Source organism: Pararge aegeria, chromosome 5, assembly GCF_905163445.1.
Source record: "Pararge aegeria chromosome 5, ilParAegt1.1, whole genome shotgun sequence".
In the NCBI taxonomy this organism is placed as follows: domain Eukaryota; kingdom Metazoa; phylum Arthropoda; class Insecta; order Lepidoptera; family Nymphalidae; genus Pararge; species Pararge aegeria.
In genome coordinates, this window is record NC_053184.1 from 16,111,604 (window position 1) to 16,183,692 (window position 72,089).

The 72,089-nt window shown below is 35.5% G+C and overlaps 1 protein-coding gene across 1 annotated transcript; it reads right to left on the reverse strand.

Annotated features, from left to right (window-relative positions):
• Window positions 1–18,999: 18,999 nt before the first annotated feature.
• LOC120624132 (membrane-associated progesterone receptor component 1-like) lies at window positions 19,000–43,548 on the reverse strand. The gene is made up of 3 exons (XM_039890497.1): window positions 43,223–43,548; window positions 23,358–23,507; window positions 19,000–19,204 (listed from the first exon to the last, which is right to left on the reverse strand). The coding sequence occupies exons 1-3, from the start codon at window positions 43,503–43,505 to the stop codon at window positions 19,113–19,115; spliced, it is 525 nt and encodes a 174-aa protein (XP_039746431.1). The 5' UTR covers window positions 43,506–43,548; the 3' UTR covers window positions 19,000–19,112.
• Window positions 43,549–72,089: the final 28,541 nt, after the last annotated feature.

Sequence of the window (72,089 nt, forward strand, 5' to 3'; positions counted from 1 at the left end):
CTGCTTCAAAGTTGCAGTTTTGTAGCAGTTTTGATGCAGAAACTAGAAACAGACTGCTCCCACATTAGAACTGCTCGCCAGCAGGTCAGCACTTGTATTCAGAAAGCACGGTCACAGCCCATTGCGCCAATAGACGGAATGGACGGAATCGGACGCCTGTTCACCACTGCTGGGCGTTTGTCAGAAAATTAGAGTACAGACCCACCATCCTGCACATTGGTGCAGGATGGTGGGTCTGTGCTCTCAGTTTGACCTATTCTTTGTATTGCGTTAATAAAAAATCTACCAGTGTTTTGCTACAGATAAGATTGGTTGGTTGCCCGCTCAATTAACTGATAGCAAACATAAAGCAGGAAGGAAGGAAAAAGTTAGTGGTAAAGTTAATGTATGCAGTGTTTAACCGCGAGATAAGAAGTTATAAATTGGCGATTCTGATTTGTGGATGCCGCGTAAGAACCGACTAGAATAATGGTTTTTTAACAATCTTCAAATATATCTTTTACTTGAAGTACGAGCGTTTATATTTAAGACTGTTTTATTATCCTCGACGCAAAAATGACAGGATGTGTTATAAGTTTGAAGTGTGCGTGTGTGTGTGCGTGTGCTTTCGTAGCTCCTGAGTGGATGAATCGATTTTGATTTTGTATTTTTTCTACTTAATTAGTCGGGAGTGTTTTTAGCTATGTTTGATGAAATTCAAGATGGCCGCCGACAAAATCTCTTTCTTTCAGAACTCTCACAATATGGCTATCTAATGAAAAGGCTTCACAATACGCTACGCTATTTTTTTTTGCAGCTCCCTCAACAAGGTTATCAAATGAAAGGGTTAGACTAGTAGAATTATGTACACTATATTTAATAAAAAACCCACAAACCCACATTGGAGCAGCGTGGTGGGTCAATGCTCTAAAACCGTCTCTCCTGGGAGAGACGAGGCTAAAAAGTAATGGTTTATATCTTAAAACTAAACATACCTGATGATATCATAATCATCACTATTATAACCCATTAGCGGACCCCTATAGGGGCCTCGTTTCAGAATGAAGGGGTTTCGGATGTAGTCCACCACGTCGGCCATCGTATTCCAATATTATGGTGTACATGGAAAACATCATGGAGAACTCTCAGGCATGCAGGTTTTTTCATGACATTTTCTTTCACCGTTACTACAAGGAATATTAAAAGGTTTATAGGTCCCAAATTACTGGACTGATTTGAGTCATCTCTTGGCGAAGTCGCAAGCCATAGCTAGTCTCAAATAAAGAAGCGTAGAATCCAATCCTATCCTATCCTATCCTATCCTATTTCCTACTTAATACTATAAATGTCAATGTAAGTTTGTTTGTTACGCTTTCACGCAACTACTACTTAACCGATACGCATGAAACTTTGTACACATACTCTTGGAAGTGTTAGAAGTAATATAGGATACTTTTCACCACGACATTACGCTCGGTTCTTTTGGGAGAGGGGATGAAAGTGTTTGACGATTTTACACCATAACTCCGACAAATTATAACCGATTTAAATAATTATTTTTGTACTATAGAGGTTATAATATGTGTTCAATTTTGCCCAAACTTTGTGTAGATCAATATGTGGTTGGAGATACAGGACAGAACTCGTCAGCGGACAGCAGCAAACCCCTCATTTAAGGCTCAGCGATACTGAATACTTTAATTTTTTTTTAAATTAAATTAAATTGATACTACATCAAAAAACAAAATCAAATGCAGACAAAGTCGTGGTAAACAGCTAGTTATGTATATAATATAAATCTAAAAGTCATTCGTTCTAAATGCGGTGTGGAGTTATTGAGAGATAAAGCCATTTGCGGTTAATTTTTATGCGCATTGTAAGAAAATAGCCGCTAGTTTTTTGTTTTTTTTATACTTGATAGACATTGCGCTTGAAAACTATCATGCCCGATGTGAAGCAATGATGCGGTCTAAGTTGGGAGTCGCTTGCCTAGAAAATGCCCATTCACTCTTGCCTTAAAAGCATTCAAGTGTTCAAGTGAATCAGGAAACACCGAAGCCGGAAGAGCGTTCCAAACTTTAGCAGTCCGTATCAGAAACGTAGATGAAAAGCGCTTCGTGCGTGTTGCCTGTATATCAACCACATAAGGATGCCACCGTTCACGGCGTCTCGCTGTTCTGTGGAAGAATGGTGCCGGAAGAAAGTGTATGAAGTTCCTGAGCACACTCGCCAAAGTATATCCTGTAAAAAACCGCCAGGCAGGCAACATTACGTCGGTGCTGTGTAGTTTCACCTGAGTAAGGGACTGAGTTCGTCGCCGACTTATTGGCAGAGAAATCCCACAGGTGGCTTCAGTATTCCATGCTGGTTCGGATTTATATAATTTATCGTTTATACTTATAAATAGGTCCAATTATAGGCTGTAAGAGCAAAATTCTGCGGGCGGCGAGGCAGACTATTTATAAAACAGTTTATAAATCTCTCTCTGGTCGTTCCTTCATCACTGAAGATCGTGGTCCTGGTGAGATCTCAACTTCGCGTTGGTAAACTGTCTCCATCGGCTTCTGTTGGTTCAACAGTTTCTAAATACATGGTATGAAATTTTATCTAAATTTTAAATTAGTCCACCAATCCGCTCTGGCCCTCCATTGTGGGAGGAGACCCGTGCCCAGTAATAGATCGGTAATGGGTTGATATGATGATGGTGATGTGTTATAAATTTACTCTACCCATCTTTAAAAAAATATATGAGAAAATTTTCAAGCTTCGCGAGCGAAAAGAAAATGGAAAAACCCAAAAGACCACAGCATGTATTTCTAATACCAATTTTAAGAACTGCCACAATACTTTTTAGATAGTACTATCAAATTGCTATTGTTAAAGAAACAGGAGACAACTTTGTGCGAGTCTTCAGTATCGCTTCTAAACATTATCTTATTAGCTAACAAATATTCGTGGTAAATCTAATTCAAGATAATACAAGACCTGTCCTCTTCTGTGCACTGCATAAATCAAACAATGGGTCGGTGCCAAGGCAAACAGCTCGTGGAATTGGATTTCAAAGACGGACTTTGTGATCTAAGGTAGGTTCTTGTTAAAACCTTGTTTGGTTCTAACCACTAACCTAGACTGTCTTAGTCCAACTGAATAGGAGTATAATAATAGACTTGTGCTGCATTCGAATGCTTCCTTAATTGCTATATTTTAATGTTTTAAGTGGTGATAGCCTAGTGGTTAGAGTTTCGGCCTTCCTTTTGGGGTAACCGAGTTTTATTCCTGGTACTAAGAGGACAGGTCTTGTTTTATCTTGAATTAGATTTACCACGAATATTATAATTATAGTAATGTTTAGAAGCGATACTGAAGACTCGCACAAAGTTGTCTCCTGTTTCTTTAACAATAGTCATTTGATAGTACTATCTAAAAAGTATTGTGGGAGTTCTGAAAATTGGTAAACTGTAACTTTTCGGAGCTATGTGCGTTTTAAATTCAAGAAATTTAAAATGAAACTTGCTTGAACAGTGTAAAAAACATCGTGAGGAAACCTGCATACCTGAGAGTTCTCTATAACGATCTTAAAGATGTGGGAAGTCTACCAATCCGCACTTGGCCAGCGTAGCAGACTACATCCTAAGCTCCTTCTCAATGTGGGATTAGACCCGTACCCACTAGTGGGCCAGTAATGAGTTGATATGATAATGATGATTAAGATGAAATATCACTTGCTTTAAACGGTGAAGGTGTACACGGGGTCACGTAAGAGTTAGCTTCAGAAGCTTAGCGGGCTGTCTTGGTCACCGAGTACTTTCTGGAGTAATGCTAAGGAGGCAATGCCATGACTGGCAATGGATTTTTGTACGTTATAATTGTGTAGTATTAATACTTTTAGTAACCACAACAATTTTTCATACAGGAACATACAGAAACGAAAGAATAACATGTCTTATTATTTATATTTTCCCCTGTCTCATTTTACGTTTTCCCCTGTTTAGATATATAGAGAAATAACTTTTATCATCATCATAGAAACCCATTTCCGGCTAACTATAATAAATAATAATAAATAAATATACTACGACGTAACACCAAAGTAACCAAAGTAAGTTGTTGTGTTATGGGTACTAAGGTGCTTGATGAATATTTCTATGAATTGTATACATAAATACTTAGAAAATACATATAAACATCCAGACACAGAAAAACATTCATGCTCATCACACAAACATTGTGGGAATCGAACCCACGGCCTTGGGCTCAGAAAGTAGGGTCGCTGCAAACTGTGCCAATCGGCCGTCAAACTATAAGGCAACTAAGGCACGGGGCTCACACAACGAAAAGGATTTAAAGCCATAGGCCACCACTCTGGCCCAGTGCGAATTGGTGGACCCCACACACAATTTTTTCTATTTTATACCATCTGCATACCCTGTGCATACCCTCTATGCACGCCACTGCATGCAGTAATGATGTTTTCCTTCACCATTTAAGCAAGTAATATTTTAATTGCTTTACCTAAAATTTAGAGGAGAATTCGAACTCGGCCGCCTAAATATAACTTTGATATTGGCCTAAAAGCGAAATAAAATTCAAGAAATTTCATATATATTACATAAACCATAATCCATTATCGGTGACAAAAGATCGTAATACAAAAACAGAACTTTCACAGTAAAAGTTCGAGCAAACACAACTTTTCTCATATTTATAGGAATAACTTCTGAGAGTTCGGAGTAGTATTTCCAATACTGCATCACTTTGAGACTGCGAGTCAAGCGGGAGTTGACAATGAAGACTTACTGCTGTTAGCCACACTCTTATCAGAATATATTGCTTGGGTGGAACTTTCTTTTCTAAACACACCTTGCAAATACTTTCTCATCGCATTTTTCAAAAAGAAATTCAGGCAGATTCGCTCTAATGAATCGTCTAGTAACAGCCTGACCAACCAATTGATATGTTTCACGATACCCTAGAAAATTTTAGAAAGAAAATTGTATCTGTATTTTTTTTAGTATCGTATTAGTTGACGGACCAAGCAGATGGCCCATCTGATGGTAAGTGAAAAGCCATCGCCTATAAACAGACGGGTGATATCCCACCCTTTCAGGGTGCTTTATGTCATTAATTTTTATTCTTATTTATTCACTTTATTGAACCAAAAACAAAAACGGTTCACAAAACGCGGTAATAAAAATAAACTAAATAAATATACTATGACAATATACACACCGCCATCTAGCCCCAAAATAAGCATAGCTTGTGTTGTAAGAACTAACATGACTGACGAATATTTTTTTAAAGAATAATTCATATAAATACTTATTATATATAAACACCCAGATACTGAAAAACAATCATGTACACCACACAAACATTTTCTAGTTGTGGGCAGAGTTGTCGTTCATATTTTTTATGAATGAGTATTGTATTTCCCATGTGAAAAAATGTAATAGAAATCCATAGAAAATTTTAACGGTTGTTTTATGCGTCGCTTCTAACTTTTCAATACGTACCAATACAAACAAAATTTATTTTTGTTCTTTACTTCAGAAAGACTAAGAAAAATTGATTTTAAAAGCTTTTGAAGCCGATTTCTCTTTGTCCTATTCTTTAAAAAAATATACCATCCAATTCAAGTGCTTCTGAAGAATCCAAGGATTCATGCAAATCAGCTTAAAAAAGAGACCTCGGAATTTTTCATTGTGTAAGAATAAAAATTAAATAGCGTTTGAGAACATCTGTTTATGAATACCTAAAAAATATGTGTGAAATATATCATCATCAACAATCTATTACTGGCCCACTGCAGAGCACGGGTCTCATCTAGTAAGTAGTTATCCCTAGTCCACCACGCTGCTCGAGTATTAGTAAAGAAGTACGGTTTGTTAAAAAAGTTTTCGTTAAAGCAATTGATATTTAATCTTTGAAACGCACGTAACTCCGAAAAGAAAAGTTAGAGGTGTTTTTGACAGCCGATTGGCGCAGCTGGCAGCGACCCTATCTGAGTCAAAGGCCGTGGGTTCGATTCCCACAACTGGAAAATGTTTGTGAGATGAACAGGAATGTTTTTCTGTGTCCGGGTGTTTATATGTATTTTATCAGTATTTATGTATATTATTCATATAAAATATATTCATCAGTCACCTTAGCATCCATAACACAAGCTACGTTTATTTTGGGGCTTGATGGCGGTGTGTGTATTGTCGTAGTATATTTATTTATTTTGCCGTGGTTAAACTCGGTCCCCACGAATGCAAGGCCAAAATCTTAACCACAAAGTTATCACCACGTCTCGAGGTACTTAAGGCACGCCTACTTTGTGGCAATAGCAAACGCGTCAGACATTTGTATTCAATTTTAAAATTCAATTGCAAACAAGGCTCAAAATGGGGTCAGTGGCTTCTTTGAATTACAAATATATTCTCTTGAACTTGGGTTTCCGGTAGAATCGACAATACGCGTTAACAATTCTAATGAGGCATGGTATCTATATCACGAATGGAAGATCTCTCTAAACACGACTACAAAAAGAATCTATTTATTTTATAACACAGATTAAGAACCAAGATGGACAACTTCGTTCACCATCTATATAAAACCACACTAGAGTGATCATGTACATGATATGAGACTTTGGTTTTCCGCGGAAAAATCACTGTTTTCATACTTTTATATAGACTCAAGAACATGATTTTTTTATCATCAAAACTGATACTTCTTAATAATAATATATTTTATTTCATTATATTAATAGTAAACTATTACGCAGAGATCTCTTTAAGCATATCATATACTTGGAGGTCTCGCTCTCCTCTAACATAATGTGTACATAAATTTAGCAATTTTTTTTACAATCAAACTTTATTTATTATTCAGAAGTAATTATTATTACATTTATATATATTATTTATATACATGATATATGGAAATGCAAATGAGAAATTGTTTGACGTTATTGAAAGATTTTATTAATAATAATCAAAATATTTGTTTTGTGAATAAATCACTATTATTGTTAGATTGTAGAAGTATTTTTTAACATTTAATTCTTACCCCAACGAAGGGTGGGGTAGCTTCGCAGTAAAAACGTAGATTGATGACGTGTCCAGTGTTGAAGGGTGCCAATGTAGGCACGGCAAATCAGAATACAGTTGTCACCACCCAGTCTCATCACGCAGGTATTGAATAAGGCATATAAGGATATATAACAGGGAACTGGTTCTGTGTAAATACTTATAATATATAGATAAACACCGAGACACTGAAAAACAGTCATGTTCATCACACAAACATTGTCCAGTTGTAGGAATCGAACCCACGGCCTTGGCTCAGAAGGCAGGGTCGCTGCCCACTGCGCCAATCAGCCGCGATTATTTTGGTTTAGTCTAAAGCACGTGGGAAACGTTAGTTTTTTCGTGGTCAAATTATATGTCTTTGAAAGATATTTCCTTTGTATCTCTTTGCAAAATTTCGTTCAGATTGGTGCAGCAGTTAAAACAATCTCTATTCCAATTTCACTATTTATTTAATTTTTTTATTGAATTATTTCATCGAAAAATACAAAAAAATAAGTATTACATTTAAAAGGTGTAAAACATAAACTCTTAAGAGTTTTTTTAGAGTTTTACCGTTACACCCTGCGCCGTCGACAATCATTGGTCGTGAATACAACAGGCTAAATTCTAAAATTACATTTATGCTAAACTAACACACCACGGCACGCATCTCTAACTAAGATCGGTGCAGAGGCAATCGTAGGTAACAAACAAACAAGAAAACACCTTCGCGTTTATAATATTAGAATGAATTTGTAAAAACATACGCTGACTACTGGCTCTGCTTGTCCATAAAGGCTCTGTCTATCTTTTTCCTGTTTACTGTGATTAATAAAGGAAAAAATTAAGGGCAGGACACATCGTCGCTAAGTACCGTGACAGAAAAGGGACGCAGGTGAGTAGGGTTTGCGTACGTGACCATTCTTTATTTATTTTACTCGCCTAGTTCCCAGCGTTTGGATTTTGACCGCTGTATTTTGCAACGGTGGTAACTCAATTGGCTACAGACTAATTTAATCGTTTTCCTGCTATTGTGATCTCTCTTCGGTGCAGGGGAGTGTTTCTCAGTTCGGACTATTGAGTTGAGGGCACAGTGTAAGGACCCTTTCTAAGGCGATCAGGTTGAACACTATTTTACATTTACATTGATGTATGTTTATGAGAGTTTTTCTTTTCAGTTACAGCAGGAGAGACAAGAAGTTATATAGTTAACAATAGGTAGGCGAACTGTAAACTGTTATTATTTTTTTCTACAAATCACTCTAGGAAGCAGTGATAGCCGAGTGGGTAAGATTTCGGATTCCCTTTCAGGGGACCGAGATCGAAGGCTGGCACGAATCTCTATCTTTTTTTTTAATTTAAACAATTACATATCACATGCTTTAACGTTAAAAGAAAACATTGTGAACAAACCTGAGAGTCCTAAGCAACTCACTGATTGACGGCCGACTGGCGCAGTGGGCAGCGACCCTGCTTTCTGAGTCCAAGGCCGTGGGTTCGATTCCCACAACTGAAAAATGTTTGTGTGATGAGCATAAGTGTTTTTCAGTGTCTGGGTGTTTATATGTATTTTCTAAGTATTTATGTATATATAATTCATAAAAATATTCATCAGTCATCTTAGTACCCATAACACAAGCTACGCTTACTTTGGGGCTAGGTGGCGATGTGTGTATTGTCGTAGTATATTTATTATTTTATTTATTACTAGCCGTTTCCAGCCCGCTTCGCTGGGCGAATTGAAAAAGGAAATAAATTACATTTTATGTTTCATTTTTATTTATTTTTTTCATATTTTTATTATTCTCCTTTTTTTTTATTTTTGTATGAACATAAATAGGCCCCGCGGATAGAACTGTAAGCATCGATATTGTTTAGACTTACTCAAATTCCAAATTCCATCGATTTAGCCTGTATCTTTCATCCAGGTGATTTTTCTCACTAATATTCATTGTAACTTTCAATGTGCAATCATTATAACATTTCCGTGCCTTTCTTCCAAAAATTAATAATAATTGACATGAAGAAAAAAATTTGAAATGAGCATTGAAAGTTTAAGTTAAAGTCATTGCAAGTCTCATATGTGAAGTTGAAATCTGTCTAGGTTCAAGTGCGACGAATTTTCTGTTAACTAAAATTTTCTCCGTGACATCAATTTTTTATAGAAAATTAATTGTGCATGTTTTTTATGAATTCTATTGGAATAAGTAACTAAATTTCTTTTCCACATCTCATGTGCTTGGAAAATGCATTCATTTTAATCTGTTACATTTCCGCGATCCCGCAATAAAAGAATTCGTCGGTTATGTAGTCTGCAAAAGTAAAATGAATGTAAAATTCTTAGTCCGTTGATTGGATAGCTACATGTAAAGTTAAGTTTTTGAAACCTCTCAATGACTTTTTCTCCGCTGCCAAAAAGACGATTGTTGTAAGGAAATACACGAATATCCCTACATACACGAAGATCCCCACCAAATTTGGAGTCTGTAGAAGTTACAGGTTAGAAATAAAAATTTTAGATTTTAACACCCACCCCCGCAATTCCTGTCGGAAGTAGACTTTATTGAAATCCATTTTGAGATGTTCTTTATGTGAATAATAAAAGATTCCTACCATATTTAGAATTTTTAGAAGCAATATTTCGAAATTGAAATTTTTTATTGTTAACACCCACCCCCGCGTACCTTATTGGAGGTGATTCATTGTAAAATCCGCTCGAAGATCATTTTTATATTACATATACAATACTCTTACTAAATTTGGAGTCTATAGGAGCTATCGCTTGGAAATTGAAAATTTTTATTGTTAACGCCCCCGCAATCTTCTTTGGGGTGGGATATCGTAAAATTTGTTCATAAATCATTTTTACATCACTTATAGAAAATTCCTACAAAATTTGGAGCTTGTAGGAGCTTTAGCTAGAAAATTAAAAATATTAATTGTTAATACCCACCCCCGCAACCCCCTGTGGGGTGAGCTATCGTAAAATTCGTTCATAGCCTATTTCTACACCTCTTACAGAAGATTCCTACCAAATTTGAAGTCTATAGGAGCTATAGTTTAAAAACGGGAATTGTTCATTGTTAACGCCCCCGCAATCCCCTTTGGGGAATGAATTTCTTAAAATCTATTCATAGCTGACCTCTACATAGCAAAAGTAATATTCCTACCAAGTTTCACGTTTCTAAGTCTTATGGTTCCCGAGATTTCGTGGTGAGTGACTATATAGATGGGAATTCTTCGATTATCATCGAAATTTTTAACTTATTATCGGGCTTTTTTAAAATTTTCTTACATACAAAACTTTCTCCTGACAATTCTGAAGATAAAAAAAAGCCCAATTGGTCCAGCCGTTCTCCACTACCGTAAGTAGATTCTTAGCTGAATGTAAAAAAACCATAATCCGTTTAATACACTCTGTTGAAATCCATGAAAACAAAAGAATCAAGAGAAAATGCTTATCTTTTGTTTTTATTAGCGGGATAAATGTTCATAAAAGTAAAACAGCAATAAAAAAATGAAGGAATGTTGGAATTCAAAAAATAGATAGCCATAAACCATCTAGGAAAAATTTCGCATCGAATAGTGGTAGTTTCATGTCGATACGATCAGTGGTTTAGGCATGATTGAGCCTCAAACGAAGACCATTTTCATTATCTTAATATATATAAATCTCCTGTCACGATGTTTGTCCGCGATGGACTCCTAAACTACTGAACCGATTTTAAATTAAATTGGCACACCGTAAGCAGTCTGGTCCAACTTAAGAGATAGGATAGCTTAGATCTTTAAGTAAAGTCACAATTTTATTTTATTGCAAATTATTTGTCTATAATTAATTGACAGTCACATGTTATATGTATATACAACTATACTCATTTAAGGCTTAGCGATACTGAATACTTTAAAAACAAAATCAAACGCAGACGAAGTCACGGGCAACAGCTAGTATATATATAGATTACTGATGCTTTGTGGTAAAGAAAAAAAAATGTGCGTTTTAAGTAATTTAAAACCTGCATGCCTGAAGTTCACCAAAATGTTCTCAAGAACGTGTGAAGTCTACCAATCCGCACTTACACAGCGTGGTGGACTACGGCCTAAACTCTTCTATTTCTGAGAGGAGATTCGTGCCCTGTAATGGGCCGGTAATAGATAGATGATGATTTCGATGATGATCCTCTTAAAAAATCTGTTTTTTTTTGGTATTTACTGTCGATTTTCATTCAGATTTACAGCCAGCGAATTTAAGTATAAAAATACGATTTGAAAGCCCAGATCATTTTATTGTGTTTAAATAAAAACTTGATATTATAAAAATGCCACTCTCTTTACTATTCCCTCATTCCCTCGAGTGTCGTACGAGGCGACTAAGAAGAACGGGCTGCAGCGTCCTCTGAATTATTACTAACATCTACTGCGACCCGTCTCCAACCCGTCTGCTCAGCGTACCTATTATGGACAACCTTCCCATTGGTAGAAACCTTTAGTCCAACAGTGGACTGTTACAGCCTATTGATGATTATGATGAAAACCAAAATTCTGAATGCAAAGATATAATAAATTATTTCATAGGAGTCATCCTCTGAAGTCAGATTTTAGATTATTATTTTCTTACAGCGCAAACGAGTTTCCAGACAAGCTTGTCTACTCAAAGAATTCTTTAGAACTCTCTTCGAACATTGATGTTTAAAGATTACTTATTATTGAGCTTCATTCGCTACGAAAGGTGAAGCTTTTTAAGGTTTCTCGATACTTTAACAATAATATCTTGATCGTCTTCAACTATTTATTGAACGAGGTATTACAGTTTTCTTGAGTGAAATTGCATTTTGTTAAACCTATAAAGACTTTTAGACGACCACCCTGGCAAAGTGGTGAGCGCTGTGGTTTTAAGTGAGAGGTCTCGGGTTTGATCCCCTGTAGGGCAGTTTAAGGAATTTTAATTCAAGATTTTTTTTGGTCTATGCTATTCTAGACATCAGCCGTGGCTAGTTACCACTCTATCGAAAAACACGTAGAAGATGGTTATGGAAGTATACGGTTGAATGTAGGTTTTTGCAGCTCCCATCCCAGACTTTATCTTCTCTTACCACCAGGTGAGATTCCAAGGGCTACATTTTAGATAGATAAACAGTAAAAAATGCTTTTCTAAATTGTTAACATGAAATTCACAACTTCACAGTATACTAAATGGTAATATTTAGCAAGTTTTAGCTAACATGGGAACTGACCTCTTAATACTTAGTTGACCATGTTAATCACTGAGCCAATGAGCCAGTTATAGTAGTTTTGCGCCTTTCGTTGTCGTGACAAGATTTCTATATAGTTACGTAGTTAAGATTAAAAATAGATATTCTTATACTTGTTCTGTTACAAGCAGGTATTGCTTTGATTTACATTAAAAGTGTTTTATTAGAATCTTTCATTCATTATCGTCATCCTTTCATAACCCACTCGCCTCCTGTTTTACAGGAGAGTGGGATGTAGAGCTTAGGGGTACAATGAATTGGACACAAAGGAACGGTAAAGGTCAATTAACATTGCTTACCCAGAGCAATCAACCGATTTACGCTGTGTACAGAGTGATACTTGAAAATACAGATGAAGTAATTTTCTGTGTTTATTACATTTATATTAATATACCATTAAACACAATTTCTTGGTTGACCCAACAGCCTGGCGTCTAAAGAAAGGGCAGGTGAAATAGCGACGCGGCCCCCGTACTTGAGGGGCCACTAGAAAAGAACAGGACCGTTTGAGCATAACAATAATATCGCCATGTCAACTCATTACCAGCCCACTACAGGGCATGGGTCTCCACCCATAATGAAAAGGGCATAGACGATAGTCCACCACGCAGGCCCGGTGCGGATTGGTGGACTTCCCACGCAACTCTCAGGCATGCAGGTTTCCTCGCGATATTTTCTTTCCGTTAAAACAAGTGATATTTTAATTACTTAAAACATACATAACTTAGATAAGTTAGAGGTGCGTGCTGGGATTCGAACTCGGCCAAAATTGAAGCTGAAATTCTAACCACTGGGCTATCACTGTTTCAATAATATCGCAGTTCGTCTAAAACTTGTAATATTTTTTTTGTTTATATCTATACAAATACGCTTTGAAATACAAGTATTAGGCGTGAATTGGTCAAAAAATTTAAAGTTGTCTAATTTTGAATTATATCTCTTGTTTCCTCCGACTAATTATATAGAGTTCAGTGCAGCCCCTCCTTCCTTCATTTGTCGTCGTTTCTTTGTCACGTCACTTGTTGTACTAACTTTCCTTGATTTGCTCTCTACTCCATACCCGCAGACGTTCAAATAGCTTAGCTGGCCGCCAGGTTGCCAAGGACTTTTGGAAATTTAGCTAACGCTTTAAGATGACTATCTTCACCCCCCAAGACTACAATAATTCTAGTGACATATTAATGAAAGTCAGCTCCATCGCGAGGATGGGTCTTAAATACGTTTAACTATTGACTTTAATAAATATAGCTCGGTTTACGATATGCTATCAGTTTTAGTATTGAGCAAGAGTCCTCTTCTACGCGCGTTACTTGATGGGGTAGACCAATAAAACGTTGTCGTGAAATGAGGCGTAAAATTAAGTTCCTTCCAAAGATTAGTCCTTTTATCGGGTGCTCGTTGTGTGGGAAATCACTAGGAAATTGCCAGCACTTGTACCTTCTCGCCGCGCCGCATTCTGAGATATGAAAGCCATTCATATCTGCATCTGCGCTGCAAATGAATTCAATATTGAATTTCAGTTCTACGTAGAGAGGGCTCTCTTGTGACTCAAAGGTATTGACAATTAATCGGATAGAGGTACAAACAAAGGTCAGAAATATATATTTGGACCAGTGCTACAAAATAAGTTAAGTAGTTAACATTAGCGTCATCATATCATCTCTTTACCGACCGACTACAGCTCACGGGTTTTCTCCCACAATTGGAAGGGTTAAGGCAGCTTGCCCAGTGCGGATTTGTGGACAGCATAGACGGTCGATGTCCACTTCTGTCCACTGAAACCGGGCCGCGAGCCCGGGAGTACGTGGCCCGAACCTACATGCACGCATCGACGGCCTCAGTTCAAACACCACATATGCAGTGGCGTGCATAGAGGGTATGCACAGGGTATGCAGATGATATAAAATTAAAAAGTTTTTAATAACTCGTACTGGAGATTTTTTTAATTTTATATAATCTGCATACCCTGTGCATACCCTCTATGCGCGCCACTGCACATATGTAACAAAAAAACTTCTTAAAAACCAGCAACCAGTTTCATTTTATCATCATGTTAAATACAGTCCACTTAATATATATATATATATATATATATATATTAGCGGTTGCCCGCGACTTCGTTCGCACTAATTACTATCTTTACAAATACCTTTTGTAGGTACTTCAATCTAATCTTATAAGTACTTTGATAATGTAGTATATAACTTTTGTGTATCAGCAACAGTTTTCTCAGTGTAATCTAAAGTAGCAAAATTTCGCCCCAAACTTTAATCAATAAATTCGTCGTGCATTTACAATTTTTTTATTTGCCTATGTTACTGTGCAATATGTTAGCTTTGTATTGGTACAAAATGTTTAAAATCGGTCCAGTAGTTTTCGAGTTTTCTTTATAATATTAGTATAGGTGAGTTTAGTATAGGATATTTTGACGTAAACCTGACGTCACAATATCCACGCGGACAAGCGTCACCGAGCAATAACTAGTCCCTCATGTTACATAATATGGCAAAGTAAAAACGTATACGCTCAATTTTATGCCAAAGTTAAGGGTTCACTTTACCTTCTTGACCATGTGAAAAAACAACGCCCCACATCACTCAAATATTATATTTCATCGTCCGTAAGATGTCCAAACACTTTAGATGTCACCTTTTTAGCTTTCATACCTAAAATATAGGAATAAGGTCAGCCGTTTTGAGGCTACACTACAACTACCATCTTTTAACCTTTCTCAGGATATTCATTGTTTTTTAACCGGGAATTTTATTTACCCCGTTATGAATTTAAATTCCTTTTAGCTCCGACAAAATTAAATTTTGTAATTTCGGTGGGTACAAATAAATGTATTAATTCCTCTAACTTTATAGATAAATATTAATTTGACCTTGAGATGGTGATAACAAGAAAATAACCCTACCTAAGTTTATTGTGGCAGACCATGACGCGTTTTGAACCCTCCTAGATTTTGTTCTAAATTATTACCATCACCTAATGGTAATATATTATATGTATTAAAGCTTCATAAGTGCCTGTAATAGATCACATGAATAAAAAAAAAATTTAGATTGAACATCCGAAGCCGTTGAACTACTTATTACTTCCAATTTAAATACTTCAACTGATGGCCGTCCACTGCTGGACTTAGATATTTTGTAGGAAGGAAATTAGGTCACACATAAAATGACATATATACAATACGTAGCACACAATTGGAAAAGTGTTTTTGTAAACTGTATGAAATAACTATGAAATTAATTGAAGAAATAAAAGGAGCAATCAGTTCTTTTGTTGCTACGAGTAAATTTTTGAACTTGCAATAAGCATCTCTACTTATCGATTCATTGAATGCATTTTTAAATAGTATAAGGTAGGAATAAGTTATCTTTAGAAGACCTAAAACATGAATATCTACATAATATATCGATTTACAGCTACGGGAAGAATTTTGGAGTGTAAGAATGAAATAAAAAGGCTTTCCATTTTTTCTGCTTTCCTTTGCGCTCCACATGTCAACCAATGTAAGGCCACTGCTGGACATAGTAGGGAGTTCCAAATATCACGGTGTTGTGCCCGCGGATCCCTGCGACTCACTTCGTCATCCTCAGCATCTCCGTCCACCTCGTCGGAGGTCTACCAATGGTGCGTTTACCGGTGTGAGGTTGCCATTCCACCACAATTAGGCCCCGACGTCCATCTGTTTTCTGAGCTATTTGCCCCGCCCATTGCCACCTTAGCTTCGCGACTCCTTAAGCTATATCGGTAACTCTGGTTCTTTCACGGATCTCCTCATTTGTGATTTGATTGCAATTGCACGTTGCAATTCTCCAAGCATAGCTCTCACCTTCGTCCGCTGAGTGACCCTGAGCCTTCTTTTGAGGCCAATAGCTAATCACGTATCAGCGCCATAGGTCATCACAAGCACTGTTTGAAGAGTTTGGTTTTTTCAAAATTAAATTTCTTAATATTTCAAAAATAATGTCTTGATTTTCGCACCTTCATGTGTTGTTTTTGAATAGAACAGGGTAACCCTAAGCTGGTCAAATAAATGTAAAAAGACCTGATTCGCTTAATCATGTTGGTTTAGGTCAAAAGAGAAATAGAGGTCAGGTTAGGCCGAACAAAAAGGTAAGGACATTAAGCTTTGGTAAATTGTACAATAATGAATGTATTGTGCCCGGGTGTAGAAAAATATTTCACAATTTAACTGCTTGTAATGATGTTCTTTGTTGTAAACAATCATGAAGTTTAATTCTGCACTTATTAATATTAGAAGAACGTGAATATTTTTTAACCCTGTAGTGGACCATCTATTTGGAACATTCATTATATGTGCCTACAAATTTATAAAATCTAATTTGTATGGTATATACCCTTTGACAATAAAATTATTACTTATAAGTTATTATATCATGTATTACATACATGCAATACATGATATAATAATTTTATTATCATAATAAAACTTGTTAACGACGGACATTATATATTTATAATGTCTAAAATATTGTAGTTATGTAGATGTTAAACATCTTCAATACATTAAAAAATAATAAAATAATAAACTAATACCGATAATAATTATATTGTGTATATTATACTTAAATATATATATATCTTTGTTCGCTTGACTAAGATTCAGTTTATTTTTCAGTAATTATTTGTAGATTCACGTAGATTTAGAAAAAGTGAATTTTATGTTCATTTTAATTTATTGCGAATAAATAAATATTGTTTATTTATACATAATAACTAATTTCTGCGCTAATATTGAACAAAAGTTTTGTTCAAAATTAGCAATCTCGGTAAAAAAGTGGCAATGTATTTTTTAATGCTCTATATATTATTCATAAAAACATATTAAATCAATGGTTTTAACTTCACAAACAATCTCAATCTGGAACGAATGCCTCATATGATATAATACTAATACATTTCCCCAGTTCTGAGCACAATGAAGCTTTTCCGAAAACTAACTGTCGAGTTGGTTTTGCCATTAAAACTTGCTAAATGTAACTTTTCGTTTGACGTCAGGCAGTTTGCGGTGCCATTTTCCTGGTTACGAATTACCAGTACTCCTCAGCTTTACTTTATATATGAATACGCGATTTTAATTGTTCTCTTTTGTGTACTCTTTTTCATCTTTCTTCATAAGAAAGTCGAAGGTGTTATTAAAAAAATTACAGAGGTAATAAACTTGAATGGAATGTTTGGGATGCTTGCAAAATTTTCTGACTGATAAAGTTAGAAAAGTTGTTTATAGAATTTTCAATTTACTTCACAGCTAATAAACTTCCCATAATATTTGAAGTAAGTGTTGGTTAAGATAAGTGTTTAAATATTTATGAAATTTAAGTATTTTTGTTTATTTTTAACCGGACCGAAAAGAAGGAGGCTCTTAACTCGGTGGTATTGTTATATTTTTTTTGTTTATTAGCTCAGAATTGTCTCATTTATAAACAGATTTGAAATAATATTGTTTTAGTTTGAGACTGCGTACTTCCCGTGTGGTTCCATTTTCATCAGTCAAGATCTGTTGAAAGGATCCAGGAGAAATTGAGGGAACTCTTCAAATATTATAGGGACACGTATAGCGATTTGGCCACCGGAACTACATAATACTAAGTATTAAACTGGTTGCGCTTCGATTATGGTATGTAAGCAGTTTATACGCTTCACAATTAAGGAGCTGTTGGTGAAGTGCCGTGAGTACTCCTCAAGCATTAAAGCAACGGCTTCGGGAAAAGCAATATTTTGTCGAAGATTTTGAGCAGTTGACATTCGGTTATTATAACTTAGATATGATTGCAAATCTAACCCAAAAAGAATGAAATTTTTTTTTTTGACCAATAGGAATCGACTTTATAAACAATTAAAAAGCAAAAAATAATGTAATGGCTTTTATATGCAAGGGGAGTATCTAGTAATTTTCTAAATTTTACTTGGCACTGACTTAAAAATATTGTAGGAAATGTTTATTTCTTGCGTTTTAGTTGCTTTACAAAGTATGTTCTTTTTTGTCTTCTTACCTTAGTGTATGATTACAAAAATTCAGCTATACTCCGCAACAGGAAAATCTGTATGGCGTAGCTTATAATTTCTTCAATCCTTATACTCCACACCAAACAGACCTTCGGCAATGTACCCTCTACACACGTTTCACTCCGAAACCGAAGAATCCTTAGGAGATGTTGACTTTACAATGAATAATGCTTAATTTTCATAATACTTATATCATGGATTTCCGCAAAGTAACACCTGCTTCTATCCAATATGCAAATTCTTCAGATGAAATATCTAGGTATCTAGTTATTAAAATTTCTGCTGTATATAATAAAAAAGTACATATGAAAATGCGAAATGTGAAGATCTGTTCAAGTATAATGGTTGAAAGACGTGTTATATCTTAACGTATCGTTTCCGAAAATTAAGTCGGATAATTAGTTCGACGTCAATCTGGTTGGTAGGTCACCAACAGCCAGATTGACGTCGAACCCAGCCAGGGCCAAGTCCTCCAAGGAGGCACCCTCGGATCGATGTCCCCCACTTCCCCCCCGATGTCGTTGAGCCCTGGGGCTCTTCTCATGGCAAGCCCTCTCGCTAGCTCCACTCCCCCATTGACGCCGTACCAACCCCTCAGGTGGTTATCGGCAAGTGTCCATCCGAAAAACGAGAATTAAGGCTCTCAACCAAAAAATAAAACCATTAAACGTGTGTATTAAATTTAATAGCTTACATTTGAAAAACATTTTCTATATCTATTTTAATATAACATAACCCAACAAACTTACTTTAGTATATATCACAATATTGTAAAATTGTCTAATATTTATTGCGATTTCTTATCTTCGCTATCTTCGTCACTGTACACGGTTGGAGTCTCACCAGGTTTCAGAAGTCGTCCCACGATGTCATATTTCTCTGGAAAGTGATTAATAGAATTGTTATTATTTTATTTACTCGCAATATTTGTCATTTTCGAATACCAAAAAGTTAGTAAAGTCGGCGTGAAATGGACTTTTTTGCTCGTGTACATTTATAAATACAACGCTTCTAGAGGAAATTTTATGAAATAAAAATCAGCAGAAAAAATTTACAGTTTTAAAACAAGGTAGATTAGGTTTGTTTTACTTTGTTATCTCAGTGACAGAACCCAAAGGGTTTGCATAAAAGACATTAAGTCGCAGGGGTCGGCTACGTCAATGGGTGTCCCACAGGGTTCAATTTTGGGTCCCTTCCTATTTTTGGTGTATATAAATGATCTACCACACCATGTCAGTGAAACTTGGGACATTGTACTGTTTGCAGATGATACATCTCTAATTTTTAAAATTGATAGAGGTAGAGATAATTCTGACGATGTAAGCCGTGCTATGTCGCATGTGTCGCACAGGTTTACTGTCAATAATTTACTTTTAAATGCAAAAAAAACTAAGTGTGTGGAATTTATTTTACCAAATGTAAAGAAAGTTAATAAAAATATAATAATAAATGGAGAATCACTAAAATGGAAAATTTCACAGTTTTTCTGACCATAGATTGTAAGCTTCAATGGGGTACCCATATAAATACACTAGCAGGTAAACTAAGCTCGGCTGCCTACGCCGTCAGGAAAAATTAAAGGTGAAACATTAGATCAATGTCAACTGCGGAAAATAGACTACGTTCTATCCTAGGAAGACAAAGGTATTAAAAAAAATGTGGTGGATGATAACCAAGGATACATCTATTATTAGTTAGATAACATAGTATGTTTATATGTTTCTTGTTGACTGAGGTAAATAAACAGCTTTTGCTTTTGACTTGACATCAATATCACATCGGCGCGAACGATTCCAAACCATATCCAATGATAAAAGTATATCATTGGATATGGTTTGGAATCACTAATATCGTCTATTCTTTCCTAAGGACCATACACGAAACAATACTTCGATTGGCAATCTATCGCTAGTGATGGATTGAACTTGTATGACTAGGATCGCAAATAGCATGCAATCTGGTGCGTTTCAACATGTAAGTACATTCGCGTAAGTCTTGCACGAGTTTGCTATGCCTACCTTTACACTACTTACGTATCGTGCAATTACGTATTGCACATGTTGCTAATGCAAGCTACTTTCACAAGTTGCATTTGCAAGGGATATGAACATTCCCACTATTTACGCAAATTACTGACAGCAGGCATGCATTCTATTGACGCTGCCGTGCTCGCTCACGGTCAATATTATTTACGAAAAAAATATTGCCAAAACGCAGAATATTGTCAATAATACTGACGTTTATGCAAGCAGTCTTAGATAGTTAACATGGTCCAGTTTCGCTGTAGGTGTTTAGACCAAGGTTTAGAAAATTAACTGTCGGTTCAATTTTTTGTCATACATATTTGATAATCCTTAAATCCCGTCAATCCGCATTTGAGCAGTGTCGTGGTTAAATGCTCTAGAACACTCTCTCTTATGGAGACATGCATTGGGAAATTAGATGTAAATAAATAAATATACTACGACAATACACACATCGCCATCTAGGCTAGATGGCGATGTGTGTATGTGTGTGATGTGTGTGTCTTAGTACTCATAACACAAATAAGCATAGCTTGTGTTATGAGTACTCAGATGACTGTTGAATATTTTTATGAATAACATACATAAATACTTATAATATAAATATAAACACCCAGACACTGAGAAACATTCCTGTTTATCTCACAAACATTTGCCAGTAGAGGGAATCGAACCCACGGCCTTGGACACAGAAAGCAGGGTCGCTGCCCACTGCGCCAATCGGCCGTCGAGATGTATTAGTAGGATGATGATGATATGAAAGCATTCAGTTGACCATGAATGTATTGATACTACGTTTTATGTGAGTACATATGTATGAGTAGGTATAATATGTGACATCGAATAAAAAACACCATAGTAAAATACGTATTAGATGCCCAACTGTTTACTAAATCAAAACATGAAAACCGTTGCAATAGGATCTAAAATACCGTTAATGTATTTTAATTTATTCCCTGGATGAATAAATATTCAATGAGTCCCAGCGAATTTGATCGAAGGGAAATTAAAACTTTTCTCTTAAATTCGATTCAGAGAATTCTCTTATTATGTTGATCACGACTTAATCAATCAACCATCTTTTGTTTGAAAATCTGTGAATACAAGCATTCACTGATTTATTTGCCGAGCGATGTGGAATATGAATGAATGATGCTATAACAGCATCTCTAGAATATACTTAGGTTTAGGGACGAAACACAAAAGTGCGACGCGATTTGATTAAGAAATCGCGCACTAATACGATGATGGTGATAATAAAGCTGAAACGTTTCTCAGTTTTTTTTTTTTATATCTATAACCAAACTTGAAAAATCTTTTTATTGTCTTGAGACACCCTCGAAAGCTATATAACGTTAAATTATAACCTCTAAGGGATAGGAATAGTTTGTGTGAAAGTCCGCTATTTTTCAAGTAACATTGAAGAAAATTGGTATTTAGAACAATTAAAATGGTCAAATATCATCTAATGGTTTCTGGTTTTAGGATTTATTTTAATCACACCTCCAAACATATTTAATAAGGGATGTAACTTTATTTGTTAGACCACGCGCATTTCTACAATTTGCAGTGATATTGCAAAAGTATAACGAGCAATTTCCATGAGAAATGTAACCCATACCTTAGTATAACAACTGCATTTGCGCAATAGAAGAGTATCTGCTGAGTATTAAAACACTAAAACGTCGAAGTAAAATGCGCTTTAATGAATATTAATCTAGGGTCGCAATTTTTGTACAAGTATTTATTATTTATTTCTGATTTTTTATTTACAAACATTCCCACATTCAAGAGGGGTTGTAGAGCTGTGGAAATGTATGTTTAAAAACACGGCGTTAAGTTCCATTTTACTTTGGCGCATCAGCATTTTGTTACAAGACATATGTGAAAAGTACAAATTATACATTTAGGATACTAGGGGGCTTCCTACCATTGTTTAAAACAGTATTATTTCAATACTGTCTACGTTCTTTTTTCAGAATAGTAAGTAATCCCTATTTTAGGCACGTTAACTTTTCCCAAATAAACTGTCATTTTAATAATATTATTCTGCTTTTAGCAATGGTAATCTCCCTGAAGATGTAGATGAAAGAGAAAGTGAAGACTTTAGAAAAATTAAAAAAAAAACTTTATTTCAAAGCAATAACTCAATAAAACGCTGTTTTCATAAAATAAAATTTACATTGACGTATCCACGATGGGTGAATGAATTGATATGCTAATCTAAGGTAATGATTTCGTAACCTTACGTGCTATAATAATATGACCCTGAACAGCTTACTATTTACCGCGTAATACCTAACATTAATGAAGGCTTTATGTATTGTGATGGAAATCCATACTAATCCTACTAATATTATAAATGTGAAAGTGTAGATGTTTGTTACGCAATTACGCAAAAACGACTGAACGGATTGGGATGAAATTTAGCACGCATGTTGTCTTTTTATCCTGATTCCTTAAGTAGTTCCCGAGGGAAAATTGATAATTGATTACGAACTAAGCCGCGGGCAGACAGCTTTGAAATTTCATATGCGTGTCACCTATGCTATGGAAAAGGACAAGTACTTTCTATACCGATCTCTGAAGTAGTTCCCGTGGTAAGAAAAATTGTTCACGAGCGAAGCTTTAGACCCAATTCTGAAGTCCACACAGACGAAGTCGCAGGCAGAAGCTATTATTATAAATGCGAAAGTGTGTTTGTTTGTCTTTCTTCCAATCAACCTTCTGACACAGAGTTAGTTGAAACGATGGTGATAACCTAGGCTACTTTGATCGCAGAAAAACAAACGGTTGGCACGGGATTTGTAAAAACCATAATAAGCGCGGGCAAAGAGCGTAGCTTATGTACAGCGGCCTTCTGCGACTCGCCTGATGTCATCCATCCACCTCAGGGGTCTACCAACGCTGCGTTTACCGGTGCGACGTAAACATATTATACTTTACTATAAAAAGTAATGAAAAGATTGTTTGCGGAAGAAAAGCAGGTAATAAAAAATGTACTATACCTTTGAATTGGTCTTCCCATTCTTTGGCCGATGCAACTTCGTCAGGACCGAGGTCGCTGACGTCATCATACTCTGTATCCGAAGCAGCTACTTGCCCTGTGGCAAGACCTCGTGTAGCGTCCTTACCCGCGAACGCTGAATATGGACCTCCTAGAAATTAATTAACATTGTATTAGAAAAAGTTGAAGCGGCGATAGCCCAGTGGTTAGGACTTTGGCTTCACTTTCGTCAACAAGTGAAGTCTCTAACTTTTCTAAGTTACGTGCGTTTAAAGCAATTGAAATATCACTTGCTTCAACGGTGAAGGAAAACATCATGAGGAGACCTGCATGCCTGAGAGTTCCCCATAATGTTCTCAAAGGCATGTGCAGTCCACCATTTTGCACTGGGTCAGCCTGGTGAACAACGGCCTTAACCCTTCTTATTGTGGGAGGAGATCTGTACCACCCCATAGTGGGCCGAAGGTAATGGATTGATTAGATAATGATGAGACAAAGTTAGCTCAGAAATTATTATTCTACATACTAATATAATTAATGTGAAATGTGTCCGTTTGTTTGATCGTCGGTTGAGCTGAAGAAAGGTAAAAACAAACAGTGACAGTATACTTTTTATCCCGGACAAATACAACGCAGGATCTGGAGCATTTAGAAATTGAGTCTTATTTATTTTATTTTATTTATTTTTATTAGGACTACCAACAAAATTACATGTATTATAGTTACGAATAAAGCTAGCCTTAGGTTACTAATGCACATAATATCACTTATAGGTAGTCACAGCATGCACTGTTACAATATCTACCTATCTAACCGAAAATGGTAATAACAAGACGAAGTTTGATGACATTCGACTCTCTAAGTACCTCTTAGCGGTTTTTAAATGTCGTGTGAGGACGATTTGTCACTGTAAATATGTTAAAACTATATGTTTATTGTGTATGTATGTGTATATATATATATATATATATATTATGTATTTTTTAGTGTGTAAATCTATGTAATTATATGTAAAGAATTGCGATTTCCAGTCACACATTGCCTTATTTCATTCGTTAAGGTAGCCTGGAAGAGATCAATTTCAAGGCCGCCTTTAGCACAAAATAATGTTTAATTAAGTGTTCCTCTGTGTTTCCTATATTATGCAATAAACTTGTTTAAAACGTTAATCCCATCAGGGTTTAACGTGTTATCACTAACATGTGATAATCGTTAAAGCTGACCAACCCCTATTGCAGCGGCATTAAGGGTTAACGCTCTATATCTTATATCAGAACAATTTAATTTCCGAGAATGATGATAATTAGGTTAAAAAACTAAATTGTCTTTACGTTGTGCCTAAATGACGTCCAATTATGCAAAACCTTGCTAATAAGCACATGTCACCGCAAACGTTTAATGGATTCGCAATCACGATTAGGTCAGCTCAATTGTGGTTTGTGTAGCCAGTCTATATAATAATGAATTTCCTTTAGCTATCTAGTGTATGTTTATCTGCTTATAAGTCTCAGAGGAAAGTAGAGATTGACTAACTGGCCAATGGAAATAGCCTTGCTCTATAAATATTTATTAATCCGGTGGGTTATTATTACAAAATTATTGGGGTTATTGGGGAATCATAACTTAAATTGAGACCACGATCGCTTTTACAAGATCGAACTGACTGAGAAGAAGAAGAATTATTACCAAGGTATTGCAGTATTAATATTAGTATTAAAACTTTTGCTCCACAACGTACCATCATAGGTACGCAGTGACAACCAGCACATCACCGTCACTGGTAAAAAACGTTAGATTCACCAGCTAGAATAAAGCGATAGAGACATCTGGCATCTATAAAGGGACTGGTCAAGATGATTGGCATAATTGAGGTTATACTACTTTTGACGCTTCAAAATCGAAACCCTATTTTCTTTATAATAAAACAAAACATCATTATTTTATGAAAAATAAGATAACATTACTCTGTCAGTCAAATAAACAAACAACACCTTTCTGCCGCTCATATCAATCTAACCAATCAAATAGTTGTCTCTATGGAAGTTAGTTGGTTGTCATATAGGTACCTGGACGGTTTTATTTCTACGAAATTATTTTAATTTATTATTATTTCTATAAAAATGTAATATGTATTTTATTTTCTTCCGGTACAAGTTACCCCTTGACACAGCTTGAGATGATAACGGGTTAATACGAGTATGGCAGTTATATTAAACCTATCCCCTAATTAGTTTCTACGCGACATCGTACTGGAACGCTAAATTGCTTGGCGGTAAGTCTTTGTCGATAGGTTGGAAGCCAGCCAGGGAGGTCGTAAAATTTTCAAACATATTGTGTTCAGGTCTCGATTTTGGGCGAAATTGCTGGCTTCAAATTCAAATCCAAAAATGTTTTATTCATGTAGACCTTATCACAGGCACTTATGAAGTGTTCATACATTTAACATGTTACTCTAATAATAGTAATGCTGATAAATGCATTCGTTAACCTAAAACTAAGGCTAGGAGGGTTCCAAACGCGCCCTGGTCTAAGAAGAGCCCACAACAAACTTAGCAAGTTTTTTTTTGTTATCACCATCTCAGTGTCTAGTTAATGTTGAGCTATGAAGTTAGAGTAATGTGAATCCAAGCTTTTTTATCATATATTCGTTATTTTAGTTATCATACATGTAATCCTTAATATTATAATAGGAAAATTATTCTTCATATTTCTCAATCCTGTGTAAAGCTGAATTATTTCCCCTGATTTCTTCTTATCTGATTAAATTTGTATAAACAAGTAGATTTATAGCGTTTTGCATTACTCTACAGCAAAATAGATTGAGTTTGCTTTTTATTCTTATCGCTGATAGTTATCATTGATATCAAAAATCGATGAACATAAAACACGAGTCCTAAGTCCGATAAAACTAAAATATTTAACGTTTATTTATAAGCATTTTTGTTTTGTTTTGTGTTCAGAGTATGTTTTGTTATTCCTTTTTAGTGATATTTGACAGACCAAGCTTTGACCCAACACACGCGCATGGGCATGGCTAGCATGGGCAAGAGACAATTATGTCCCCGGGCAAAGGATGATAATTTGTCTTCTCCCACAGTTTTATCGACTCTAAGAGCACACTGCTTTTCGGCACAGTGGAAATAAACAAACGTGTTCACCAGCTAAGGCAAGGGAACATGGAATAGGAGTAGTTAGCCCCCGTTGTCGTTAAAAATTTATAAGAAAGAAATAAAAAAACACCCTCCGCTTTTGAATGGCCAAGCAACCGGCGGTGAGGGCTCCAGAGTGAGGAACCTCCACACAACACACGCCGTTTCATGGACTACTGCCTTCTGTATCCTACCCTTGATCCAACAACCAAGCGAAAGCTTCTTAAGCTGTTGGTCGAAGCTTTTCGCGAGAAGACCATTGACTGAAACGACGATCGGAACAATAACTGTCGACTCAACAGCCCGTTAGCCCCTGTTAATTATTACTCATATATTATTTGGATATTATCTCCACTTGTGCGCCAGTGCTCTGAGAGTTGATAACGCTTTGGGAGGAGATGTAATTTTATCCTTTCCCCAGGAATATAATTGCCTCCTTCCCATGCTAGCCGTGCTGATGGTAGACGGAAAACCATCGCTTATAAATAAGGCAACACTACACAGGGCATGCAAGGAACTCGTCGTGCAACATGCCGCCCTGTGTGGATCAATGTTACGCGTAGGTTTTAAGCGTCATGTGGCTGTAATAACAACGGCAACCACGCCCTTTAGACCGGAAGGCAATATTGCAATAATGCTGCTTAGCGGCAGAAATAAGCATGGCGGTAGTACTTCTCCAGACGAGCGCTGTCACCAAAAGCTCTATTACTACTAAAAGCTTTATTACATGCTAGTGGTAAAAACCAGGACTGCTGCTTTTTGCTCTGCAAAGGGTTTGACATACAAACTTAATACTGAGAATTTCCTAACAGTATAGTTTAGTAAGTTTTAGCTGTCCCGGCGAACTTCGTGTAACGGATCTTTTTTTTTTGATGAATGTTATAATTTAATACTTATTTTCCTATTCCTGGCTACGAGAAATCCAAAAAATCAAATGTCATAAAAATTGAGTTCTTCCGTTCTTGAGTTATAAATGGTGTAACTATCAAAACTTTAAAACTAAGAGTTTATTAGATTTTAAAACTAAGAGTTTTGGCCCGACTCAGAATTCGAACCAAAGTGCTCGTAATCTTAACCCAAACATTAGGCCAATGATTCAGTAAAATTGCATAAAGTTGAATAATTTTTATTTATTGCATAATACTCGTCCTTAGCTTGCATGCTTAGCGGATCACGGACTCCTGAGCTCGGTTCCTAGAATGTTTGGGCCAGAAATTGGATTTTGGTCCAGCGAAAGACCAGCGATAGACCAGCGATTCCTTTGGTCCGCAGGTGTTGAAAAGGTGCTAAGTGGACATTTAATATGAAATAGAATGATGTACTTATGCGTTGACCGAGTTTAAGAATGTTTGTCATAATTACGATTATCAAACGTTGATAACTTACTTATCAGTCTTTAACATTATTTTATCGTAAATTAAATAAACCGAGTGTAGAGTATTTATAAATTAGCGCTGGGGATTTAAGTGAGAGGTTCTAGTTTGAAAAGGGGAATTTAGGAATTTATAATTTCTTAATTTTCTCTGGTCGGGTCATGTGGGAGCCTTCTGCCGTGGCTACATACCACTCTACCGACAAGTGCCGTTGAGCGTTTTAGCGTTCTGGTAAGAAACCAATTCGGGGTATGAGTTTTATATATATGCCATAAACTAACTAGCTCATTGCCATCTTATACTGCATCATCACGTACCAGCAAGTAAGATTACAGGCAAAATCAAAACCAAATATTTTTTTATTCAATTCAGCACATAGATGCCACTTTTGATGCATGCATTACATACAAAATACGTACATAGTAGTAGCCGTGGTTATAACTACAATCATAAACCTAAACCAAAAGTACATACATGGAAATTTAACGACAGTGAATTGAACGCTCATATTAACTAAGAAATTATGTCGTGTGTTACTTTAGATAATTAAAAAAAAATTATTCCGATACGATCATTTTTTCGACCAATTTTGATGCCACATACACCCGTCCATACACGGACGTCCAGAAAAGATTATGTTTAATGTTATTATTTACTATGTTAAACAAAAAAATTGTTATTGAAATGTATTTTATGTGCCTGACAAATTATTTGACTTGATATTAGTGTACTCAAATTAACCTGTAAGTGCAATATAAATAACAAAAAATTAATTTCAGTTTCGAGAAAACTGCTTTTTTTGAAATGTCGAGAGTAGAGCACAACGTCAACGCTTCGCTTATGAGGCGTGCAAAATGCAACTGAAAAAAAATAAAAGAAATTGTTATGTATCAAAATGTTAAATAAACTCCCCAATATGCAATAATCCTTAAAACGAATTATGAGAGACAAAGTTCAGTTGCGTAAAGATATTAGTTTCAAGGTGACGTTTATTCGATTCATCCTAGTCATCATTACGTCTCGCGTTTTTTTATCTATACAGCAGACAGATTATTTAACTTTACCTACTATATACTAAGTAACAAACGATAGTGAAGCCATTAATGTGTAATATTTTCGACGAGTAATTGAAAAAGCAAATATTATTGACACAAACGCTGCGAAAAATAGATACTAGAGAACTAAAAGATGTTATTTAAGGTTAACCAGTATGAAGTTATTCTAGATCGAAATTGTCTACTTCTCAATTTTCACTGTAACTTCCACAATATAATTGTAAAACTATTTTTAGAATTAGCCTCCTTCATTCATAACAAAATTTACGTAAGATAACGATGAAACTTATGACCGAGTGACATAAAACTGATGGGCTTAGTTAATTGCGAAATCATTCTAGTGTGAAATTAAATTTTATGAACGTGTTAGTCCGTATCATCATTCTATCCATCAGCGGTATGTAATGTGATGAAACTAAAGCGAGCTTGAGGAAAGTAATTAACTGTCACTTAATATGAAAACATTGAGTATGATGAGGACTTCCGGGCGATGGATGCAGGGAATCTTGTGCCCATTAGTCCTTTGCCTGAGTCCTCAGTGAGCCTTTTGTTATTTCCAGGGATAATACAAAAGTGTCCCGGCCACTCTAACTGCCTGCTAACTGGACAGCAGTCAGCAGGCGCCGAGTAAATACGACGTGGGGGGTTTTTTTAGTAGATCTTTCGCAGCCTCACGATGTGTGCTAAGGATAGCCGCCGAGAGGATTTTAGCAGGTAAAAATCCAACGAACCCCTATCTTCTATGCTGAAGATTTCCCCCATGTTACCAAAACAAAGTGCCCGACATAGCCATCGTGCTTGCTGACGAATTAGCGCGGCGGGCAACATCTCTGAAGGTATCTGGGCCAGAAACAATCATACCCATATCCTTCAGTAAATACAAAACATGGCTCCACAAACAAATGCGATCATCACACTCGGAGTCTTCAATTGGAACCAAAGACTGCAAACTCACGAAGGAGGCCCTACCAGACCTTAACCCACGACTAACAACAAAATTACTGTAACTTAACCGGGTTAAACTAATGACAGTTGTAGGTATGATAACGGGGCACTGCCCACTAAACAAACACCTTTCCATTTTAGGTTTAACTGACAGTCCTCTGTGCAGAGCATGTATAGAGACGGATGAAACACCAAAACACGTAATGCTCCAATGCAATGGAGTGGTAGAGCAACGCGAAGCACACCTTTGCTCCTCGGCAACACTTCAAGAAGCACTCGGCGACCAGGGCGGCCTGCTAATCTCCTGGAGTGAGCTCGGCTGGCTGGAGTGATCCAGCGGGGAACTGCATAAGTGGCAACAGATACAATGGGGGGTTCAGGCCAACCAAGTACGGAGACAGGCCCAGGAAAAGAAAAGAAAAAGAACCTACGTACTTCATCGTGGCGTGGCGCTATAAACAAAAAAAGAAGCTCCAATCATAAACAACAAACTGAAAGTGTTCCTTCGTTTTAGAAACGACAATACAATCACTGTTCTATCCAATACGAGTGGTAAACACTTTCATTAAAATCCATTATAACGTCATTCTATTAATGATTATCCATTATCTATTATAGACTATGAACATACTTGCATGCCATAATTATAAATTTTATTTTAAATGTCCGTTTGTTAAAATTTCTCACTATTTGCTCTTTGTGTAATTTTTCCAGTATAATTGAGGAAGGCTGACTACTGAAACACAGTTTATACTAGTTCAGTAGTCAATGGATTGGATTGTTTTACAATTACACATAGGTATTTTGCGATGTAAATGTACCTACCTAATAACTATAACCTTTAAATATTATACATCTAAATAATTTGAAAGTTTTTACAATTTTGTATATTGTAGTTGCTATGTGTACAATATGTAATGAAATAAATAATAAAATAAATAATAAATATTAATGTTTGATTATGATGGTCTATTTTTCTTGCGTGCAGTATAATTAAAGCGACGTTCGTTCAATCGTTTAGTTGGGTACCCTATTTAGATCAAGGGCTCTTCACCAATGAAATCGTTTGACATTCGCAGATGGAACTGGAACACAGGCCCCTTAATGGGTCAGCCGTAAAGTAGGCACCTATATTATCTTCTTATAGTCGTGTTATATCGAGAGCTTATACAGCTTATACGTGTAAATGAAAACCGAAATAATAATTCAGAGGCTTTAGAGTTACATTATTTACTGTCTTTGAGACTTATCTGTGAAACCGAAGCGCTAATACTTTTTTAATATCATTGCTATAGTGTTCTACTGTAAGAAATATTAATACAGATACAGCCCTAACATCACATGCAAAAGTAAAATCTAACTCCTGTCACTTCATTAGGCACGCTTCGCGTAGCGTAGGTACTATGCACGTTTCGGTATTTTATCTTCAGTAGGGTTGTCATAAGTAAAGACTTAGAAAGTTTTGAATTAGTTTGTATGGAAAAACAAATATTTTTATAGGGTTATTCCTCATAAAATTAACTAATGCAATTTTCAACAGTATTTCGTAATTGCGTTATACGTTATATATTATGATACTTATAAATAAAATATCTAAAGTTATAAAGCGTTGATAGCCCAGTGGGTATGGATTCGACTTCTCTTTCGGAGGGCCGAGTTTGAATCCCAGCATGCACCTCTAACTTATCTAAGTTATATGCGTTTTAGGCTATTGAAATATCACTTGCTTTAACGGTGAAGGAAAACATCGCGAGGAAAACTGCATGTCTGAGAGTTTTCCATAATGTTCTCAAACGTTTGTTGAGTCCACCAATCTGCAGTGGGCCAGCGTGGTGGACTTACTACGTGCCCTGTAGTGGGCTGGTAATGATGTTGAAAGTTCGGCGGGCATTAGTTACAAGTCAAATATTTCTTTATTCTAATAGGCACATATATGGCTGGCATGTACTTTTCATGTAAAATATGACATAGAAGTTAGTTGATGGTGATAACTGAATTCGTCAACTTACAACTAAAGCTGCGAGAGTTTCAAGAAGCCCACAACAAACTTAGCCGGTTGTTTTTTTTTTGTTATCACCATCTCACATTGTTATTTTGAACTATAAAAGAAGAAGAAGCATCGTGGTTAGAGCAATAATTTACACCCAATCAATTTTTTCGTTGACTTTTTAAGAGACATCTCCAAGATTTCAAGTGGTAGTTTACTGTAACATTGTATACAATTTCCTTTAAATGAATAACTTACTTTGTGTAGCCTAGTATATTGCACTGCAAGTTTATTTTTGCTTCTAATGTTAAAATTATTGTTATATTACTTTCATCTTCTTCATCATTACCAGCCCACTACGTAAACGTACGTTAACGTACGTACGGGAACGTAGTTTGGCGGGCATAAGTAGCTGGTAGAACTGGCGATAAACAGTTGTTATATGGCAAAATGTAATTTTATTAATATCAAAAACTTAAGTTACTTTCACCGAGTTGTAATGGTATATTGGCGGCCGATTGGCGCAGTGGGCAGCGACCCTGCTTTCTGAGTCCAAGGCCGTGGGTTCGATTCCCACAACTGGAAAATGTTTCGATGATGAACATGATTTTCATTGTCTGTGGGTTTATATGTATATATGAGTGTATAATTAAATGTATATTATGAGTGTATAATTTTCATAAAAATATTCATCAGTGTTATCTTAGTACCCATAACACATGCTACGCTTTGGGACTAGATGGCGGTGTGTGTACTGTCGTAGTATATTTTTTTATTTATTTATATAGGCGGTGCACCGATTAATATCAGGTAAGGTTCCAAGTTCGCAGAAAACCCTCAACTATGCGGAGGAATGGCATCCAACGGTTTGCCGCATGCCGCTGGACATTCGCGATATAAGACTGTGGGACAAGAGATATATGATGACAAGCAGATGACGTCTCTCGAACACACAGACAAACTTAAAGTACCTATTATTTCTTGGTTTTTATTGAAGTTATACTTCTTTAGCGGCGTTAGGAAAAATCATGGGTGTGAAATTATACCACGGGGTGAAGGTAATTACGAAACCGAATGAGAGGGGAATACATCGTCCGCCAGCTCAACTTTTACGATGCGCACACCGTAACTAAAAACCGACACCCTGTAGTTAGATATAGTCGACATTTTAGTTTTTCAAAAAAAGGTTTGACAGTTTACACGTTAAATTGTCAAAGTCCGCGGGCTTATTCCGGTGATTTAATTGATTCAATTTAAAAAAAAAAAAAAATAATAATTTTCAGTGAAACGTGGTGGTTCGATAATGACATAACTAGATAATGAGCTATAATGAAACTTTCAAAGTATTTAATGCCTTCTTTCTATTGTTAGTGTCCATTTCTCTTCAAACGTAAATAAGGCGTGAGATTTGAAACGATTTTAATTTCTTACGCCAAAGAAGTATAACTTCTGACGCGTGTACACACATGTTTTTTGTTGCTCTGTAGTGTCTGCAGTGCAGATTCTTTGATCTTTCATTTTAGACTAATGTTTTAAAAATGGTATCAACTTGTTCAAAGTGGTTACAATTATTGTTATTTTATTAAAGATATACCCAAGTTAACAAAAACTTTAATTATGCTTTACCATGAGTAACGTGTAGGAAAAATAAAATTAGGCAAATTAGTCAAATAGAAGAATCGCTGTTCTTACAAAAAACTACACGATTCATATGGCTTGTGTTCTGGTGTACATTCATAACCGTGATTTATAATTTCAAAACTTAGTTAACCAGTTCTACTCATACGTAATGGCACTTGTAAAGCGGTTTCTTTTCATTCTGTCAGCAATATCCGTTCATCAAGTACTAAGCATTTACAAACAATAACATTAACACACAAAACATGGATTTAAGTGGTTTGAATTTCGTGGGAAAATGAAGTTTAAAATGTTGACTAAAGCCACGTATTCACACATACACTACTTATTCTTTTGGGATACAAATTTGTATACCTACTAGTGAATACGAGGCTTAAATCCACATTTTAAACTTTGATAATCCTGTACCGCGTTACATCCATGCGTTTTAAAAACAAGAGGGATAGAAAATGAGTTTTCTAAAAATAAACCAGACAAATGTAGAACGAACTGGTGTTCAGGAGCATTTTTTTCTTGTCTACTAATGCTATAACTAATTTCAATGTTTATCATTCGTATACATTTCACAAAATTCTTTACGCAGTGTTATTTCGACTGATTTATACTTAGTAGCTATTTAAGAATATATTTTTCGGTATGAGACTACAACAACGACATGTTATGCGATATAGTGAATGTCTTAAGGTGAAGGTCAGAAGACCGCTACTTTTTCATGGATGTGGTCAAAAGGTCTATTTATCATTTCTATTCGAAACATAGTATTCTAGTGAATACGTAGCTTTATTTAAGAACATTAGCAAACAAAGGCGGTATTCTAAATATCGAGGGCGTTGAGATATTTAAATTATTTAAAATAATAACGATGTGTGTTTATTTAAGCGTTACATATAATTATTATACATAATGACCGAAGAAGATATTACGTTAATTCATATATATTTATCGACAACCTAACCAATGAGTATACAAGCATGACCTTTTGTCCTACTCAAAATAAGCGTTGTAGTATTCCTTATCGGCACTGCCATGGTATTGCTAAACAGAGCTGTAGAGGATGATTTAAAGTGTTTTGTTCTTTTTTTTTTTATAGCTTTCCTCGTAAAAAAAAAAAACGACAGGACGTATTATTTTTTTGTTTTTGTCCGTTGCTGTTTCAATTATAGCGGTTAATAAAAATATTTATCGTCATTAAAATACAATACAATAATTTGAATTAATAAACATTGCATTTTTATTTATTTCAGAAACTTGTAAAATCTTTTACAATTTTTATTTTATTTCTATAACAACGCAAACATTCTTCTTTCTACAGACGGGACACGAAGTATAAACAGATTACTAATTAGCCCCACAGCTCTGTTGTGTTTAGGTAAATAGACGCACCGCAACATTCCCATTTCCCCTCACGAACCTCCATTATCCATTCTATACCTCAAGCTATGGCTAACAGAGGTGTATACGCTGAGTAATACGGCCATAGATAAGCTCTGATTTCATTTATTTTGGTACCTAGAAGTGTTCATCAACCCATCACTGGCGCTCTGCAGGGCACGGGTCTCCTCCTAGAGTGAGAAGAGACTCCACACACCCTCGACAACATTATGTAGAGTTTCAGGCCTGCGGGTTTCCTCACGAAGTTTTCCTACACCGTTGAAACAAGTGATATTTTTATTGCCTTAAACGAACATAGCTTAGAAAAGTTAGAGGTGCGTGATGGGATTTGAACTCGGTATTTTATATTTGTATATAACGTATATTTATTTAAATTATATATGTATTTGTATCTTTATATTTTGGTATTCATGTATCAACACTCTTGGCACTATCCCGTTCTCTTGCTGTAAGTCCTATCTACAAAGGTTGCCTGTAAGAGATTGCTTGCAGCAATAAGGCCTCCGAGTTATAGTACAGTAATTATACAAATGTTCCACTAGATTTAGTGTGTGTGTGTGTGTGTGTGTTTATATTATAGATACTCGTACGTACTACAGGATGGCTAGGGATGTCATATATTTGATAGAATAAACTCTTCCGTTTGATCATAGCTCATTTGCAGTAGCCATGTAGTAATTTTCGTTTTAGCTAGGTATTTAGTCATATGATAGATATTTAATTTTTTATTGATCTTGTTATATATATAGGGAGCTAAGAATGAATGTTGGTGTTTAAAGAAGGATGTTCGAGGCTTGTAAATGATACGGCAAACAATGTCGCTTCTCCGTTTGTTAGCGGGGAAAGTGGGATCAAATGTAAGGGATGAATGTATCTTGAGGGTAATGGACAACAAGAATAGTTGACGTACTGTAAGGATTTAAAGGATTCATACAATAGGTGAGTTGGAAAACGGTAGGTTTTATGACCCATGACTTTAAGAACCGATCGCAGGGCTAGTTCAAGATGAATTATACGCGTTTTTCCGATCCCCCCCCCCACACAGATATGCAGTATGAGAGGATGGATTGGCAAAGAGCAAAATAGATTGTTTTCAACAATTCCGGCTTAATTATGTTCCTTAATTTCTTAAAAACCCATACTAGTTTTCTAATGCGTTCAAACAGGTGAAGTACTTGTGGAATCCATGATAACTTTGTATTATATAAAGTTATCTAATGTTTGTTAAATAACACGTTTGACGGCCAATTGGCGTAGTGGGCCGCGACCCTGCTTCTGAAGCCAAGGCTGTGGGTTCCATTACCACAGTCGGAAAATGTTTGTGCGATGGAAATCAATGTTGTTTATTGTCTGTTTATGTGTGTATTATAAGTATTTATATATATTGTTCATAAAACTACGCATCAGTCATCTTTGTATCCATAACACAAGCTACGCTTACTTTAGCTAGCTAGCTTACTTTTTACATGATACTCCATGTTACGAGTGTAAATTCAATCGATTGGTCTAATCGATCTAAGTACTAGGTACTTTACAGAATAGGTTTTAATTAAAATAGTAAGAAGGTATTACTTACTTTGCAGTAAGTGTATCACGTATACATTATGTTGCTTCTGCTATTACATCGCATTATCCACACATTGCCCCAGAGCCAAGGCTAAACAATTTTTTTTTATTACACTACTAGAATCTCACAATGAATCTCAGCTGCTGGTAAGTCATGTGTCTAAGATGATAACGGGCTAATCTGTTAGGGAGTTTGGCAGTTATATTTAACCCATACCAATAATTGGCGTCTACGCGACATAATACCGGAACGCCAAATCAATTAGCGGGACGTCTTTGTCGGTGGTAACTAGCCACGGCCGAATCATCTTAAAATAAATACTACTAATAAATTCTTAAATTCCCCCTGCCGGAAATTGAACCCGAGACCTCAAATCTAAAACAACACCGCTGACCGCTGCGCCCAGTCGACAAGATAATTTACAATTTCAGATAATAAAGGTAAATAGATAGATACAGACTACAGTTTATTTCACAGAAATTCGTTAAAAATATCACAAATTAAGTAAAATATTTTCACAAACATTATGACATGGCGTCTCTGTTCTATAAAACCCTTGGTGAATGTTATAAGAAAAATTATGTAAAGAAAAGAACTAAACATGTGACAAATTAACTTCTAGCTGTCTCGTTATATACGGTAGTAAATAGGTCCATATGCTATAAAACTTAGATTGTCATTTCAATGTCTTAGTGTCTGTCCTATTGTGAATCAAGGGTAAGGCTTGTGCACATGGCGTATTTTGAACGCGCGGACGAAGTGTGTCTTACGTGCGCGCGTTAGCGTTAGCGGGAAGATTTGTTAGTGTGCAACCGATAAACTTCGAAGCTACTGAACCGAATTTTAACATTTTTATTATCATTTATTGATTTTAATTTTTTTTTATTCTTAACAATGTTTAAATTAATAAATAAAAAGACGATTAAAAATTTGGAACAAAATACAAGCACCCTCCGCTTGTGGGGCTTTTGAATGCCCAAGCATCAGGCAGTCAGGGCTCCAGAGTGAGGAACCTCCTCAAAATACGCGCCGTTTCAAGGACTACTGCCTTCTGTACCCAACCCTTGTTCCAACAACCAAGCGAAAGCTTGTTCAGATGTTGGTCGAAGCTTTTCGCGAGAAGACCAATGACTGAAACGACGATCAAAACAATAATTACTATTAGAAAGGGCGATATTATATTTCGGTAGTAATATGGTTGAAAATAGGCCTGAAATAACAGTATTTGTTAACCAGCCACAAGAAATCGTGTAAATTATTTGAAATGCGTTAAAACTATAAACTTGAAACATATGTCATAAAATTTTAAATAATTACATATACTAAAAATAGTAGTATAGTATATGTTAGACTAGGCAGTTGACTGTTACTTGAATAAAATATAATAAAAAATATTCCTCTTGACGCGATACCATATCTGAATAAGCCATGATAACGAATATCATGCCGGCCCATTTTTTTAGGTTAAAATTTGATTCTTGCGGTTGTAGCCCGTTTCATACCATTTTAAAAGCATGCCCAAAGAGTGTCTGTACCGACGTGTTCTCCCGTTTGTATCTATACCAACGCACGTCTCAAGTTGATGATATCAACAAAGATATACTAGCTGCGACTGTCTTGTTATAATCTTGTTTTAAGAGTGGTAAAACCAAATGACTGATTAAAGGTTGGTTGCTTCTGTAACCAAAAGAAACTTAAAGCATATATCGCTCAAATTACGATAGTATTTATTAATTAATTTATTTTATTTATTACATAAAGTTTCGAAAAAAATAAAAAATACTTATAGCTAGCATCAAAAAACCACCCAGGTTTGTAATATATGCTAACAGAGAATTAAGTCTAGGTACGTTAACTACAGAACATTATTGCCAGTTTACCATGTTGTGTATAAAAATGATCATAAGTTATTTAAAAAGAAGGACTTCAGTTTTTTCTTAATATTACGAGGATTAATATTGTCTCGTACATCAGAGGGTAATTCATTAATAAGGCGAGGAACTAGGTAAACGTTCGTGCGCTCGCCATACCTATTGAACGCGCCCGAAGTGCATAACCGGCCTCGACTGACGGCCCGCGTGCATACAGGATGTTGTACTTTGTTCCAATAGGTATATGTTCTTGAAAAAGTTTTATTTTAAAATTGAATATTTCAACTGTACATGCACTGGTAAAACTTAGCTAGTAACTAGTAGCTAATGGTTTGTCAATATATGGTTACAATTTGTAAGTAAAATATATTCGAACAAGCTGTAATAGTAGCTTGTAAGTATAACAAACGATAAAATAAATTGAAGTAAAAAAAAGTTGCATAATTCAATATTAACAGAAAAAAATCTTTATTTTAAGAGACTTCGCACACCACATAGCCACGGCCACAGCAAGCATCGCGTCGATAGACTATCGTAACCCAATCTGCTAGTTTAGGTCGCAAGACGACATGCCGTCCGACTAATCGATTCGACTTATTTATTTATTTTAAATGCTGTCAATATTGGCGACTATGATTTATTCATTTTAATAAAACAGATTATTAATTTAATAGCTAAGATGAAATTAATGGATGAAATAAAAATAATTTTGTATTTTATTTATAATAATTATTATAAAATAATAAAGGAATACATCTTCATTAAATAGGTACGTTTACATTTTCTGTGCGGCCAATTTTAACGTCAACTAGTTATATCTAATCCAGCCAAGTTATGAATAAAATGAAACAGATAAACAAATCAAATTAAGGCGTCAAAATTCGGGTATGAACATAAATCTTAAACTTGGTACTATTGACCTAATTAAAAAATAAAACAAAAAAGTAATGTTTATTTTTGTTTAGATTTTTGTATCACAGGAAATCTGAATCACTCCTACAAGTTCGATATTGTTTCTTAGATACGAGAAATCGGAAATAATCATCACTGACAAAGAAATGTTACTGAGTGGTGGTTAGCAACCGAGGCGACGCGCAACACTTGTTACTAGTCTTTCTCCAATTGGGCTCAAGTGTAGTTTATTTATTATTTCCACGACTATGACCGTAGCCGCATAGTATGCGAGGTCTCTTAGTTAACATACACAGCACGATCGTTATTTTATTAACCATAAAAAAGTGTAATAAAACGAACAAAACCTGAGCCAAGGTTGGTCTCATGCTATCGTACGAAATGACCTTTATTTCAACTACATAAAGATTGTATATGTAATCAAACACTTACTGACCAGAAACAATTACTGAACTTGCTTGTTTATAACAGAAGTTTTAGAGTTACGGGCGGATGGCCTAGTAGTTAACACTCCGGCCGACAGTCGGGGGACCGAGTTCTGTCCCCGGCACACAGCTATAAATTTACGGAGTTATGTGCGTTTTAAATGTAAGCACTTAAATATCACATGCTTTAACTGTGAAGGAAAACGCGTGCCTGAGTGTTCTCCATCATGTTCCGTAAAAAACGTGTGCAGTCCACCAATCCGCACATCGATAGCGTGGTGGACTACGATCCAAGCCCTTTTCATTCAGATACGAGACCCGCGCCTTGTAGGCCAGGAATGGATTATAATGATCTTTTTACTTTGTAGGTACATTTGTACATTTGGAGTTTAGACCGTGTATACATAGTTAGTAAAGAAATAATACATTTGGAGTTTAGACCGTGTATACATAGTTAGTAAAGAAATAATACATTTGGAATTTAGACCGTCTACATTACTCTAGTATAGCTGGCGGGATCGATTAGCCCGTATTAGATATCATAAAGAAAGCAAACAGCCCCCCGAACATGAAAATGAGAAATTTATAAAAATATTACTTCTCGTTCGAGTGGGAATATTATTGAATTAATGTTATAAATTTTAAATGCATATAAGAATAATTGGTAATACCTCCAAGTGTAAGTAAAAACACTAACAATAATTATGTACAAATCACTGACGTGGTACGTATAATTAACTCTATTAGGTATAATTAGGTACATACTTGTAATTAATTACCGAACTAGAGTATTACTAGAGTATTTATTATACTAGTATAAAAGTGCAAGAGTGCCACAGTACCTGTGAAAACGTATTAGCTCTATAATACGAAATTGTAACTACGATAATGTGATAATTCAAGATTTTGGTTTACGGCAACAAGATTTATTTAATGGCGTGACTACGTAACCGTACCTTGAGCTTGTTCTGGAACGCACTTGACGAGTTATTATTATTAATTATATATTTTGCAATCGCTTCGTCACAGTATGTAGGTATTAACTATGTTAGCAAATCTGCTTTTGAATGTATATTTGGTTGAAGATAAAAAGGTATCTTCGTTCAGACTGGTCAAATTTATCCATAATCTGTGGTCGGTATAAGTTGGAGTAGGAATTCTAAATGACAAAAAGGAAGGTCATATAAAATGGCGGGAAAAATAGAGGTACTGCTCGGCTAACATGGGCAGGAAACAATTATATACCCGGGGAGAGGATAAAAATGTATCTTCTCCCACAACTTTATCAACTCTCAAAGCACTGGAGCACAAGTGGAAATAATATATGTGTAATAATAAACGAGGGTAAACTTCTCCTATTCCATGTTCGCGTACTTTAGCAGGTGTACAGGTTAATTATATCCTCTGACAGAGAATATAATCGGGGGATATAATTTTTATCTCCGGCCTGTGCTAGCCCTGCAGAAGAGTATAAAATTCAAAATTCATTTATTTCAAGTAGGCATAATATAAGCACTTTTGAAACGTCAAATCTGTATGTTTGTTGTGACTCTACCACTTATAGACAGAAGTGTCAAGAGACAGATTATAGAAGTTATCTCTTTGTAGTTAATAAAAAGTGCTCATATTTCACCGATCATTCTCAAAAGCGTATCTCCTCCATACCACGTGACATTGGCGAAGTAAATCGTACCCAATTGGTACAAACGCAAGCCATTAAAAAAAAAAAAGTGTGCTATAAGTTCAGATTGATGTTTGAGTTTATAATGTGCTATGTTGTTTAATGAGAGATACTAAAACAACTAAATGTTGTGAGATATAAGTAATATATATTACCTGCGCTGTGACATAACAATAAATAAGTACCTGGGCCTTCTTTGGAGACCGATTAGTTTATTCTGGTTGTTTGTTGTCTATGATTGGCTCAACCACGCAATTGATCTTGATCGAACTTGGCGAAACATAAGATACTATTGAAACTTGAAAAACAGTCCTTAAAACAATTAAAGGAATAACAGGGCCGATGTCGCGGTAGGGTAAAAGCAAGTTTGTTGATGAGCAACGGAATATATTAGCCTTGGGAATTTCATATAACAGTGCACGTGTAGTGTTACGTCATTAATGATAATGAGTCTCATTTATATTATTTGATGCTCACAGTTGCTTAAGGTGATTGTCAGATTGTTTATCATATCAGTCGAGATATAGGTACAGTTAGGGCTCATATATTCCTAGCAGTAGCGGTATAATAGCCTAGTGGTTAGGATTTCGGCTTCGATTTCAGTGGGCCAAGTTTGAAACCCAGCACGCAACTCTAACTCTTCTAAGTTATGTGCGTTTAAGCAATTAAATCTCACTTGCTTTAACTGTGAAGGAAAACATTGGGAGGTAAACATGCCACAAGTCTGTATTTTTGTAGTGACTGAACCCAATGGTTCTGATAGCAGAATTCTGTTTATATTATGTACTCTACCAATTATACTACTACTCATCAGGAAGGAATTAAGAGCAAAAACTAAAACTCAACGCAACTGTCTTCTAAGTTCTTTCAAAATAGCATCACGGTCGGACGAGATTTTAAATTGGCTCACTGGACTGATTATGTACAGCCTTGCTGCGCATTAAATGTATACTTCGTTAGAATTTTGAAATCTCTACTAAGGTACGCACAAGTACATACTAGAAACTTTTAGAAAGCAATATTTATTTTTATATACTTCAGATTGGTTTCGGCTTTAAAACCTCAAGTTTTTTATGATTGCAGAAACTCTATCAGTTGTTTCAAAGGCTGAGAATACAGTGAAGAAGCTGGCAAGAAACTCAGCAGTTGGTTTGCCAATCAACAATTTTTTTTTAACTTAACAATAATAATTTTATAACTGGTAACTACGAGTATCTTGTGTGATATAAGCGGAGCTAACTGCTTCTAAACTACCTTTTCCATTTCATCGCAAATTATAGTTTAGGTTTTATAATATATTTATCATTATGGTAGGTCTGGATATGCTAGTTTTGTTATTTATCTTGTTTGGTCACCACGGAATGGAAAAGTCGTGCCGCTAACCTATCTAGCGTTCCGGTAAGATGCTGCGTAAAGACCAATAAAGGGTTCAATAAACTGCCTGGTCATTACGCTTATTTATTAGAATCGTTACTTATCATCAGGTGAGGCGGCGTGATTATCGAATATTAAAAAAGAAATAGAGCAATTCATAAATTTCGTTTGTCACAGTCGCCATATTGGATTTGTCATAAACAAAAATTAAGCCCGTAAAATATTAAAATCTAAACACTAAATAATTTTAATTTTTATTTGGTAACTAAGACCCATCTACACTATTATATAACAGAATAATTAAAAACTTAACTAAATCAAAAAAATTGACATGAGATATTAATATTAAATATACAAAAAGTTACAAATAAGAATTTTTGCCTCCAGGCAGCCCTACATGGAGTTTAATAATTGTAATTGTAATAATCTAATGTTTAAGCAAAGAATTATAGAGATGGCATAACTCAATACCCTGTCACTCTAGTAGAGAAACTCACCTGGCCCATAGAATCTCTTTCCCCTGGTCACATCGAAGATAATGCCATTCACAGCCAGCAACACCCTCCCTTCCGCGTCAGTTCCATCGTACTTCTTCAATTCCGCAACCGTCATGTCCTTCCTGAGTTTCGGCATAGGCGGCGGAGCTGGCGGCGCGGGTTCAACACTTTCAAAATGCGACTTTACGATCTTGTAAACAAGGTATAAAATAAAAAACACCAAAACTAAATTGATGGGACTGGTCAGCTCATCCCAAAAAGTAACGGCGTCGGTTTCCGCCATTTTAACGCGTGTCTATACCGTGAGTAGTTGAATTGGACTGAACACTTGAGCGTTATCAAGTACCTACGTCATATTTTTAAGGTCATGTATCGTATCGTGCATCGCATCGCTGGTTGTTTAGCATACTCTAGTGATGTCGAATAGCGTCTATTTTAATATCGAAATTACAATCACTTCGATGCTCGTTTCAACTCGATGATTAATAGAATATGAATCTACTTTCTACACACATCAATTTTAGTTACGTACGGTGTAACTTTTAAAGCAATCTTTTATACTATTACTAGAGCTGTTAACTCGTTCTTCATCCACGCTTATTATGGTTTTTACAACTCTCATGAGAACAGTTTTCCTGAGATAAAAAGTAGCCTATGTTACTACATCGTTTTAACTAGCTCTATGTCAGAAATCAAGTTAATAGATCGCTCAGTAAGGGCGTAAAGGAAGAACAAATAAACAAACACATTTTCGCATTTATAATATTAGTAAGGATTTACCAGTATCACCTTTTAAATTTTCTGAGTTATTTTTTCTCTTGCCTTTAAACGTTTATTACGACTTATAGCTACTATAACTGTAATAGAGATTTTTAGATCTCGTTGTTTATATGAAAATAAATTGCTGTTTGGAAACAGAGATAAAGCTTAGCTATATAGAAATAATGCTTCATCAGAAAACATACATTTTTCATTATAATATTATTGTATTTTTCATTATATTCATTGTCGATGTTATCGGTTACTCGATTATTATCTTGGAATTCCAGAACATATCAACACAGCTCGGATTATGCGAAGACGGAAATTAGCATTTCGTTCAAAAACATTGCAGTAAACATGAGGGAAATTTGATAAACTTGAACTCGAATAGGTATTCGTCGACAGACGTTCTGGTTACATGTAATAAATACACAACTTGTTATAATGTGGATTGTATAGCATTTATTTAATATTATAATTATTAATTATGAAATTGTTTTAATTGTATCGAATCAAATACTAGGTACTGTCGGCTTAAGACTTTATATGTCTTAATAAATGACTTTAATATTATGCTGGTACTAAGAACAAGTTAGTTTAAGACTAGATTATTCTTAGCCGTTCATTTAGACGGCCCATTGGCGCAGTTTGCAGCGACCCTGCTTTCTGAGTTAAAGGCCGTGGGTTCGATTCCCACGACTGGAAAATTGTTTGTGTGATGAACATGAATGTTTTTCAGTGTCTGGGTGTCTATCTATATATTATAAGTATTTTATGTATATTATTCATAAAAATATTCATCAGTCATCGTAGTACCCAAAACACAAGCTACGCTTACTTTGGGGCTTGATGGCGATGTGTGTATTGTCGTAGTATATAAAAAAAAAAAAAAGATATCTTTAGATTCCATTCAAACGTTACTAAAATCTAGTTCAAATATACCTAGTTAAACAATGAGAAACGCTGAGCGATGATTATATCGATGGCCCGCGTGGTAGTAACTTAGGTAGACTTGCAATCGTTGTTTTCAATAGCAAAAACATAAACAATATAAATAGCCAAAATACCTATGATATCAATTATAAACAAAAAAGCGTCAATAGTTAAGACGACAAAAAGCTGTTTGGTTGGATCAGAACTACTGAACTTTGAATTGTGGTATTAAAACAGACTTACTCTTTTGTTTCAAAGACTAGGAAAAAAGCCATAATAACACATTTGTCTCCAACAATGCAACATTAGATGGCTTTCGAGATTACAATCTCGTGAGATAGTCAACTGTCGAAACGGTATACGCAGCGATGACCAACCTTCAACAAGGTAGACAGACGAAATCAAGTGAGTCGACGGGCCAGGACCGTGGATTTTGGAACTCCCTATAAAAGACTTATGTTGTTTATGACCAGTGGATGTCAATCGGTTGACACGATGATGATGGACTTTTTTGTTCCGTTTTCACCACACTTTAATTTTAGACCGTATCAAAAACATCACAATGAATTGTTAAATCTATGCATCCGCATTAATTTTACTCATCACGAACTTAGTAAACCTTAGTTTAAGTAATTCCCTTCAACAAATCTCTCTCCAGTCATCCCGTAAACGAGGATTTGTAAATGTTAATACGACTGTCGTCGTCGTGCATATTGAGAAGGTCAAAGAGATCGTTCGCATGAATGATAAAGTAGGCTCTGAAGACATTTACACTAACATATTCGCCTGTTGAAGTTAAATAACAAAATTGTGTTAAGACACCAGCCTGACAGTACATTGTATACCTAACCAGATTTAAAGTCTATTTTTTCGTAACTTTGAAAAATTGCATCGCTATTTAGTGTAAAGTTTATTTTAAATCGTTAAGAAACCAATACATTTTTAATTACAAAAAGGAAATCACTCTATATTTTGTTTGTATTCATTTGTTTAAATAAATCGTGTTGTACACTTGTTTTTCTTTTAAATATAAAAATAGTGAAAATCTATTTTTTAAGACTAGTCAGAAGAAATAGAGTGAACATAAGGGTTTGATAGTGAAAAACTTCTAGGGATAAATAATTATCGAGAAAGTAGCTGTAGCCCGCGTTCTTCGTCCAAAATGACTATAATAGTTTTAAAAAAAATCTTGTAGTAACCGTTTGTTTTCCTGAGATAAAAAGTAGCCGTTCTTACGCTCCGTTCTTTCAACTTACTGTATGCCAAAAGTAAAGTTGATTCGTGAATTAATTAGGACGTAAAGAAAGGACCAACAAATAAACACACTTTCGCATATATAATATTAGTACCTACTTAAGTATAACTGTGCCTACAATGTTTAAAAAAAAGGATGCACTGCTCACATTTAAGGTTCAAGGTGGTCACGGTAGTATGGTGACGGCAGATCAGAATACAGTTCTCACCACCCTTTCCTCTTCTCACGGGTGGCGTACGAGGCGATCAAGGGAATAAATATAATGAAGAGCGGCCTATGTGCTAACCTTTTGCCGTGCAGCATGGTGATTATGGGCTAAGCATTCCGTTGGAAGAGTGTTTTAGGCCATCAGTGGACTACGCTATTGATGATGGATGATGCGGTCACGGATCCTTCATCTTTATATACATACGTAACCTGAGAATCCGAGCTCGTTTTCTAAGTCTAAGCCTTCCTAACTGTAGTGTGTAAACTTATCCTGAGACAGCAGGCTTTTACCTTCAATTTAAGGTGCTTGTATCTTACTATTAATGGAAAAGTTTCATTACAGCTTACTAAGGTAAAAAAATATAAGAAAAAAACTCTACAAAGTAACGAAACATTTCAAATATTTTTTAGGATATTAAAGCATTACAAACTGTTTAACAAGATAAAAAGGACGACAAAACACTTCGGAGCAAAATAACTGAGATATTAAAGTATCAAGTTTCTGAATTGAAAGCATTCCGTCGCTTTCGGTTGCCATTTTAAAAATCGCTCGAAATTACCCGTTAATTACACAGACTGAGACTCTCGGGGTATTAATTAGTACTGCCAGTACTCCTCTGTAACATTATCTTACAAGTTTTGCTCCTTTTGCTATTCAAAATGGTTCTTAGTTCTCGATGTTTAATAAGCTTCAAAAATCCTTTCATTATTTCTCATGGAATTAAAACAGAAGTATCTTCTTATTTTTAAGCTCTAAATATTCATTTTCCACAGTAGGTACAGTATCTTACATTTTGAAGTGTGAAGTGTTTTAATATGTATTTTTTTAACCTGTGTTATAAACTTTTTGGGATTCTTAGACACAAAAGAGGCAAACAGAATCTTTGTAATAAAAGTTTGTCTGTACGCCCGTCCGTTTGTCTCTCTGTAAAAGTAAATGTGTAAATTTTACTTTTAATGAATTTTCCTTAAGTTTCTTAGCGCTATAAATTTTCAACTAAAAAAAACTATAATTCGACTCACTAATTGCAATTAAACTCTATAGGGTGACCAACAAGTTTTGAAATTTTGTACGAAGGTAGTCTTTTGTCACAAGTAAAGAGAAGAATCCTAAAATCAATAATTTAAATTGCCGTGTTGAATTATTGTGAGAAATGGAGGTTCGAAATGTAAAATGAGGTCACTAGGTCAAATTGGAGATTGTAGTAAAAGACTTAAGTTAGTTTGTATGTTCTAAATTTACTAGAATTTAAAAACATCCCCAACTTCAAATATCGTGTATATTATTCTAATAGTCAAGCCATTTATTTGTTACCAATATTGAAGGAGTTGTGATAAAATATGTGATCCGCGACGGCAGCGGCCATCTTGGATCGTTTTTCATCATACATGCTAGCTAAGAACACTGTCGATTGATTCACCTTTAAAAGAAGAGAAACAAAATAAAATCGGTTCTCCCGTTCAGGAGCAACGATGCCACGCACGCACTCAAACACACACATACACACACCCAGACACATCGGGTGTTGATAACTTTTTGCTTCGTTTTTGACTTGTAGTACTAAGCTAGACAAGTAGGTATTTAGGTAGGGCATGACAATCTCAATGTTTCTGAATCCTTATATTCATCAGAAATAGTACGCAGTGCGGCTTTCAAAGCATTTAGATTGGACAAAAATCCAATCGTTTTGATTCTCTAGCGTAAATGCTTTAATCCAAATCTGGACATGAGTTTTCAATAGCGCTTTTACTAACCTTTTAGGCAATCCTTTGAAGCTCTGTGTGACCCGCTATTACTGGTATTAAAAGTCCTCTGCCTAAACGGTTTTGGTGTCAGTTTTTAGGGTTCCTAACGAAAGAGCCCATCTTACAGATTGCTTTTTGGTAAACCGGAATGAAAAACTTATCCGACGCAATGTAAGGTTTTTTGCTCCAAAGCACAATTACACCTATAGTATTGGAACCCAATGCCGGTTTACTTTAGAAGGGTTACGCTCCTGTACAATCACTCGCGCGTTGGCATCGTGTTATGGTTGGTTAAACGTGGTTTGGAGTTCTCGAGTATCTATAATCATTATCAATTCATTACCGGCCCAATACAAGTCATATGATACATCTAGGAATGCACACGCCTTTGTGAATATTATAGAGAACTCTCAGGCATACAGGTTTCTTCATGATGTTATCCTTCACTGTTAATCCATTGTTTACAACGCATAAAACTCCGAAAAGCGAGACGTGCGTGCCAGAGATAGATTTCGGTGGCCCGAAATGTTAAGCGTAATCTTTACCAGTTGGCAGTCTTTATTGCAGGTATATAAATAGGAGATTAAGGGGTAATATTTCAGCTTATCCCTAGTCTGGAGTAGGTTTGTTATTATTACGGTAGACATAAATTTTGCATTTTAAAAAACTTCCTACTTTCAATATAGTTTATATTTTTCTACTAGTCAACCCCTTTCATTTGATTAATACCCATATTGAGGGAGTTGTGTAAAAATATGAAAACCACACACACACATACTCAGAAAGACACGTCAAACTTATAACATCCGTATAAGTTTTTGCGTCGTTTTGCGGGTTAAAAATGAGAAGTTCTTTTCATTAATTACTTATTCTAAGACTTAGGTACCTAACCTCCCTAGGGAAGGCCACTTTAAAACCACTGGGCTAACTCCCCGGCAGAAGAATATGGGAATTTTAATTTTAGAATTTTTGTCTGGTTAGACGATTCGTCCGTGGCTGGTAACCACCCTACTGACAAAGAAATACCGCCAAACTAATTAGGTCTATATAAACCTTTTCAATGAATGCCATACCCCTGACAGGATAGCACGTTATTATCTTAGAATGCATCATAACTTACCACCAGGTGAGATTGCAGTTATAATGATTTCATAGGAGTATTTTGTAGTTGAATTAATAGTTTTTGTTCATACGTATAAGAAACTGTGTTATAATAAATTACCTCAAAATTCCCTAAATTATAATTACATAGTAATTATTTGAATTTCAATACAGGAAATAGTATCAAACACGTTTTATATTTTTATTTATTATAAATATATTCGTGCAGTTATGTAAAAGTGATATTTAATTGATAAAATTAATAAAAGTTAATAAAATTAAATTATGAATATTATTTACACAAGAGCAGCATACTTTTGATGATTTGTAATGAAATAGTTAGATTATTGATCGGTGTCAACACTTGTCAATAATCTAACTATTCACCTACGAAATAGGAGGACTAAAAAGAAAATCGGCGATGTATTAGCCGTTCCTAAATTCTCTTTTCTCTGTGATTGGCAAGAAATTCTCTATGCTAGCCCGGAGTTCAGAAATTTGTGTGCTCCGTTTCTCAGAGAGCTATTACTCTCAGTCCGGGATACTATAACGAACATCTGATAATACGTAAATGAGTCTAACAAATGGAAAATGAGAAAATTGAGATTGTCATGCCCTACCTAAATACCTACTTGTCTAGCTTAGTACTATAAGCTAAAAACGAAGCAAAAAGTTATCAACACCCGATGTGTCTGGGTGTGTGTATGTGTGTGTTTGTGTGCGTGCGTGGCATCGTTGCTCCTAAACGGGAGAACCGATTTTATTTTGTTTCGCTTGTTTTAAAGGTGAATCAATCGACAGTGTTCTTAGCTAGCATGTATGATGAATAACGATCCAAGATGGCCGCTGCCGTCGCAGATCCCATATAACAAATTCGTCAATAACTCTCAGTACTCTTACTCTACTATTGCAAAGGAATCCTATTAATGGGCATATTGCAGCAGTAGGACATAAATGGGCTGAGAGGCTGAAATAATGATGATGAAATTCCCCATTATTTTGAAATACATGAATGTAAATTCAATATAAATTAACATTTAATGAATATTGTTTTAATATTAAAAACATTTTACTAACAGCTGATAGGTGCTCTGATTCCAATTTGCTTAATCGAATGCAATGAATACAGGCTTTATATCGATACATCAGAAATATGGAATAATATATTATTCGATAAATTAATTGAGTACTCGTGGCTCTCTTTTGCGTTCACCCGTATAATAAAGTAGATCCACGAGCTTATCAAACAAATATATTATAGAGAAACTGGATGGGAATTTGCTGACCGAGCGAAAAAAATCATTGTTTCCTTGAGGAATTTATACGTCGTTGTGCTCTTACCATAATCTTTAATTGCTGGGCACTTTATAATCATTAATAAAAATTTATATTTATGTAGTAATAGATGATAGAGCTCGTCCGGGGACGTAGTATTGCCATTCTTGTCTTCCCATTGAAAATATTTCACTATCGAAGGTGGTAACCCAAGAACCACAATAACAAGTCAATTGTTTTATATTATAATAACTTTACTAGAGATATGCTTTTACGATAAATCATGATTAAATGTAATATCAATTATCAAATAGTTTCTTTAACTACTATCCTTAAATCTTACTTGACCAGTACATTATGGCTCATTTAAATCGAAGAAATTTCTTAAATGATTATAAATTGTAATAACTATCTCTATATTAATTATAATTCATTGAAATAATATCCAAGCAGTTGCTGTATTTTAAATGTTTATGAATAACATTAATAAGAATAAATCAAGTAGTCTACTGCAGTAATTTACTACAGTTATGGTCTACCAACTGCAAAGATAAAACGGTTCAAGTGTGACAATACTTGTACAACTCATGTAGATGCCATACTCAAAAATAAAACATTTACAGAACTTTTTAAAAATATGTAAACAATAATATTCCAATATTTTATTAAGTAAGGAAAATAAGTAGGTATATTTCTGTAATAAAATATTCTCTGACTATATCCTAACGCGTGAGAGTTAGCTCTATAACCACATATTCGATCACGTGAAAGTTAGTTACGATTTGTATGCAATCGAAAAAGCGCCATCTAGTTACAATACTAGGAAATCGTAATGCCACGAAATCGAATAAGTAGTAGCGGGCAGTGACGCAGGGACAATGCACGGACACGACAAACTAACAGGCTCAAAGCCAATGATGGCGGGCCCTAGCCCTTAGAAAGGGGCTAAAATAACTAATACCAGGGCAGCATAGCTGCACTGCGAGTATGACCCGGATAGGGAGGCGTAGCCTCGAGGCCCGTACCCCCGACCGGTATATTGGCCGCTTGGAGATGACCTGCACGAGAGAAAAAGTAGGAAAATATCACACTAGGCACCCTGATAGACGAGATGGGTAGACATAACTCTCTCGAGCGAGCATGTTAGCACTACTGGTTGATTACGCTGGTGGTAGGAGTGATAGTTGATTGTAAGAAATGTGAACTGTTCACTCGTTGACGATAACTCGTAGAGAATTGACACGATCAATATCGTGCCTAGAATTTTACGTGTTGAAGAATTTAAATGGGCTAGGTGCCCTTAATTCTAGATCTTGTCTTACTCGACATATTAATAAGCAAAAATATTTATTAGACTCAATTGATAGTGCTATAAAAAGCAATGGCGACAGATTCGGATTATTAAAATTAGGAACCTATACCAAGTTTGGCTCTGTAATGCTAATTCGCCCGCCTAGCGGGATAAATACTGACTTTGGTTACATTGCACATGATTGTTGCGTTAAATCGTATTGTTTACTATATACTGTAGTGAAGTATTACAGTTCATCTAGTTGACATTCGTCGGGTTTTAATTGAAGTCGATGACAGATAATCATCATCGTGTCAACCAATGGGCGTTCACTTCCATCAATTCTCCCATTGTAAATTCAGTTTTACGACTATTTGAGATATGTCTCTCATTCCAGATTTGATCAAGTAGAGATACGGCAAAGATCTCTCCATCTCCCGTTGCTCATGATCATGATATTGTATCATATTTTATTCGCCATTAATAACATTATGCGCCAGATTAATATCCTTCTTGGCACATGCTCCTACTACCTTTTCGCAGAAGATATTATATAAGTATAGCTCAGACAACGCAGCTCCAAAGTGTATGGTTGCCAGGACATAACACAAATTACATCGGCCAAATTGAGCTATGAATCAACAAACATTTGACTATATACTATATGATAATTTTAAAATTATTTTAAGACCTTCATTCCACATATTACAATTTAACGGACACTTAACTTTTTATTAAAATGTAAATAAATGCACATTTTGTAGATTTTCCTCCCTTTTCTCGAATAATATCTAAAACAATCTCTTCAGCGCTGAATCATCAACAGACCATACTCTAAGATCCTTAGCAGATTATCCTGGCTTTAATTAATGCACATTGTAATAGCTGAAACCATAATCTTGGCAGTAGAACACCGAAACTAATAAGAAATTGTTGCCAGTAACGAATTTAAGCGAAGAAATAACCTCAAAAACAATAATAATTTTGCTAATAAATAAATTCTTGGAAGTTTTCGTAGTTAAAACTTCTTTGAATGTTATATGGGTGTTATTATGGTACAAGTGGTCTTTTGGTTCTTAGGCGAACTATGTAGGGGCGCTGAGCAGTGAGCCATAGAATTTTATTTAGACTGCAAACAAATACCGTATCGTATACTCCCAGATTATGGAAAGGCGCTAACCGAAATACGCCCGCGAAGTCGCACAAGTTTCAAGACTGTTAGGTGTTTGCATGCGAGATAGCGCGAGGTGTTATGACTCGTCGCGTCTCTCGTCGCATGTTCTGTGGTGCTCAGCATTACAAACATTGTTCTGATCAAAATGCATTCCGGAATGGTAGTTCAGTTCCATTCTTTTGTTACAATTAATTATATTTCGTTTACATCTTAATCCTTACAAATATTGTAAACGGAAAAGAGTATATTGGATAGAAGCAGGCGTTACTTTGCGGAAATCCATGATATATTATGAAAATTTAGCTTAATTTGCTATGCTGTAAGTATTAACAACTTAACAATTATTTATTGTAAAGTCAACATATCCTGAGGATGCTTCGGTTTCGGAGCGAAACATGCGTAGAGGGTACATTGCCGAAGATCTGTTTGGTGTGGAGTATATGGATTGAAGAAATTATAAACTACACCATCTAGATTCTCTTGCTTTTCGCAGAGTTTAGCCAATTAAGCTCAATTTTCATAATAGAAAAGTGTATGTGTGTTTGCCTTTATTTTACGCCCTAACTAAGCAACAAATCTACTTAATTTTTGGCTTAGAGTTAGTTGAAAGAACTAGAAGTAACAAAGGCTACCTTATTAACCCAGGAAAACAAACGGTTCCCACGGGATTTGTTAAAACATAAATTAACAAAAAATACTACCGAATTGAGAACCACCTCCTTTTGTGTAAGTCGGTTAAAAAACCGTAATAAACGTTGAAGTAGAACGCGGGCAACAGCTGGTACCTAGTGTTATAAAAATAGATCAAATTTTGTTAATTCCGCATCCACATTTTTTTTACCGCATTTTTTTAAAAAAGGCGACGTTGTATGGCGTCTGGAATGTTTGTCGATGCCGGAGTCCCCGACTTCTACGCTGTGCTTCGTAAAAGAATTGCGAGTTTCTGGGAAACCGTCCAAAATTCTAATAATAAGCTCATTAGAATCATCTCTCATCCCCCGACAACGTATTTTTTAAACATTGGCAAAAAGTGTACCAGATTCCGAACCTGTTTTTTTATTTTTAATTTTTGATTTGATATTGTTTTTTATTTACTTTGTTTTAAAGTGTTTTAAATATTTATTTTATTTTAGTATCTCAATTTTTTAACTAGTGGTTTTCATTGGATATATTAAAGGGCTCACCTTGTTGTAAGGAATATGGTAGCTATTGTGTGCCCTTAAAAATTATACATTAACACAAACTATGGATTTGCTCATACATTTTTATAAGGTGCCAAAGTATTCATTGTGACACGTAAAAACAGCACTGACGATTGATCTTCGCATATTTTCATTAAAATGTTTTGCTTGTACGCTTCCTATTGTATTCAAGAGTAGGTAAGTACATCTTACCAACAATTGAACACCTGAGTTTAAATTTTAAGAGCCTTTCAATTTTAACTGTTTATCTCAAAGTTCAAAAACAAAAAAATTCAAGTAGGCCCACTTTATAAGTACTTTTAAAACGTCAAGTATGTATGTTGTGACTCTATTACTGGTTCGGAAAGCAGATTCTACTGAGAAGAGCCGGCAAGAAAATAAGTAGTTAATATTTTCCAATATCAACATTTACAATTATTTTCTATCTTGTGGGAGATGAGACCCACTACCGCTACCGCTTTCAATCTACCTTGTCAATAATAAATTAAATAAATGTATAGTAACCTTGTTGTATTAAATGTGTTTTTACACATTTTTAAATGTATGAATTATTGGTAGGTTCAGGATTATCTTAGGAATCATATTGTAAAAGCGTATACTCAACCCAACGAAGGAGTTTTGAACCTTTCGGAGACGATATACAGAAATCACTAATTTATGTCCTTTTCTGGTGTGTCGATTGTTAATATAAGCTTTTTGTTTATAAAGAGTAATATTTTGTCTCACAAAGACTATATATAATATATACCCTTTGATTAAACTTTCTACGAAGTGATTTACGTCATCCAAGTTTATATATCCTTCGTACAGCTCTAACCTGTAGTTAAAAAATCCTTTCAATATCTGCTGCTTTTGCCCACAACAAGATCCTATAGGACATACTGTGAAAGTATGCGAAATAAACAAACCTAGCTGTTTCAATATCGGTAAGCTGTCTTATTTGCTGATGAAATGTACCTACATAAACTTGCCAAAATTTAAAACATTTCAATATACTGTTCCATGAAAGACATGCAACAAAGAGATGTATTTGTTAATATAACACGAATATCAATTAATTCCCGTCTAATACCCCTCCGGAGATAATAGCTTCTTTTCACAAAAGATCCTACCTTTTGTTTTTTTAGCAGCTTGTATTTTTTTTAAATAGCTTTATTTTTCAGTTACTGCCATGAATGTGTAACAGCGTATCAACATTTACTGAGCTTTCATTTTTATTTTTATAACGGGATTATAACAAAAGCGTGACCAAAATGGCGTAGTGTTTCGAGTTCTGATGCCCGCTATTGGACAAGTACATTGTCGAAAACAGAGTCATAATATTTAAATTTAAACAAACAGCGAATGTAAAATTGAAATCGATATCGATTGTAGTCATAAATTTTTTTTATATACTCGCTAGCAGTGCCCTGCACAGGGATTCTGACTACGGGAGGCGTAGACCAGGGCATCATCATCGTCACATCACATCGACCCATTACCGGCCCACTACAGAGCACGAGTGTCCTCTCCCAATAAGTAGGGGTTAAGGCGGTAGTCCACCATTGCCGGTGGATTCTACACGCCTTTGAAAACATTATGTAGAACTCTCAGGCATGCAGGTTTCCTCACGATGTATTCCTTCACCGTTGAAGCAAGTGATATTGAAATGAACTTAGAAAAGTTAGGGGTGCCTGCTGGGATTCCAACTCGGCCCCCCAAAAGGAAACTCGAGCTCCTGCCAAATGCGCTATAACCGCTTCAATACACCGGGTAGATGGCCTAAAATGGCAAAAATCCTCCTCCCAGACGAGTTATAGTAGCATTTTAGGGTATGCATAGCTTTTGTGGATGTAAGAAGTGCACGCCACTACTCGCAAGTGTTGATTTGACTTTTATTACACCTGATGCTATGTTATGTCTGACGAAGCTTAAAATGTAGTCTGCCCTTGAAAGATTATAGAAAGTACCTATACTTTATTGTACACCAAGAAACACGTACAGTATAAAAAAAAAAACAACATCTAGTTTACATAAGATGTCTATTTACTGCCGCTGCTGCCGTGCCGTGATTCAACGGCAAATTAAAATACAGTTGTCACCACCCCTTCTCTTCCCGCGGGTGTCGTACGAGGTGACTAGTGGAGAATGGGCATCAGCGTTCTGTGCTACTACTACTATGTTAGTACTGCGATCACCAACTCCTAGGGTGTTAATTTTGGGCAAACATTACGTTTGGGGAGACCTTTAGTCCAGCAGTAGACTTTTATAGGCTTATTTCTGTCTATTTACTGTAGTTTTGAAGACTGACATGCCGTAATTGCATGATTGTTAACTGTGCATGAGTGTTCCTTTTACGTGACGTGACTTATAATAATATGAAATTGAGCCAAACAATTTTACCTGCAGAAGCTCATTTAATTAAAAACTCGGGAGGAAGCCGCGCAGTCTCGAAGTAACACTGAAAAGGAATTAATTAAGAGTATTAAATGAACTGGAGAGAATATTAAAATAAATTACTCACTAGCAGTTGCCCGCAAATTTATCCGCGTTTTAATTTTGATTTACCATTAGATCGTCACCAGCGTCTTTTTTTTATTCCACTACAGGATAACCCTTGACTGCAATTTCACCTGGTGGTAAGTGATGATGAAGTCTAAGATGGTAGCGGGCTAACCTGTCAGGGAATACGGTAGTTATATCCTCTAATCGGTTTCTACACAACATCGCACCAGAAAGCTAAATCTATTAGCGGTACGTCTTTGCCGAGTGGTAACTAGATAATTCAGAAATAATCCCAAATTGCCTCTGGCGGGAATTAAACCCGGGACCTCCTACTTAGATTCACAGCGCTCCCCGTTGCGCCAGGAAGGCATTCCACAGCCGGGTGAAAACCGCCTCTCTGATAGGGGGATGAAGCTTAGAACCACCACGCTGTTCCAATATTGGTTGGAGCTAACCTTTGATTAAAAAAAAAAAAACATAGTTTATTTGGATAAATAAAATTAGTAACTTACAAATCATAGACTAGGTCTAAAGGAAAGATTGCAGTCACGGGCTGGTCTATATAAAAAAAATAGCAAAACGTCAGGTAAAATCTGCCCATATCGAGACACTAGCGGGTAAGCTCAGCTCAGCTGCTTTTGCTGTCAGAATAATTAGATAGCTAACAGATGTTGAAACTGCTAGGTTTGTTTATTTTGCGTACTCCCATAGTGTAATGTCTTGTTATAGGGCAGAGCTGCTGATATAGAAACTATATTTATACTACAGAAAAGAGCTGTGCGATCGGTATATAAACTCAGGTCACGCCTTGGTGCATTTAAAGAACTAGATATACTTACAGTAGCCTCGCAATATATTTATAATAATATAATCTTTATTCAACAAAACATAAGTAATTATAAACAAAAAGTCAACAATCGACGTACTAGAAACGGACATAAATTAGTGATATCTGCATATCGTCTGAGAAAAGTACAGAAATCCTTTCTGGGGATGGATCATATCCCAACAAAGGAACCAATCCCCACAAAGGATTTCTGTACTTTTATAACATGATACCGAAGGTAATATTAGATCTACCTTTACCTAAGTTTTAACAATATTTTAAAACACATTTAACAAATCGTGGATACTACATGATTGATGAATTAACGACAAGGCTGCTTGGAAGCAGGCCACTCCACTCTCATCTTTCACATAACAGAAAAAATTCTAAAGATTGTTGAAGTATAAAATGATGTTGGAAAAGAGCTATCTGCTGAGTTTCTTGCCGGCATTCTCAGTGGGAGCTGCCTTCCGAACAGGTGGTACATTCACTACAAACAGACTGACTTGACGTTTCAAAAATGCTTATAACCTAGGCCTCCTTGAAATAAATGAATTTTGAATTTGAAAAGTTTGTCTCAGCGGTAATTATTTATGTTAATCCGTACGGACAGCTATTAAGCAGCAATTAAATGCTTGTAATTATGTGTTTGTATGCAGTAGTAATTACCTGTACCTAATTGCAAATTAGGACAGAGTTTATGTATATTACGTTTGTTTCAGGATAATAGTTATAATTACCTTTTAAAGTTTAAACGGTTAATTTAATAAATAGATTGCTCTGCTTTTTTATTTTTCTTCTTTAATTTTATATGGGAAGCGCATTGTGTAGGAGCTCGCCTTCACTTTCGGGGGCCAAGTTTGAATCCCAACACCTCTAACTTTTGTAAGTTATGTGCATTTTTAAAATACAACTTGCTTCAACCGTGAAAGAAAACGTAATGCTTTCAAAGGTGTGTGGAGTCCACCAATCCGCACTGGGCCAGCGTGGTGGACTACGGCCTTAACCCCTTCTCATTGTAGGAGGAGACCCGTGCTCTGTAGCGGCTGATGTGCTGATGATTTTTATTTATAAATGTAGGACTGCAGAACTATTTACATTATATGTTCCAACATCGTCAATATTATACCAACCAGTAGAAATCCCCTGCTGGATACAGGTTTTTTAGAGAGTTCCAAGGCTTGGTCCCGCGCTCGATGCCGTCTGTCCACGCTGTCCAATGTTGGGGAACGTTGCGCTTACAAATGCGAGTTCGCCATTCCAACTTCTGCAAAGCTTGCATGGGCATTATAAAATTATATACCCCGGCTAAATCCCCTGACAAGGGATATGAATAACGTGTCCACCTGCTAAAGCACGGGAACATAGAATAGGAGAAGTTAACCCCCGTTTATTATTACATATATATTATTTGGATATTATTTTCACTTGTGCACCAGTGTTCTGATAAAGCTGTGAGAGAAAACACATTTTTATTCTTTCATGCTAGCCGAGCTGGGGACCCCAACCTCCATCTGTTCGCCGAGCTTTATGCCCCACCCATTGCTACTTCAGCTTCACGACTCGTTTAGCTGTGTCGATAATTCTGGATCACTTGGTAACTTCATACCAAGACATATTACATAGATTCATTTAAATATCAAATACGAAGTCACATTAGCTGGCGTGCAAATATTACAAACCATAGATTGCAATTAACACATAGAATAAATTAAAAAACATGCAATTTTAATACCATACATTAGCGGTAATAATAATTATAGTAAAATATTATTTAAAAAAAAATCAGAAACATTAAATGAAAATTCGTGTTCAATGGCAAAGTTAAATACACATGGAACATGGCATAAATTGGAAAGTTTCCCCTCCCATACGTGTTATATAAAATAATTTGGGTTGCTTCATATATGCTTTTATGCATATATGAAGTGCACGCCACTGATGATCGGGATGAAATCCTAGTCGTAGAGTAACACATAACCAGTTACTGACTCATTTCCGGCAACTGAACTATACCGAACACTGTCAGCTGTCAATGTCATCTGTCTGATGTAATATATCAAATGTCACTTATCATGATAATTGTCTTGACACTATTGTCCGTATGACGCCATCTAGCGTCGAGGGTGATAAACGGCGTGAACACTGCCTACTCTATTTACGTCAGGAGTCAAAAGAAAAGAAATGAAGCCAAAAATGATAATATTAAACAGTGAAAACAACAGGACCTATAAAATGCAACGTTGAAAAATTTCCAAACAACCTCGGAAACATTAAACCAACTTTCAACTTTGCGCGGAGCTTATGTATTTATTTTTCGCAGCAACATTTTTTCAGCTTCCATTGACTATAATGCAGTCAAGTTTGCTGCTCAACTCCAAAGTATTAACGATGTGTAAAACAAAAGTTTGTGCACTTTGCATTTTTAACTGACTTCGAAAAGGGAGGGGACTTTTTAGTTGTAATTGACAGGCCAAGAAGATGACCCTCTCTTTCTATAAACAGAGGAACTCGTCGCAGCGTACTCTTCCTACAAAGTACCGTCCTATATCAATCAACTTGAGGCGTAAGTGCGCACTCATCGAAAGCTTTTAATAGTCTAGTCCTGATGGACTAAGGACCTCTCCCAATGAAAGGGGTTTCCCATAATCACCGGCGTCCCATAATCAGTCTGGGCAGATGGGTTGGTGATCGCAACAGATGGTAGTAGTAGACCGAAGGACGCTGCTGCCCGTTATCCCTTATGTTCCTTAAGATGCAATTTATTCCCAGCAAAAAGAGAGTTGACGAATATATTCTTATTTGCCATCAGCTTCATATACAGTTATTATACAGGGTGGCCGGTCAATTGACGATTCACGATTTAGGTCCGGTATGTTGTGTAGTATCCGAATAACCCCCATGTATTCCACGATTTTTTATAGTTTTGGAATTATGATATCTTCGTCGATTTTTTGAGAAATTTCGACATGACCATCTTAAAAAAATACCAAAAAAGAAAAACCTGTGCTTCACTTTATTCATTTATTTCATTATTTTTATTTATCTATTTAGTTTGCCGTATCGTCACTCAGGTTTCAGCTGAAAATCAAAAGTATGCATGTACTTAGGTACAATGCATGGCAAATGCTGAGCTGTAAACCCTTTCTGTCTGGTGTTACACACAGACATTGTATGTTGTATACTGTGTTGTTACTTTATTATTATAAGATGTACTGTTTGTAAAACTTAACATGAATAAATGTTTCATCTTTCTTTCTTTCTTTCTTTCATACAATATTTATTATCAACCCACCCTCACATCATAAGGCAGCACTTTCTAGGACTTGATCCTTGTATGTGCTTCTCTGTTTATTGTTAATGGTTTTCTACCTACCATCTGGTAGGTAGACCATCTGATTGGACTGTCAATTAAAACTACAAAAATATGTGTTATTGATAATAGTCGCAGTAAGGAAGTAGGTAATAGAACAGTCAGAAATCATGCACAAATTGAATTGCACTGAATTAATTTCGTCAGGGTTTGGACGACCTTCCTGGCAAAGTTTATATAAAACGTAAGCTTACAGAAAAATCCCATTATAACGTTAAGGATTACTTAAATGATAAAAAGCTTGGGTGTGAATTGTTCTAACTTCATAGCCTAATATAAATTTATTGTGAGATGGTGATAACATACCCGGCTAAGTTTGTTGTGGGCTTTTCTAAGACCAGGGCGCTCATAGCTTCAGGTTTAAGTTGGCGGACGACGTTATCTCCATCCCCTTACAATTAAATAAATAAATAAATAAATATTCTACGACAATACACACATCGCCATCTTGCCCCAAAGTAAGCGTAGCTTGTGTTATGGGTACTAAGATGACTGATGAATAATTATATGAATAACATACATTAATACTTATAATATATAGATAAACACCCAGACACTGAAAAACATTCATGTTCATCACACAAACATTGTCCAGTTGTGGGAATCGAACCCACGGCCTTAGCTCAGAAAGCAGGGTCGCTGCCCACTGCGCCAATTATGTAAACAATAAACATATCATATGTATGAACACTTCATAAGTGCCTGTGATAGGCCTACATGAATAAAGAAATCTTGAATTTGTATTTAAGTTGAATTTGCAACGCATTTTGGGAGTTTATAATTTATGAATTTTCTCTGGTCTGGTCTGGTCTGGTGGGCTGTGGCCGTGGCTAGTTAGCACCCTACCGACACAGACGTGCAACTAAGCGATTTAGCGGTCCGATACCCTATTACCATTTAAGTCTGTGTCAAAACTTACTTTAAGGTCAGTTGACACTCAAGAGCTAGGTTTTTCTTGTAACAGAAACTCGTAAATTCTTCGTAAACCTCAAATAAGTTACGAGTTTCCAAATCCAGAATAGCGTTAAGTAAAAGCTAAGCCATTGAAGATCTCAAGCACGCGACTGAAACTCGATCTCGAGGAGTAATGTACTCCTACTCCCAAAAAGATAGCCTTGCAGTCGATCCTTTTCGAAACCTTGGCCAAGTATTTGCTTTTTATCACGGAACCTAAGTATGCGCTCTGCATTTCTGTGCAGGTAACATTGATACACTATTATATCGGATTTTCGTACGAAATAATCAGGTATAAACATATAAATTAAAAATTATTTATATTCTACTAGTCAATCCCTTTTATTTAATATCTACTTATATCGAGGGAGTTGCAAATAAAGTAGTTTGGTAATTTGTGGCGGCCTTCTTTGATTAAAAATGTGTTAACGTTGTTTATATGTTAGGGATTTGTTGTAAAATGGTTTAGAATTATTCTGGTCAAGCCCTTTAGTTTGAAGGAGTTGCGAATAAATACGTAATCCACCATGGCGGCGGCCATCTTGGACCGGTTTTCGTCAAACACGGCTAAAATCACTCCCTACTAGTTTATCTTTCAATTAAAATAATAAACATCAGTTTATCTGTTCTTGAGCTACACACACACACACACACACACACACACACAAACACACACCCACATACAAACTTACATACAAATACCCACACTGTCACACGTACACACACACACACCAAAACACACGCGCGTTCTAACTTAAAATACCTTATGTCCAAGTGACAAATATTAAAAAAATATATATTAATACTCACACTGGATTGACTCGTGTTTCGATAATATATACACGAGTGGTAAAATTACCTTTGCCAGTAAACATAGAGACTCAAATCATCCTAATCCTAAGGTTGCCTGGCAGAAATCGTTACTAAGTGAAAAGGCCGCCTTTTGTATTCGACTATAATCATTGTTTCTTCTTATTCTTTCTTTTTTTTTCTTACTTGGTAGTGGTGAAAAAATGATTCCATCGAGCGCCTAGTTGTGCAGGGCAAGGTGGAAGGCACCAGAAGGTCGCCCATTCGACGGACAGATCAAGTCAAATCACTGTAGGCTGTTTTTTGTATGAGTGTACCAGGCTCTCTGCAAGTAGGAAAAAGTGGCGAAATCTTGTGAAACAAATAACGCTCCAAACAGCGTCACTTCATGATGACTATGAGCACTCTGACATGAGTGTAACGACAAAGAAGACGTAGTGGCGTATAAATAAAGAGTATAAACCCCTATCCCTATCCCTATCCCTACTAATATTATAAATGTAAGTTTGTTTGTTACGCTTTCACGCAAAAACTACTTAACCGATCCACATGAAACTTTGTACACATATTCTTGGAAGTGTTAGAAGTAATATAGAATATTTATATCCCTTATACTTTTTATTCCGACATAAACTCGGTTCCTTTGGAAGAGGGGATGAAAGTGTTTAACGATTTTACACCATAACTCCGACAAATTACAACCGGTTTAAATAATTATGTTTGTACTATAGAAGTTATCATATGTGTTTAATTTTGCCCAAACTTTATGTAGATCTGATGAATGTGGTTGGAGATAGAGGACAGAACTTCAGCGGACAGAGCAAACCCCTCATTTTGGGCTTAGCGTTACTGAATACTTTAATTTTTTTTAGAACTACAACTAAATTGAATGCCACATCAAAAATCAAAGTCAAATAGCTAGTGATAAATAAATAAATAATAGGGATAGAAAGTCCCAATTTAAATGAAGACACTGACCCAATAGTTAAATCTATATCTATACTCATAATAAAACTGCAACTGGAAAGTTTCTGTACATTTAGAATCGATACTGAGTCCTAAACAGATTTTTATTTAATTTTTGTGTGTCTGTTTGTCTGTCCGGGCATCACGTGAAAACTACTGAACGGATTAAAATAAAATTTGGTATAGTGGTAGCTTATATTCTGGGTCAACATATAGGATACTTTTTATCCCTATAAACTGAATCGGATGAACTTTTTTAACAATTTTACTTCAAAGCTTTGTTAAATTTGAACCGATTTTAATAATTCTTTTTTTATTTGAAAGTGTATTGTCTAATTTTATTGAAGATCTAATAAATATTGTCGGAGATAAAGGACATAACTCTTATGATGTTAGCATCAGTTCTATACTAGCTTCACGATTGCGTCATACACGGACGAAGTCGCGAGGGTCCGCAAGTCCTGCAATAAATATCCTTGGATAAAATATCCGCATAGTTCATAGATTAATAATTACAAGGGCAGAAATTGCCACGGTAACTGGAAACCGTATGATAGGTAGGGGAGCGCTCACATTTGCGATCGACTCCTAAAAATACATGCATTTTATTGAACAGAAGCTTTCAACTTATTTTGAAAGAGCGGCTAAAAAACTATAGGAATTTTATCTGCGAATATTTTGCACTCTTATCTTATATCATCCTTGTCTTTGTTATTAAAATGTGTGGGTATATGGAGTACTAACGAATATGATTTCTTTAACAAAAATATAACTTATTTTATTTCCTCTTTGGGACAGGTTTTCTCCTAATCCTCTATCTCCTAAATAATATGGTTTGATCCTATGCTGTAAGCTACATTACTTTTAGCTTCAAAAAATAAAGCAATCCATGTTGTTACTGTTCAATACAGACGACATAATAAAATAAAATTTAAATAAAAACCTTTGATTATAACTAGGTGCAGATTATAGAAATGTTGTATTAATTTGATCTTAAACGTATATAAACCACTTACCAGCCCACTAGAGGGCACTAGTCTTCTCGCACAATGAGAAGGAGTTAAGGCCGTAGTTCACCACGCTGGCCCAGTGCAGATTGGTGGACTTCACACACCTTTGAGAACATTATGGATAACTCTCGGGTATGCAGGTTTCCTCATGATGTTTCCTTCACCGTTGAAGTAAGTGATATTTTAATTGCTTAGAACGCACATAACTTAAAAAAGTTTGAAGTGCATGCTGGGATTCGAACTCGCCCGCGCGAAAGTGAAGTCAAGTCCTACCCAATGCGCTATCACCGATTTAAAACGTATATATATCTCGTAGTATATAAAATAAATAGATGTGAAACATCTTGTCCGTTGGAATGGTTCATACTAAGCCTAAACAACAATCGTGACCTACTAACTCCTCAGAACTTTAGACCACGAAGCCGCGTATGTTACGTTTAATTTTCAAACAACTTCGGTTTATGTAAGTTGATCGTAATAATTTCTTGAGGCAAATTACAGGGGAGATGTCAACGTACCAACTTAAATTTACGTGCGTGAAACTCACTAGACAATATATATCTTTAGATTGTATTACAAAATAGGGTTGAAATTCGTTTGACAATCAGTTCCGAGTGTGCGTAAATTGTACAACAGTTTGTGCGAAGTTGGATTAACTCTTTCGCGCTCGTCGGGACTCGCGTATCACGTCCTCTGACATTTGCCTGTAAGTGTTATCACATTAACGTTATATATGGCTCCAGGCTGTAGATAAAGGCAGACGTTTTGTGAAAGGATTCGTAAAACAGTGAAATCTAAACCACTTAAATGGCTACGATACTACCTCGGTTGTCTGTAGATATAACCGAGTTTAGCGAAAGTTGGATTTATTTCAGACACCAATTTTGTATTTTAATAAAACTAATAAAAATAGACCTTATTGTTATTAGTATTTATTTATTTAATCGAAACATACAAAAAAGTATTACACTTAAAAGGTGTAAAACATAAACTCTTAAGAGTTTTACCGTTACACCCTGCGCCGACAATCATTGGTCGACAATCATTGGTCGTGAATACAAAACGCTGAATTCGAAAATTACATTAATGCTAAACTAAGCTAACTAATGATCTAATGATCTAATAACTTATGACAAGTGGCGATAAATTATAAGTACTAAACAAAAAATTACAGTTATGAAAATTATGCTTAATTTGCTATACTCCGCGAACAGCAGGAGAATCTGTATGGTGTAATTTATAATTTCTTCAATAAGGATTGAACAAACTCCACACCAAACAGATCCTCGGATAATTGTTAACAATATATTATGTATTTCGGCAAAGTAACGCCTGCTTCTATCCAATATCAAAAATTTACAGCTAAATGTGGGTAGTATAAAAATAAGTACTTAAATAAAAAAAATGTATAAGGAGAGTACAAAAAATTTGTAGACGCATCAAGACTTTACAGTATACAGGTGGTTTCTTTTTTGATTAATATTTTGATTGGTACCTAACCTAACGGAATGTAATAACCAGCTTTAAGGATTATTAATAAAAATAAAAAAAGCACATAAACAATTCAAATGCACGTTGCGTCTATGTGACCAATGGGTCAGCTCCTCAGCTCTGTGTTATTTTCATAGTTATAATGGCCAGTCCAAGCTGGTCCACACTGTAATAAATAACCATCGCCTATGAACATACCAACGTTTAAGTTCAGACCGAAACACAGCATTGCAACAATGCTGCTTAGCGGCAGAAATTTGCATGGTGGTAGTTCTTCCTAGACGAGCTGTCACAAAAAGCTTTACTACTACTGGTTACAGCATCACAGCAGTAGGTACCAGCCAAGGATTTACACAATGGACGTTCAGCTGGGTAGTTTTTAGAAAACTTCCAATACAAAGTATATAGTCTTTTTGAGCGGTAGCAGCCAAGCGTTGTAAACTTTTTTAATGACGACGGTATGATGACTACTGACGTAGGCAATCCTGAGTCTGATTACCACCTTGGATTTATTTGGACTTGCATATGCTAGACAGGCGTTCTCGTTTGTATACTTCAGTCTGTCTACTACGTTCGTGATTTAAAATTTGTGGCATTGCAAAAGACAGCAAAATAATTATATAGCTGTCGCCCGCGACTTCGTCTGCGTTGGTTTTTGAGAGACATGTCATATTCAATTAATGTGCAGTGCAACTAATAGGTATTTTTAAGTTGTAAATTTTTATAAAAAAAAGCTGGCGTAGCTTTTAAAAATATTTTTTTCAATTATAATAAACAATGTCTAAAAATAAGTGTCTGATCAGTCCCAGCTCCTCCTATCACTAAAGAAGAGTAATCATTAAAGGAATAGTCGATATCGCATTGTTAGTTAATTTACCCTATAGCATATCTATAGGTTAACGAAGAACATTTCTAACATTTTTTATTTAGTCTTAGTACTGAAGTACTTATAAACGTGGCAGCACTTTATTTATTCAGTATTGCTAAGCCTTAAATGAGGAGTTAGCTGCTGTCTGCTGAGGTGTTCCGTCCTCCATCTCCAATCATATTTATCAGATCTACACGAAATTTGGGCAGCTGAGTAACTTCTTGCCTTTGTGAACAAATTTTGGTTGGCAGAATTTTCATGACCTTTGCGTTCAAATTGGTAAGTTTTTAATCCACGTTAAATTGCAAAGTCAGACGTCTTTCGTCTTTCTGAGTGTTTGCAGGATATCAGTGGAGTGTACATTTTGACCAGGGTATGCATAAAGTAGGAAGATGGCATTAAACAGGTACTCCTTTATGAGTTATAAAAAAACTAGGGTAGGCTTTTCTGCACTTCACTTCAGGATATTATTCCGAACCGAGAAGTTCCTCATCGCATCAGCTTCGCCGCCTTGTCTGCTATGGAAATTTCTGAAAAGCAAGTAGGTATACATAGTCTCTAATTCAAAACATGGTTTAAAAGATTTATAATATCAAGAGGGAAATGGTTTTTCAGCCTCACTGGCTCAAAATACACTGTTACTGTACTCATAATATAATTCGATGCGTAAAATGAAACTTTCCGATACAAAGGTTCGCCTAATTTCCTCTCGAACATTATCCCGAATAAATTAAGGTGGAATGGAAAAGTTACGTGAAACGTGATTGGCATCCCAATTTAGACTTGTTTTATTCACCTTTATTCACGCTAAAACAATGTTTTTGCAGTGACTGCGATATGCCTAGATTATTTGGAAAAAAGACTAATTTTTCCCTCTCTTCTTGAACGGGGGGCTTGTACTATGTGAAAATAAAATAAAATTATTAATAATATCCATAGCGCAGGATATGAATTAATAATCGTTATTGTAATACTAGGCTGTTGCCCGCGGCTTCGTACGCGGTTTTTTGGTTCTTCATGAATCCTGCGGAAACCGTACATTTTCCCGGAATAAAAAGCAGCCTGTGTGTGTAATATATCATTTTCAAGATTCAGTGAAATACACAAATAATAAGTAAATAACTTGTAGTAGAAAACAAAAAAAAACAACAACGAAATACCATGCCTATTCCATTTTAAATATATATATAATCGCCGCGAAACTATAGTTTCTGAATATTCCTTTAAAGTAGTTTGTAGAGTCAACACTCTAAACCAAGTCGGATGAATACTAATAAAATTAATAAAGGCCTACTTCATCCAAAAATAGTCATCCATCTTGTTTTCTTTCTTTAAGATAGACGAAACAATTAAAGACATAAACTTATGGATGAACTATGGCCACTTTGAATAGAAGCAGGCGTTACTTTACGGAATTCCGTGTACATACGAAAAAAAAAATATGTTGCTTGTTTTTTTAAGAAACAAACGCAATAATCTTACATTGCGATGAAATCAATAACAATATTATGATAGAAAACAGACAAAAGATCTCCCTGTCGCAGTGGTAAGCACTGTGGTTTTAATTTGGAGGTTCCGGGTTCAATTCCCGTTAGGGACAATTTTGGAATTTATAATAACTGAATTTTTTCCGGTCTGGAGGAAGATTTCGGCTGCTAGTTGCAACCTTACTGACAAGGAATTGCCGCTAAGCGATTTAGCGTTCCGGCAGCGTTTAATATAACTGCCATACTCCCTAACCGGTTAGCCCGCTACCATTTTAAACTGCTACATCACTTACCTCCAGGTGAAGTCGCAGTCAACGGCTAACTTGTAGCGGAAAAAAAAAAAAACATGAAATGTAACGCGTTATAAAAAATCTCCAGCAAGCGCGGAAACATTTAAACTTCCAAGTTTTCTGCGGATTCCACACTTTTTCATAGCAGTTTTCACTGAGTTTCCATTGACTAAATGCAATCGAGTTTAAAATTCTTTCTTTTGCTGTAACTTGGAAAAGTTGGAAACTGTATTAACGATGTATGACGCGGACTTTAAATTGTATTATGAGTTATGAATTTTTCAGTTTTAATTGTCTACTTCTTGTTGAATTAGTTCTTTTGAATTTACTGAGTAGGTTTATCTTTTATTAAAGCTGTACTTAGTAGTTCATACCAGAGCTTAAGAACATTTTTTAATTTTATATTATAACATTGAAAAATTCCCAAGGCAGTACTTTTACATTTACTTGCTTCTTTTTTATTTTTAGTCATCATGCAATAACTACTGAAAAGAAGCATGAATGAATACTTTTATTACACACCTTATATAAATATAAAAGCCATTTATTTCTCATTATAAATATATAAAATTTACATTGATTTTTAAATTCTATTTTATACAAAATTTTACAGATAAGTCTTCATGACCAGAGTTAATTTTTATTACCGTGCATTTACTCAGCATAAGTTTCATGTTTTCATGTCAATATATATATGTACTTTTTTTTTTTTTGTATACTTAGTATCTTTATATTGTCGCAGTTATATGTATATGTTTTTGTCATAGTATTTTCTTATTAGATTGGTCATTTGGTTTTTATTATTATTGTAACTTATTATTGATATTATTATTATGTTTCATTTATTGTGTTATTTGTCATGTGTGGATGAGAACCCCTTACGGGTATAGGCCACTTTTATTACTCACCTTAAATAGCATATACAAATATAAGTATACAAGTATACCAAAACAACGTTTATAATTTGGTTACCTTATCGCTTTATAGCGATTTCTTCTAGGCAAACAATGGTGAAGAAAACAAATGCAGAAAATAGTTAGGTGAATATATACATATACCCGTAAAGAGTACTTCATTACGTAAGAAAATATAACATATATATACCACAATACATGTAACAATCACAATCATCTTAAATTTTGTAGCTATGCGCGATTACCCCGCTGGTTTTATATTTAAAACTAATTTGCTATAAAATAGTGTGCTATTTTCAGAAGAACAACAATTTATTACATTTTTGACGTAAGAAAAGAAGGCTGAGGAACGGTTTTTAGCTTTCTTAAAAGATATATCTACGTCACGAAGAAGCCCGAAGCACCTCTCACTGTCTTATAAATATGATAAAGAAATTTTATATTTTATATTAGCGATGAAAATACAGTTTCAAAGGATTTTTCGTTTAAATTTAAATTATTTGATTACCCAGTAAAAAATATATAACACAAAATACGCAAATGAAATCTTGCAAGCGTTGACTGGTAACTTCCATTTAGGAAACCAAAAATACCAGCCAATACCGATATTCATGAAATAGCAACCAGAAACTAGCAGTAGTTTATACTCTTACTACTTACACATTAAATATATTAATGTGATAACAATCATTTGATTCATCTCAGACTCAGATGATTAATCCAAGATTATTTCACTGCAAATACAAAATTCGTAGATCAAATAGAATTCGGTTATAAGCAATTGGAAACTAAAAGTTTTTCTTGGAGATACATGAAACATAAATAATTTTCAACTTTAATTTCACAGTTATGAAGTTGAACTATACAACTTTGTATGGTGGTGTCTAGTGCCCACAATCGGCTAGTGTATCCAGTTATCGGACACTTCAAGTATGGATTTGTGGTGCCCATTGTTGGTTACAAAAAAGGCCCACGTTTTCGCATCACAATAAAGTCGACTATTGTGTGGAGAAGTTCTTTTTACCAAGGCCCTTTTATCTAAGAGATACCACTTTATTATAATTATGTATTTTTAAGTTTAGATATGTTCAGAAAATCATGAATCTTGTTATCAAGTTTGTAACTATTGAAATAGTATCGACGGTGTGCATTTTGTTTGTCTTTATTGGCATCTATAAAATATTAACATAACCGCCTGTGGAAAAAAAATAGTATAGTATACTTTATGCACAATCTGGTGATACAGCAGTAGCATAAAAAACAACGCTTTAGCTAATGAAATTTGTATCCAATTGCCTCTGAATGCAACAAAATAAAACGTTGGAATAAAATTTTGGGTAGATAACAAAGGCAGATTTGTCCGGTGGAAATTGAGTTAATCCGTGATTAATCTGACCACACGCGTGATGAGGGTCGTCCACTGTGACAGGGCGTTAATTGCGATTATTCCTATATTATATCGCAATTCTCTATACGTGGTGCGTGCGAGAGTTAAAGTACCTAGAGATATTCAAATAAATGTGTGCCTTGCACCCATGTAAAAGTATCATCATCATGAGCCTACTAACGTCCCACTGCTGGGCACAGGCTTCCTTTCTCATGGGAGAGCAAATACTTCCAAACACCGGGTTGACACTGAAAATTTTCTGACAAGATAACTCAATCAAGGTTGTTGACCTTGAGGGAAAATTACATCACAATACAGTATTCGCAGTGTTCTTATTCCCCGCCTGATATTAAAATAGTACACAGGAACGATCGTTATCTAAGTACCCATAACACAAACTACGCTTTCTTACGGGGCTGGATAGCGGTGTGTGTAGGGTCGTAATGTATTTATTTTTTTATTCGAATGAATTGTGTAGCTTATTTTGTTTTTTTTAATAAGAAAAGTTAAATTTATATCAAGTATCCAACAATTCAATAAGCATATGATTAATCTAGATAATAACTTTGGTATTACGTAAATTACGTAAATATATTGTACTCTCTGGTTAATAAATTGTACTTTCAGTGTCTCGATTTGACAACGATCAAAGATTAATAACCGAGTTCTTAATTTTTTATCGAAGTAGATAAATGGCTGAGAAACTGGGGGCTAGTTTTTTGCTATTAAAATGTAAATTTTCCTAAAAATGTTATTCAAGAGGTATTGCCAATTCATCGACGATACGTCTTGTTTTTAATTTTTTTCTAGAACCTGCCATATACTGTATACTGTGTATGGAAAATGTTTTAAAAGGTTTTCTCTTAACATTGCAGAAATATTTTTACTTGGCGTCCCTCCAGATTATGAACGGAAGATACATTTTTAAACTCCATAGTTTCAGTACATTATTTTTAGCTGCACTATATTTTGCAGCTATGAAACTAAAAACAATAATAATTTTTCTTTTTCTTTACCGCTATGTGGGGTTTCGTACTTTTTCATGAAACCCAAAAAACCAA

Excerpts from the sequence above, each read along its gene's own strand:
- LOC120624132 (XM_039890497.1), bottom strand. The coding sequence starts at position 43,505 with ATGGCGGAAACCGACGCCGTTACTTTTTGGGATGAGCTGACCAGTCCC. Across the intron at positions 23,508-43,222 it reads AAAGAGATTCTATGGGCCAG|GAGGTCCATATTCAGCGTTC; the intron begins GTGAGTTTCTCT and ends ATTAATTTCTAG. Across the intron at positions 19,205-23,357 it reads ATGGGAAGACCAATTCAAAG|AGAAATATGACATCGTGGGA; the intron begins GTATAGTACATT and ends ATCACTTTCCAG.